General features: G+C 34.1%; 8 protein-coding genes and 3 long non-coding RNA genes across 14 annotated transcripts; 5 read left to right on the top strand and 6 right to left on the bottom strand.

Moving 5' to 3' along the window:
• Positions 1–8,886: 8,886 nt before the first annotated feature.
• LOC135149275 (uncharacterized) lies at positions 8,887–9,643 on the bottom strand. Its single transcript, XR_010287590.1, has 4 exons — positions 9,538–9,643; positions 9,303–9,368; positions 9,050–9,085; positions 8,887–8,955 (listed from the first exon to the last, which is right to left on the bottom strand). It is a non-coding gene; the product is annotated as an uncharacterized LOC135149275 (long non-coding RNA).
• A 2,772-nt stretch (positions 9,644–12,415) lies between these two features.
• On the top strand, positions 12,416–16,876 carry LOC108202738 (putative pentatricopeptide repeat-containing protein At1g12700, mitochondrial). 3 transcript variants are annotated; one of them, XR_010287589.1, is made up of 3 exons: positions 12,416–14,387; positions 16,005–16,106; positions 16,205–16,876. XR_010287589.1 is itself a non-coding variant. In XM_017371264.2 (2 exons), exon 1 carries the CDS (start codon positions 12,543–12,545, stop codon positions 14,385–14,387), a length of 1,845 nt encoding a protein of 614 aa, XP_017226753.1. In that variant the 5' UTR covers positions 12,416–12,542; the 3' UTR covers positions 16,205–16,872. The 3 variants fall into 3 exon arrangements, 1 of the variants encoding a protein (XP_017226753.1); XR_001803221.2 differs by having other exon boundaries at positions 16,005–16,120; XM_017371264.2 differs by lacking the exon at positions 16,005–16,106 and having other exon boundaries at positions 16,205–16,872.
• Positions 16,877–21,792: 4,916 nt separating this feature from the next.
• LOC108201940 (protein RADIALIS-like 1) lies at positions 21,793–22,960 on the top strand. The gene is made up of 2 exons (XM_017370286.2): positions 21,793–22,159; positions 22,751–22,960. The coding sequence occupies exons 1-2, from the start codon at positions 21,888–21,890 to the stop codon at positions 22,773–22,775; spliced, it is 297 nt and encodes a 98-aa protein (XP_017225775.1). The 5' UTR covers positions 21,793–21,887; the 3' UTR covers positions 22,776–22,960.
• Positions 22,961–26,387: 3,427 nt separating this feature from the next.
• Positions 26,388–32,138, top strand: LOC108201978 (uncharacterized). Its single transcript, XR_010287343.1, has 5 exons — positions 26,388–26,690; positions 28,804–28,943; positions 29,867–29,992; positions 30,957–31,216; positions 31,660–32,138. It is a non-coding gene; the product is annotated as an uncharacterized LOC108201978 (long non-coding RNA).
• Positions 32,139–35,010: 2,872 nt separating this feature from the next.
• On the bottom strand, positions 35,011–36,872 carry LOC135149103 (uncharacterized). Its single transcript, XR_010287172.1, has 2 exons — positions 35,398–36,872; positions 35,011–35,274 (listed from the first exon to the last, which is right to left on the bottom strand). It is a non-coding gene; the product is annotated as an uncharacterized LOC135149103 (long non-coding RNA).
• Positions 36,873–37,744: 872 nt separating this feature from the next.
• LOC108200727 (uncharacterized) lies at positions 37,745–40,031 on the bottom strand. 2 transcript variants are annotated; one of them, XR_010287171.1, is made up of 5 exons: positions 39,681–40,031; positions 39,434–39,513; positions 38,271–38,389; positions 38,117–38,183; positions 37,745–38,032 (listed from the first exon to the last, which is right to left on the bottom strand). XR_010287171.1 is itself a non-coding variant. In XM_017368973.2 (5 exons), the coding sequence occupies exons 1-5, from the start codon at positions 39,931–39,933 to the stop codon at positions 38,007–38,009; spliced, it is 555 nt and encodes a 184-aa protein (XP_017224462.1). In that variant the 5' UTR covers positions 39,934–40,027; the 3' UTR covers positions 37,745–38,006. The 2 variants fall into 2 exon arrangements, 1 of the variants encoding a protein (XP_017224462.1); XM_017368973.2 differs by having other exon boundaries at positions 38,117–38,193; positions 39,681–40,027.
• Positions 40,032–42,863: 2,832 nt separating this feature from the next.
• LOC108201996 (phenylcoumaran benzylic ether reductase Pyrc5) lies at positions 42,864–46,153 on the top strand. The gene is made up of 5 exons (XM_017370352.2): positions 42,864–43,113; positions 44,496–44,630; positions 45,032–45,269; positions 45,456–45,659; positions 45,750–46,153. The coding sequence occupies exons 1-5, from the start codon at positions 42,931–42,933 to the stop codon at positions 45,914–45,916; spliced, it is 927 nt and encodes a 308-aa protein (XP_017225841.1). The 5' UTR covers positions 42,864–42,930; the 3' UTR covers positions 45,917–46,153.
• A 397-nt stretch (positions 46,154–46,550) lies between these two features.
• Positions 46,551–51,357, bottom strand: LOC108200793 (uncharacterized). Its single transcript, XM_017369045.2, has 8 exons — positions 51,226–51,357; positions 50,300–50,392; positions 50,126–50,193; positions 48,363–48,427; positions 47,741–47,847; positions 47,344–47,393; positions 47,141–47,223; positions 46,551–47,042 (listed from the first exon to the last, which is right to left on the bottom strand). Exons 2-8 carry the CDS (start codon positions 50,355–50,357, stop codon positions 46,928–46,930), a joined length of 546 nt encoding a protein of 181 aa, XP_017224534.1. The 5' UTR covers positions 50,358–50,392; positions 51,226–51,357; the 3' UTR covers positions 46,551–46,927.
• An 882-nt stretch (positions 51,358–52,239) lies between these two features.
• LOC108202531 (uncharacterized) lies at positions 52,240–58,027 on the top strand. The gene is made up of 5 exons (XM_017370970.2): positions 52,240–52,488; positions 55,085–55,883; positions 55,967–56,434; positions 56,722–56,747; positions 56,984–58,027. Exons 2-5 carry the CDS (start codon positions 55,154–55,156, stop codon positions 57,686–57,688), a joined length of 1,929 nt encoding a protein of 642 aa, XP_017226459.1. The 5' UTR covers positions 52,240–52,488; positions 55,085–55,153; the 3' UTR covers positions 57,689–58,027.
• Positions 58,028–58,105: 78 nt separating this feature from the next.
• Positions 58,106–62,188, bottom strand: LOC108202532 (glucose-1-phosphate adenylyltransferase large subunit 1). Its single transcript, XM_017370971.2, has 15 exons — positions 62,049–62,188; positions 61,474–61,737; positions 61,199–61,330; positions 60,872–61,042; positions 60,508–60,600; positions 60,282–60,365; positions 60,151–60,206; positions 59,857–59,950; positions 59,556–59,741; positions 59,400–59,480; positions 59,177–59,263; positions 58,998–59,102; positions 58,788–58,894; positions 58,640–58,700; positions 58,106–58,509 (listed from the first exon to the last, which is right to left on the bottom strand). The coding sequence occupies exons 2-15, from the start codon at positions 61,705–61,707 to the stop codon at positions 58,408–58,410; spliced, it is 1,593 nt and encodes a 530-aa protein (XP_017226460.1). The 5' UTR covers positions 61,708–61,737; positions 62,049–62,188; the 3' UTR covers positions 58,106–58,407.
• Positions 62,189–66,790: 4,602 nt separating this feature from the next.
• Positions 66,791–67,546, bottom strand: LOC135149131 (defensin-like protein 1). Its single transcript, XM_064084014.1, has 2 exons — positions 67,439–67,546; positions 66,791–67,107 (listed from the first exon to the last, which is right to left on the bottom strand). The coding sequence occupies exons 1-2, from the start codon at positions 67,509–67,511 to the stop codon at positions 66,935–66,937; spliced, it is 246 nt and encodes an 81-aa protein (XP_063940084.1). The 5' UTR covers positions 67,512–67,546; the 3' UTR covers positions 66,791–66,934.
• Between the last annotated feature and the right edge of the window lie 2,688 nt (positions 67,547–70,234).

Here is a 70,234-nt window from a genome sequence, read left to right as displayed (position 1 = left end):
AATCTAGTAACATCCTGAATAGAAATCATACATCTCCGTAGTAGAGGACATGATATACTATATGCAAAAAGAACTAGTAGCCATAAGATCTCTCCCTGCATACTATGAGGTCCAGAACAGTTAAAAGAAGCATAGACCTCTTTAGATAAATGGATTGTAAAGCACATGCAAGCCTTTTGAACTTGGGCCATTATGCAGTAGAAGTTGTATGGTCTGTTTCTGTAAAGCACTAACAATCCTTAATTCCAAAAATCTTCTAAATAGTAACACAACTTGTGTCGTAGAAAACAAATTCACTCGCTACCTTAATACCTTCGAGCCTCTAATGCACACGTTGTAGAACTCAGAGGACTTATACTAAAGCAAACAATATGCATATCAACAACCTCGAATTTAAACCTGAATATTTTATAAAATTTTACGAGAAGGTGCTCAAGTATAATGTTCGATAGGAATTCATACAGGCATTTTGGTAACATTGTGATGGTAAGCCTCGGATAAGTAATTACTGAGGTAGCAATAGCAGAAAAATTGCAGACACTGCAGGCGTAAAAGAGAAATGTAGATGGTGCTGCGAAAAGAATAAATCCAGACGAATCTGCTTTCATATTGCAAATATACGTGTGTTAACAAAGTCCAGACAGGCCATTACATTTATCTTCTACAGGATGCATGGCAAAAAAAACAAACTGAACCCTACTGCAGCACGATGACAACTGAAGAACAGTATAAGGTTGCTCTAATCAATGTCCCACTATATCTTTATGTCTCTTCAAAGAATCTATGAATGGAATAATTACAGTACTATTTAGTTGAGTACACATCGAAACTTTAATAATATCATACAATTTTAATGTCATAAAACTTAATTGTGGTGTATATGTTATTGAACACTAGGAAACCAGAGTCTGCGTCGATTCTCCAGAGATTCGTGTTCCAGAGTGTTCGCAGTTCTCTGTGGTTCATGCTTGTCTCATGTTTTCTTTGTTTCATCCACGTGGCTTTGGCAGAAACGAAACAGTGCTGTTATGCTATTTGGTTTGGAAAGAAAGCTGGCTTTTTGAATAATCTTTTATTTCTCTGGTTCTTAAAATTTAATGTGGAAAATTAAGGTTCAGTTTGTTAGGTGAAACTTTTAATGGTTGCGCAATATTTTCTTTCTAATCTGTATAGTCCCTTGTGTGTTTATGCTTCCTGATTGATATTGTGCAGAAAAATGATCTCGCTGACAGCTCGAGCACATTCTTTATTTGAGAAGATCAGTCAAATAGTTCTGAAGGTCTCTCCATCAAATGCTGGATAACTGAAGTGCATCCCCTCCCTAGTCCCTCATTTATGCTTCATGTTTGATATTAAGGACTGCTTACTAGAAGTGCAGAAGAATGATCATAAAAGTATGAATTCATCGTCTTTACTCCTGTCGGTAAAATTTAAAAGCTATAGGTCATCGACCTAACTCTATGTACTCAACAGATTTCATCAAGTGGCCCCTTGAATGGTAATAAGCATTTCAAGTGACTTTTGCACAAATCTTATGGTTTGTTGCATCGAGATCTATTGTCGCTTGCACTAATTTAGCATCGAACTTTAAAATGTCATCAAACTTAACGGATTTATCATCGCTGTACTGGTCCATTGTACAGACAGTTGAGATTACATTTGCATAGCTATGATGGATCTTGACATATATTGGCATAGCTATGATGATCTTGACACCATATTGACAATAGCAAAATTGATTATCAAGTCCCATCTTCTGCGCTCTGTATGAGCAGCAACAGATATCAATATTTAACTTTAACATTCATAGTAATCTTAAAGTGATAAATCAATTTAATGTCACCTATAATATACTTATGGATAAATTTGATACGTATAGATAAATTTGAAACTTAACGTCGTAACACACAACATTATCCCCGACTTATTTTCCAAAGTAGAATAAACAAGTAACATGTTATCGGAAAATTAAAAAAAGGTAAGGCTTCTAGCCAAATTTTTTTGTTAGTTAGAAATTAATTTTTTGATGCATATAGATCCGAAGAAGAGGAGTTCTAAATCTGTATGCGTGTGGTTGAGTGAGAGAGTGCACTAGTGTGTTTTAACGAGTCATAAGTAGTTAAGTACATATAATTACATAATCAGAAGTTTGGAATTGAGTGCATGTTCGGTAATAAAGAACCAAAGCTTGCTTTTAATAAAAAACGGATTTTTTTCCTTGATTATATCTAACTAATGTACAAAATTAGTGTACGAGGCAAGTTTTTAGAGATTAAATCAAATAAATGAAGCAAATAATTAATGAGAAAAACAATCAGTTATTTTATAATAATTTAATAATATTTAATAGAATATGTATAGAATATGTTGGAAGCAAGTTTGTAATTAGTGGAAAGATTATATTGAAAAATAAAAATTAATTTTTTCCAGCTTCGAATATTTGAGAAAAAAGTTGGTATCAGTGGAAAAGATCATATTGAAAAAAAGAAAGAAATAAATAAATATTTATGGGAAAAACTTCCTTCCCATAAATATTTTTGGTTAACATTTTCCTAAATGAAAAACTTCCTTCCCATAAATATTTAGTTTGAAAAATAACAAACTAAAGTTAACATTTTCATGTAGGAAAATGTTAAGTGGATAATTTGGTTACTCAGATTACAAATAATGAACAAATAACTTAAATATGGAAATAGCTACTGGGGTGTTAGAGCCTCTAATATGCACAAACAAAACCGAATCGTGTAATAATGCTATAATATTCTGATTATATTCAGTTCCAGCAGACCATCTGCCAGTGAATTTGCCTCCTGAAATTACAGGAACAAATATTTGTTTTCTGGTAAGGAGTTCTTGAACTGATCATCCTCGGATAACGATTTGCCTCGACTGTAGTCCCTACATGTCTGGCTAAGGACTACATATCATGGTACTCATTGGCTTCTTCATATGCACTAGTGAGTACATCACCTTGTTAGTTTCCAGAAAGCAATAAGGTGCTTGATACATATATTGGTTCTGATCGACATAAGAAGAGTGTTGGTAGCTGCTATACTATTCTACAAATTTTAACACAAAGTAGCAATCTTGGTAGCAAAACTAATAGGCGGGCCGGTTCCCCCCCAAGCCGTCTTGAGTCCCCTGATTTGATCTCAGAATTCAAGGAGTCGAGGTCATATAAAAAGAGAATCTGACATTTTTTTAAAACAAACTTCTGAAACAGCTGAACCCATGGTACTGCTATATTGCTCTCGATTCTAGTACTTTCGTAGAAGCCACTTTAACCTATTTTTAATCCACAAACTATAAAAATATAGAAGGTTCATGTTTTTCTTATTGACGTTTCAGTTATCAATAATAGAGCACTGCGATTGCTACATAAGTTGTGACAATAGTAATATACTTGTACATCTGGTGTGGAGTGTGGACACAGTGGTTTAGTAGCTTCAGAAGTGAGTATATGCAGAGCTTTTAGGTGATGTCTTTGTTAATATCAGTTACAATATGTGCTAATGATAATAAATTGCATTCATAACATCTCTTTTGAATAGATCAACCTTTACGATTCTTTTTTATGTCTTTCAGTGAACTTCATTTCATTTCTGGCTTCATTTTTTCAATATAACAGCAAAAAGTTGAATAACAAACATAATCTTTCCACTTTGTCAGGCTGCAAGAGGAGTTAACCTCGAACAACTACAAGTCAGAGTACTAGTGGTCGTATGGTAGTTAACCTGAGTCTCCAGCAGAGAACACTTGTTAACAGTGATCACTTTCAGTTTAAGAATAAGGATCAAGTTGGTATATTCTGAGTAGCTGTTTCTGGATTAAGCTTGATCAAAAGTTTACAATATTATCTAATTTCCTTATAATTCATATTATTTTAAGCCCGAGATCCTAATAGTGCTAAGTTGATATGTATACAGAACATATTTGAAACAAGAAAGATTTATTTTATTAGCTGTAGTAGACATGCAGCCGGTGAGATGAGCCTATTCATAGCACTTGCGGATGCCAATGTCATTTATAATCGGCGTAATCTTAATGCATTTTGGTGTGGCACCTTCTGCTTCATGAATCGCTGTTGAGATTTGATCCCAATCGTTCTGGAATGCAGCCATTTTTTGTTTCATGTGAGGTGTGTTATCATTTCGAACAATGGCCTCCTCCATGAATTTGAAGCGTGCTGCCTCCGCCACCATTTAAATAGCAAGAGGAAAAAATTTGGCCTCTTCTTTGCCTCGATTTAGCTGATTTTCTTGACTTCCATACACGCCTACTCTGTGTTGCTGAGCAGGAGGTTTGGATAACCATATTCAGCCCCGGGTAACGGGTGATTCGTGTCGATTGTCAGCCGCAAGCTCTTCTCGGGGCTTCCACTGCATTGCGCAACCTTGTCAAGAAACGTGAGTAGCTTTGAACCCCCTTGCTAGTTCAAATGTCAGGTAACCCAACGGCTTTTCACCCATTTATTCATATTCTACTACCGCTAATGATGCCACAACCGACATCATCATGCACCAAATAACACATATCGTTGACAACTTCATGCCTTCCCGCCTGTCTGAATGTATTGAAAGAAAACTTTGTAAGAGCATCTCCAACCATCTAAAGTCCTTGGCTAAAAGGTGAGTTAGCTTACTTAAAATAAAAAAATTTAGCCAACAGCTCCAAAAACTCAACTCCAACCATGCTCACCTGTTGTCTATAAATTTAGCCAACCTCCTATGGATGGCTAAATTTGTCGAACCTCTACAGGTCTGTAAGAAAATTTGTAGGAAGATTGTACATCATTTATTACCATATTGAACTGATATATTCTATTTTAACAATTTAAAATATTAATAACATACTATTTTTAAATTATAGCCAATCAATATAGTCAATACCATTGAAGCAAAGTGTCTTACAGGTTCAGCAAATTTTACATAATGTCTTACAGGTCCAATTTAGCCAACGATTATAGCCAACACCGTTGGAGATGCTCTAATGAAAGATCGTATTGAAAAATAAGGTTTGTCCTTTTTCGATTTTGAATTTATTGAAAAGAATTTTTTAAATGATAAGACAATATGAAAGATATTTATAGAAATGAAACTTTTTAAGGTAGGAGTTTTTTTGAAAAATTGAAATTACTTTCTTTTTTTACTTTCAATTTTTTTTGGAAGGAAATATATAATTGATTGGATATATTATAATTGAGTTTCATTTTTTTTTCTATGAGAAAATATCTTGGACATCCGAAATTTATGTCATTATTTGATAATATAAATGAGTTAGATATGGATTGATATTCCAAAAATTTGAAACTAGATCCAGATTCGATAAAAATTAAATGGATTAGTTTATGAATTTAATCTAATTGGTAAACTTCGGACTTAAGTTAAAAGAAGTCTTTATTTCAAATGGAAAGTCATATAAAAATGAATAATTAATCTTTTTAAAATATGTGTTTAGGTAACTCAAATTATTTAACTAAAAACTAAGTACAGGTAAGGCACAATAATGTACATATTTTGTACACATATTGTACACATATTGTGCATATTTTGTGCATTTTTATCACAATAGCAATAGCAGTAATGGCTATGGTTTCCCCCGGAGTAGTGGAGGTATATATATAGACTCAAGTATGCCGGAAAGGATTGCTTACACTGCAGTGGCTCCAGCTCATTGAGCATATTTTGACAAATCCCTCAGTATGCTCTTGTAGGAGCTTCAGAAGTTTTTATGTATGGAGCTCAATTAGAATTCTTCAACGCACAAAAACCAAATGGACTCAAGAGCTTCGGAAGTGCACTCTACATGACGTCAATCTCTCTTGGAAACTATGTGAGTAGCCTACTCGTGATAGCGGTTAAGAAGATATCAACCACCGACCAAGTGCCTGGATGGATTCCAGGAAATCTCAACTATGGTCACCTTGACAGATTCTACTTCATGTTGGCTGGGTTAACTGCTATGGGTTTAGTAGCCTACATATTTTGTGATAAATGGTACAAGAATATAAAGCTTGAAGACAATGTTGAAAGTGCTCGGAGTGAAGGTAAAAGTGTTAGCTAAAACATGATTACCTAAAATTTACTGAACCTCAAAGCAATTATGCTCCAGTGGTATAGCTATAATCATTAGCTATATTTAAAATATTTTTTTTTATTTTAATTAATATATAATTAATTATAAAGTTAACTAATTTTGTTCTATATCACTAACCATCACTCCGCTGATAGGCTTTCAGATTCTGGACCCGTGCATGAACTACATTGAAAACAAGTCAGATTATCCTAGCTGCGACTGCTGTGTTAAGTCAAGGTCTACGGCCGAATGGGTTGCTCCTTCGCCGGTGTTGGAGGAGGAACTTTGCATGTGCTTCCGGCTCGTTTTACTGATGCCCAAGACCGACCCGGATAGGCTTTATAAGCTGCCAAAGCTTTGCCTTATGGCGGTGGATCCACCACGCGAGGTAGTGTGTGTGTAATCATGTATAATTATAAGAGTTTAGCAGCAGGTTTCGTTTGCTAGCCCTGTTGACATTCTCACTTTCCATAAGATGTATTATCACAATAAATTCAGTAAATTCAGTAGCTCCCTCCTGTGTCAAATTGAACTCTCGAAGGATTCTTCTTAACCAAACAGCTTGACATGCGCATAAAGTGGCTGCAACAAACTCCGCTTCAGTTGTTGATAACGTAACAACTTCTTCATAATATCTGGCCTGGTTGCCGATAAATATATCAGGCTTCCAACAATTTGCTTATACAATGTGCTGTTGACCTTCGTTCTTTCATGATCATTATGCAACTTCAATCCAAACTCGGCTGGGGGTCTTCACTCGATTAGAATTGCTCATATGAAACCTATTGAGAATTTCTTGTACATACTTCTTCTGAGAGATAAAAATGCCACCAAGAAAGTGGTGCATTAATATTCCAAGATCAGACATGCACTACTAGAAATATGCTAATACACATCAGTTAAAAACTGATGTCCCGGAGAATTGTAACTGATGTTACTGTGGGCGATGTTAAAGGTGCCTGTCTTTAACATCAGTTAATAACTGATGTATATTATACTATTTAACATCAGTTCTGTAAACTTGGATGATGTCTATTGTACTCATATACATCGGTTAATAACTGATGTTAAAACTTAGTACCTTTAACATCGCCGACAAAGACATCACTTGAATTTTTTGCTTACATCAGTTAATAACTGATGTCTATAGCCTTTAACATCACTTCAATTTTAAAGAAACTGATGTCATAATATTTGATTAACATCATTTCTTTACTCATTAACTGATGTAACAACATTGAATTAAAATCATTTTTATACGCCAGAAATACCAAGAAAACAACCAAATTAACAACTAAATCTTATTAATGCATATATAAACCAATTGTACTCTACACATCCATCAAATTCCAAACTGACCTACTACACATCCATCAAATCCAATATTGATCAACTATTACAAAAATTTATAAATCACAACATTTACAATGATATATTGTTATCACCGCACCCTCCAACCTTGTTCCTCTGCTTGAACAAAAAAGACGGCATATTGTAATCTCTGCACAAAATCAATTTCATGTGATTAATATACAAGAATATAGCAAAATGATATCCAGGCCAAGAAAAAAGAACAACTATTCCCCTCGCTTTCAGGCATAGACAATCACTTAGTATGCTTTATGTTAGCTATATATATTGATCTTTTTCAACTGAATATACATGATTAATTTCAAGTTGGCAAATAATTGTATTCGTTTATTCATCAATTAGAATACTACAGAAGCGCACACGCGCACACACAAATAACCGGGGAAATTATATTTTTATTAATAAAATAATGGTACTGAATAACATTCTTACATATAACGTAAGTACATACACAAACATTTACTGATGTAAGAGCTTGCCAGTAGTAACTAATTGCAATAATAAACTCAAATGGGCATACCTCTGTTGGAAATTTGTCATTTTGAGCACCAATTTGAGTGAGGCTCGGCTACGTGCTCGTGGCGGGTTATGCTTGGATTATGTTCTCCTCCGAGAGAGCTTTCCAATGCATGTTTATTCACTCAAAACGACTAAGGAATGGATGAGTTATGATGATCCAAAGTTGCTTCCTTGGTAGTGGAAAATTGGAAAAGAGAGCTAGTATCCCACATAGAAAAGAATATGGGCCTTTAATGGGTTTATATAGTAGAACACTCTTGTAGTGTTTAACTTGTACTGTTAGTATGTTATGCTCCACCACCTACGTGCGCGCAGGGGGGGGTGCAAATTGTGGGATTTCGAGGGGAGTTTCGTGGCTTCGCAAGCCTCGGGCTTTTCCGCGTGTGCGACCTGCGGACACGAATGCAGCAAAATCTGGGCCCGAAGAATTACGGACTAGTTTTGCTGAATTTATTTTTCCACTGGGCTTGGGCTCAATTAAATTGACAGAAATTAATTCCGATTTGATTTCGGATTAATTGTTTGGTTTTAAATTAATTCGATTTGATTTTGGATTTAATTTATAACCGTGTGAATTAATTAACGCGTAGCGCACAAGTCTTGCATTGCCTATATATATTCATTATAGTTTAGGGTTTGCATATACGAAATATACACAGCCTCTCCCGTCCAAAAACCCTAGCCGCGTCGGTGATAGTTCTCAGTCTTGTTCTTGTTCGTCGAAGGTGCTTACTGCATCGTTCAATCCGTTTTATCCTGGGAGGCGATCGTTCATCACATACGGTGAGGGCGAAATACGCTTTAAGGAGACAGTTGTGCACTGGACTCGGATTATCTTGCATATATCCTTCGTTTCGATTCTGTCTCCTACGTTTTGCACACACAAACACTGTTTGATTTTTGCACAGATTGTATAACAACCTCATTTGTATCTCTCAAGCGTAGGACATTCAATCGTTTGGCTGGCCTCCGGTTTGTAAGAGTTGAAAGCTGCATCCAGGTATCAATCAGAAACAGCTTATAAAGATTAAATGGAGACTCAAGTGCCTAAGTTCGTAAAGATCAGCTAAAGAACATATCAGACCTTCAGCTTTAAAGAGTTGTGAGAGTCATATTTGGTCTGTATAATGATAAAAAATATTTCAGTGTCAGCAGAAATAATTACAAATCACTAATCATGGAGTGTCAGAGTGGTGTGCTTCGAGTGCTAGCAGAGGTCTAATGATAAAAGAAATATCATTGTCAGCACAAGTAATTACAAATCACTAATCATGGAGTATCATCAAATGATTATTCGAGGAACTATTCATGAATTATCCATCAAATAAAGAGCGTACCTTATTAGCCTCGTGATCCCTGATAATTGGGTGAAACTTGACCTGATTATCATAAAAATCTGGCACCTGATTTATCATATACCTCATCATAAGGGAAATAGTACACTTCTGTTTCATAATACAAAAATACATAAAAAGTTTTTGTACAAGCACTGTAAGAAAGATATGTTGACAGAAATCAGAAATTGCCATATATTGGATTATGCTGTGATATAGTAATTCTTTAATAGCTTACCAGAACATGGTGAAACTTTATTCCTAAGGGGGGAAGTTTTGGTTGAAACCATCATGGACTTCACTAGAGTATGGTCTCTCTCTGGCTATTCAACATTTTCATTGAGCTAAGAACACAGAAGAGTTGGATCAGGCCGAATCATCAAAGATTATTATTGCAATAGAGTGTTTTATCAAATTATTATTGAAACAGAGTATTTTTCGATGTCCATAGTAGTTATACTCTCGTCACTAGAATCAGAGCTATTTTCTGCCTTGTCAAGAAAATGTTATTTTCTTTGAGCCTTAAAACCTATGAAATTATGGATAGGCATCAACGATACTCATCTCAAAGAAATTTTACGCGCAGTCTCCAAATCTGCGCATGGATTCAACCGTAAACACTTTAACGATGTTCAGTCCATGAACAAGAGCTGCAAAAAGTGCTCCTTGATGACCGGAACTACAACAATATAATCACTCTGTCATTCATTAAATATGAAAAGGAGTGAAATTCTTAAACATAGCATTATATATTCACATCTAAAACCGCAACCAAAATTCTTAAACATAGCATGATATATCATTTCCAGTAAATATAAGATCATCTATATATTAACATCTAAAACCGCAACCAAAATTTATCTAAAATTAAATTTGCAACCAAAATTTCGGTTAAAAAATTATCACAAATAATTAATGGGTTAATTATCAATTAGATCACTTTTTACACTAGAAAATATCAAGTGGATCACTCAGAAATTTTTGGTCTCATTTAAACCACTAAACTTATTGTTTCAAAAAAATAGATACCTTTAATATCTTTTCGAGAAGTAAACTTTATTTTTCATTGGGTCTCACACATTTTTCTTGGCTGTTAGTATAATCAAATGAAAGGTTATAAATTCTAGTATTTATGATAATATATATTCAGATTTTAAGAAATTTTTTACTATTTATTTCTAATTTTACAATTATTTTGTTTAAGAAAAGAGCAACGCATAGGCATACCACATAACTTATCACAAGCTAAAACTCGAGGAGTTTCATCAACCAGCAACTCAACTAACTCAATTTCAGCGTTTGTAATAAAATCTTGAACAAGGAGACAACCGTGCCAATCATCATTGTTCTTATAGTAGTTACTTAGATGTTTCGATACAAAATTCGGGCAAGAAATCATCGCATACCATGATTTGCACACACTCTTAAACTGTAACAGGTCTTTTACTGGTAGCCTTGACAGAATCTCGATAATCAAACTTTCTGGCAAATTATCGATCTTGTCCATTGCAATTAACATTGATCTCTCTTTTCCTGCAATAATTCTGAAAATTCACCACCAAATTAAATCAGCTAAATACATAATTATCACCCACTTAATAAAATATATATGTGGAGAAAGATTTAGATAAAGATGATACCTTTGTTTCAACAGTTGAGCCAAATGCCCGGTGTCACCTGACCAACTATAGCGTCGCAAGGAGAGAGCCATTATTACAACAAATCCCCGGTTTATAATTTTTAATTTTTACGGAGTAAAATGATAATATGTGGATCGGTTCATGTGATTTGGATGTCACCTCAGTGAAAATTACTGAAAATTTTTCTTATATTCGTGTTTTTCATTAACTAGCAATCTTAACCGCTTCGCACACGGATAATATTTGAATTTTTAATTTTAAATAATTGATTATAATATATTTTTATTTGTAACACATACTAAATTATATATAATAGGGTACTTATAATGTTACTAACCATCCTGTTGTTATTCTCTGACCCACAATGTAATATTAATTTTTGAATGATTTAGAATTTAACAAAGTCAAGTTTAATTCATCAGACGAAGCTAAATATCATATGAAGTCAAGTTTAATTCATTAGACGAAAGTGAATATCATATACTTTACACCATAGGAGTATTAGTCTTGACTTCATCTGGCTTCGTTAAATTATTGGCAATATCGAAATTTTATGTTGTACAATTTTTTATAAACCTTTGTTTTCCAAACCTCTATCTTTTAAATGATATTGTACTTTCATATATTAATTTTTGTTGATGTCTTGATTTTTTCGTAATACTTTTCTTTAAATTTTTTACCTTGGTTCACGTAGTTTGCAGGCTATTGCGTGAGCTCGTGGGTTTACCCAGTGCGCACCCGAAGGGTAGCGGCTGCGGGTTCCTACGTTAAAAAATAAAAAAAAATAAAAATTTCATTTAGTAGAGTATCGTCGAACCAGTTACAAATAGAGGTTTCGGAATGTATTTTGCGTATGATTAAAGGAAAAATAATTCGTATTTTCGATACGTTAATATAATTTAACTTTTCAAGTCTGAGCAAAAAAATATGGCTAACAAAGAATTTCCTTAATTAATTAAACTTTATGATTAACCTATTCCAAAGGAATAAATTATCTTAATACCTTCTTTTAAATTATCGCAAAAAAATGTGTTGGGAAATTTAGGGTCATTTGACTAAATTAAAAAAACATTTTTATTATTGATTAAAATATACTCTTTCTGTCCCAAAATAAGTGTCGCTTTGACTTTTTACACGTAAAGTGACGTTTAAAAAAAACAAGTTTTTAAGGTATATAAATATGTTGAGAGTAAAGTAATGTAAACTTCCGTCCATCTCATTTCTTTACATTTTCTTTAAATTACTATACATGCATTTTAAAACGCATATAAAATATTGTTGCATAACTTTTTTTTGACATTTTCTTTTATGTATAAAAGTCTAAATAGTAGATTTTTATTTAGAAAAAAAAATTCAAAATAATTATCAAACTACATTTAATGACAAGTGCCGAGCTCGGTCCCCAAATGTAAATGGCGAGGAGTATAAAAAGATATTATAATAAATAATAATCCAAAAATTTTATTTATGGGACTCTGTTCGAAAATGACAACTCTAGCAGAGAACACACAGACACTGTGATTTACCTACTCTCAAGTCCAGGTGGTAAAGATTTTAATTTCAATCTCTTGATATCTGATTTCTGCGCATTGAATTTGTAGCCATGTCTGCCGTTTTGTTCAAGAGAGGAGCTCAAACACTAACAACCACTCCATTCCATGCTCATACTGTATTTGTAAGCACCCCTTCTCTTTTTCATTCTCATTTTCTTCTTTTCTCTACTAAACCCCCCTTTATTCCTTCTCCATCTACCACATATCCCGAACTTAAACAATTACTCTATCATAGATCTAAGCTTGGTTTCGATAAACTCGACGATGCTCTTCTTCTGTTCGATAAAATGCTCCTTCTGAAATCTAGCCTTTCTGTTGTGCATTTCACACAACTGTTAACTGCCCTCGTTCGAATGGAAGAGTATTCTGTTGCCGTCTCCATGTTTAGAGAATTCCGTGTTTTAAGCATTCCTGTTAATATTGTTACCTTTACTACTGCCATCCATTCCTGTTGTCACTTGAATACGCTTGATTATGCCTTTTCGTTGCTTGCTGGAATCATCAAGAGTGGTTGGGTGCCCGATGTCTTTACCTACAACACTCTCATCAAGGGCCTTCTGTCTCAAGACAGGCCTTTGGAGGCTGAGCATTTATTTAGGAAGCTTATCAGATTTCGAGAAATTCAGCCTGATGTAGTTATGCATAGCACCATCATTGATGGTCTCTGCAAAACTTCAAATACCTCCATGGCTCTCAAGTTGTTAAGAAAGATGGAGGGAATAGGTTGTAAACCTGATGTGATAACTTATAACACGATAATCGATTCTCTGTGCAAAGAAAGACGAGTCGATCATGCATTGGATCTTGTTTCTGAAATGACCCACAAAGGCATATCACCAGATGTTATAACCTATAACTGCTTACTTCAAGGTCTTTGCAGCTCAGGCCGATGGGAGGACGTTGAGCGGTTATTTAGTGAGATGAGTGTTAGGAAGATCTATTCAATTCTGCACACCTATAATATATTAGTTGATGCACACTGCAAAGAAGGGAGGACAAAAGATGCTCAAGATGTTATTGAAATTATGATCCAGAAAGGTGTGCCTCCTAATTCAATCACATACAACACACTAATGGATGGATTTTGTTTAACAGGCAAAATGGACAGGGCACTAGAGGTGCTGAATACCATGAGAAGTAATGGGATAGCGCCAGATTGTTATAGCTTTAACATTCTGATAAATGGCTATTGTAAGAGGCAGGAAGTAGACAAAGCCATCAATCTCCTCAGACAAATGCCTGTTGAAGGTATAAAAGCCGATGTTCAAACCTACAACACCATTATACATGGTCTCTTTCAGATGGGTAGACATAATGATGTGCGCAGCCTTTTACATGAAATGCTAAAAAAAGGTAATAAACCAAATATCGTAACATGTCGAATTCTGTTGGATGGCCTTTGCAAGAACCGATACATGGATGAAGCAATTTCCTTCTTTCGAATGATGGAATGTAAAGGTATAGTTCATGATATTCAAATACATAATATCATCATCGATGGTCTCTGCAAGAACAGAAAACTTGACGAGGCCAGAAATATTTTTGATAAGTTTGCTTCAAAAGGTTTGCAACCCGATGTCACAACACACAACATAATGATCAGAGGATTTTGTCTAGAAGGGTTATTTGAGGAAGCAAAGATATTACTTTCTGAGATGGAAACTAGTGGTTGTTTGCCTAACGATGTGACTTACAACACGATCATCCGTGGAAGCCTTTTGAATAAAAGATACGAAGAAGCAATTGTACTGATTGAGAAAATGCGAGCTCACAATTTCTCAGCGGATGCATCGACCACATCCATGGTAGCAGAGCTATTACCTAAAGAAGATCAGGAAGAAGAGGAAGAACAGGACCCCGCCGTTCTTTCTTTCTGCAAATGGTTTTTGCAATAGGTACTGAAATTTATGGTTCATTGTTATTTCTTATCATCTCCAAAGTTCTTTAAGTTATCTGCTATAGTAATATGTTTTGCTGAGTAAAGAATTATATCTATTAGCAATTAAAGGGATACCATCCGTTTGTTTAGAGGTAATAGACAATGGATTAGAGACTGTAATACTATATCTTCTATGTGTATTAGGGATGGTCTATGTTCAAGTTGTCATCCGGAATTGAAAGCTAGCATTTCGACGCTTCCCATAATACTGAAAAAGAAATCAGCTTTGAAAAATAATAAAAGAAGCCTCTGTACTACCTCTATAATGCATATATCAGATAACTTTTTTCCAGATATACCCTTCAGCATGCATATTCAGGCTTTCACGAAGAAGCTCATCTCTCTTTCTCCTGATATTATCTGTTATACCATTCTGACTATTAATGCTATTACATATTCTAATATTAAAAGGATTGTGACTATGTAAAAGCAATGGCAAGTAGTATCATCTATGGTGACGGTGCTGAGAATCAAGTAATATTATTGCTACAAACCAGTGATAATAGGAGGATTAAGCACTATTGAACAGGAATGAAAATATAACTCAGACCAATATTAATAATTCTGTTCTACCTGGAAATAAAAATGACCTCCGATCAAGGAGTGGTTCAGCCTCCCTATGAATAACAACAAGCTAAACGAAGTGTATTTTATTTGGAGCTTAAAAGGGAGTTTATATAGAGATTTGAGCGTTCGAGAGGGTCAGGCTCTGCTAATTAAAATAACAAATATTCTTAAAATGAATGGATAATCCCTACCTTTTCCTTAAACTTCCTTTATGTCTCTCCCCCTTCCGCTTGCTAGCTTTTCCCTGCTATTTAACTCCATTATGCCAAGTAATTGGCTCCTGGAGATGCACTAATATAGAGAACAAAACAGGGATTTGTAAAAATTTACCTAAGGGGTCAACATGGTTGGAGTTGGAACATTATCTCCAGTTTTCTAAATTTGAATTGGCACATCACATTTAGCTAATGGGTTGTTGTAGTTAAATTTGCTGTTATTGGCATGGAAAGTTGGGGAAAAGATTTTGCTATCTGAATTCTCAAGGATATTCTTTTTGATACAAAAAAAGTGTTGGATATATTATAATTTCGATCCAGACTGTTAGGATAAAATCAATTGCATGCCGGATTGGCAAAAATCACTGTTCTGCATCTTCCGGCACTGTCAGAGTGACTGATAATATGACCGTTTTGCAACTTTTTTGGTCTAGGGGATCACAAAAAATTAACAAGTTGGAACAGAAAATGAATTATGAATGTTGCGTGTTGAATCACAGGGAGCTTATAGCTTATGGAATGAGGTTAATTGAACAGCTATCATATAGCAGGTTTTAGTTTTATATAATAGCATTATTATTGGGATTTCTATATAGTGATACTTTTGATTCTGCTCGCTACTATAAATGCCGTAAAACTAAATTGTGGTGTATATGTTATAGAACACTAGGAAATCAGAGTCTGCGTCGATTCTCCAGAGATTCGTGTTCCATAGTGTTCGCAAGAATATAGTTCTCTGTGGTTTATGCTTGTCTCATGTTTTCCTTGTTTCATCCACGTGGCTTTGGCAGAAATGAAACAGTGATGTTACGCTATTTGGTTTGGAAAGAAAGCTGGCTTTCTGAATAATCTTTTATTTCTCTGGTTCTAATAATTTAATGTGGAAAATTAAGGTCCGGTTTGTTAGGTAAAATTTTTAATGGTTGCGCAATATTTTCTTTCTAATCTGTAGTCCCTTGTGTGTTTATGCTTCCTGATTGATATTGTGCAGAAAAATGATCTCGCTGACAGCTCGAGCACATTCTTTATTTGAGAAGATTAGTCAAATAGTTCTGAAGGTCTCTACATCAAATGCTGGATAACTGAAGTGCATCCCCGAGTCCCTCATTTATGCTTCATGTTTGATATTGAGGACTGCTTACCAGAAGTGCAGAAGAATGATCAGAAAAGTATGAATTCATCGTCTTTACTCCTGTCCCTAAAATTTAAAAGCTATAGGTAATGGACCTAACTCTATGTACTCAACAGATTTCATCAAGTGGCCCCTTAAATGGTAATAAGCATTTCAAGTGACTTTTGCACAATCTTACAGTTTGTTGCATCCAGATCTATGTCGCTTGCACTAATTTAGCATCGAACTTCAAATTGTCATCAAACTTAACGGATTTATTGTAGCTGTACTGGTCAATTGTACAGACAGTTGAGAGTACATTGGCATAGCTACGATGGATGTTGACATACATTGGCATAGCTATGAAGAATCTTGACAACCATATTGACAAGAGCAAACTTGATTATTAAAAGTCCCATCTTCCGGGCTCTGAATGAGCAGCAACAGAACCACCCAGATCAATAATATTTATCTTAAAGAGATAAATCAATTTAGTGTCACCTATAATATACTTATGGATAGATCTGAAAGTCAATGTGAAAATTATAAAAACTTTCTTTTCCACCCATTTTTCTATCTATTTCATCTTTTATGATGTGATAATTAATGTATAGATATCTTATCATAAAAATAAAATATCTTTTTCATTTTTTGGTGATTTGTCAATTATTATATATTCTCGTTTCTACTCATTTCTTTTCATTTCTCATTTTCTAAGTTGTGAAAATTAATGTCTAAAATGCTCTGTATTTAGTTTATATATAAAATGAAATATGGTATTTTTCTATTTTAGAGAAGGTTTGGTATGAAGTGATATTTTTCAATTTCTTATATTAACTATTATAACTCAAGATATATAATATAATTATCAATTTAGTTTTACTCTGATTCGTGAAAAAAGAGTTTGGTACATGAACTAAACGCAGAACTTTGACAATTTCTTTCCTACGAATGGTTCTGTGTTATAACTCAACTCACACCTCAGCGTCAGTGACAGATTTTGAAAGAGATAAAATGGACTGTAAAGCACATACAAGCCTTTTGAGCTTGGGCCATCATGCAGTAGAAGAAGCTCTTTTGTATGGTCTGTTTCTGTAAAGCACCAACTATCCCTGATTACAAAAATCTTCTAAATAACACAACTTGTGTCGTTGAAAACAAATTTAATCGCTCTCTGCCTATCTTAATAAAATAGCTTCGAACCTCTAATGCACTTGTCGTAGAATTCAGAGAAATTCGATTGGGATTTTAATGCATTGTTTTTAGTCTATGGATTTTAATGGATTGTATGAGATTTTGATTTTTTGCGGATTCTTGATGAAATGTCGCAGAGTTGATAGGATTTTAAAGCATAATTTAAAATCCCAATTGAATACCACTAGATTTTGGAGCATAGTTTTAAATCCCAATTGAATACCTCAAGATTTTAATGGATTTCAAACAATCTCAATCGAATACCCTCGGATTTCATGAATGCAAAAAAATCTTTAAAATCCCAATCCAATACACCCCACTTAAACCAAACAATATGCATCAACAACCTCAAATTTACACCTGAAAATTTTAATAAAGTTCTGACTTCTGAGAGAAGGTGCTCAAGTATAATGTTCCACAGGACATTCGTACAGGCATTTTGGTAACACTGTGATGGTAAGCGTCTGATAAGTAATTACTGAGGTAGCAATAAGAGAAAACTGTAGATGGTGCTGCGAAAAGAATAAATCCAGACGAATCTGCTTTCGTATTGCAAATATAAGTGTGTTAACAAAGTCCAGACAGGCCATTACATTTACATTTATCTTCTACAGAATGCATGGCAAACAAAACAAACTGAACCCTACTGCAGCACGATGACAACTGAAGAACAGTATAAGGTTGCTCTAATCAATGTCCCACTATATCTTTATGTCTCTTCAAAGAATCTATGAATGGAATAATTACAGTACTATTTAGTTGAGTACACACTGAAACTTCAATAATATCACACAATTTCAAGAATCTAAACAAACCAGAACTGATGTTTCATGCTGAACCAGGAACCACGATGAGCGGGGCTAAAATCTAGAATAATAATTATTTATTGATTATTCAAAATTTGGCCCAAAATCATACAAAAAAAATTGATTTTTAGAAAAAAATGGCTAAAAATAAAAAAATAATTATGAACTTTTTTTGGCTCAGTCAGGCCTTCAGCGTGGGTTAGCCTCCATGTGGTTCCGCACTTTCGTAGCATACCCAAACTTTCAAGTGATATGCAACTAACATTTGTTCATCTAGTTATCTTTAGGCCCCCACCAGTTTGTGTACTGGCCTTGTGTACTGGGCATCATATCATCGAAGAAGAAGACTGGTACAGTAAGTCACACACTTGTTATCTTCATCAGGCCTATAGATCCACTTGAATCAAGTAAATTATTAAGCGATTTTTTTTGCCTCCAACGACGCAAGTAAGCTGTGAATCTTAAAGCATGTTTGTCAGGGCTTATACCTCCCATATTTAAGTCATTTTCGACTTTAAACCGGTATAAAGTCAGAAGTTGGTAAAATGTACTTTTCGGAACAAATTTATTTTTTTAACAAGTCTTTTTTGATAAAAATTAATTTCATCACTCAAATAACTAAACTATTAATTTTTTTGAATTATTATATTTGTAATAAATTATAAGTCACATATAATATGAAATTCCTCAAATTCTTATCATAATAAGTCGTAAATCCTTATTTTAAGCCAAACCAAACGAGTGACCGTGAATGATAATAGTTTTTACCTGCTGGAAGTCTGGGACTGATGTTTTAATGTTTTAGGACCATTTGGTTGAGACTCTTTAAATTAAAGGACCACTGTAAAGAAAACGAAAAGATCCACATATGTTACTATCTTAATGCACAAAAATGATAAGCATTCTACTTTGTATCCACCATCTCAAATTTTGGCGCAACTTTGTAGAAGCAGAATCCTTAAAACCTCGATTGTGGTTCTCAGTTCCACTGTAGTGTGTGGCCAAGTTACGCGGAATGTGACTTGTGCAACTTAGTTACAAAAGAACACTTCGATTGTATCCAAATTTGCTGGTTTTCATCTAATTACTCTGACTCTAGACTTCTGATAAGTCCTGATCAGAGTAACATGCTGAATCTCAGATTGAGCCACAACAACAAACAACATACGAGGCCGAAAAAGACCACTTATAAAACAGATCTTTGTAATGATCATATAGTGTCTGAAGTCCCTTTTAATTAGTCATTCACCCAAGGTTGGATCGTGGATTTAAGAAAAGAAGTGAGTTAATTGTCAAGATTAAGACTACAACCGTTTGATTCTAACAGAAGAAAATTGTTCAATAAATTTTCCTACAATGTCATGCACTTTTTGATCAAAGGCATTCAGATGCTGAAATCATAATTGAAGCCAGTTGAATTCATACGAAACGTCTGGCACAAGTTGTTTTAGCTTATGACTAACTTGGACAGGATACTCTGTCAGTTAAATTAACAATAATCTTACAATATCATTTCATAACCAAACCTGAAGGTCAGAATTAGGATTCAAAACGCAAAAATAGTAACAAGGATCGACAGGCTGATGCATGCATCTGGAAATTTGTTACTATTTCTAAGGATAATAGTCTCCAGAATTTTATTGGACAGGAATTAGGTAAGAGATATTGCATCAAAACAAACCAAGAAATAGAGGCCATGAGTTAAAATGAAGCCAAACTTACAGAAAAAAGATTCCAATTACAAAAAGTACAGAGTCTGGTAGCCCATGACTTGCCTAATATAAGCAAGTATATAATTGTACAATCTCATCAAAACCAGATGTAAAAGGTAAAACAGATAGGAACCCTATTCAAGATAACCATATGTTTAAACAACTCGAGGAAAACTATTATGTATGAATCTTTCAGCTCCGAAAATGTGCAAAAATGGACATCAAAAGCTATTTTTCTATTCTATTATAAGTTAAAAATCAAACTACACCTATAGCTATTGCCAAGGGGCATGTTCAGAGGTTTAAGTAACTATTTACAGACAACAAACCAAGATTATCAAATCATCTACAGATTTTCTGTTACTTGTTGTTGTACTATCGACTTTTTAGCCAAGACTATTTTTGTTCTGATACTTATTGGTTAGGCGCAGTTTGTTCTTTATCTAAGCATAGCAAGACAGTGTTTAAGCCAAGACAACTCAGAAATATCCGAGGATTTGCAGAACATTAGTTCTGATCCATCCTGCGGTTTATCACATTATAATCTTTCAAATATTTTGTTTTTTTGAACACTGAAGCAGTTAACAGTTTCAGGGTCCTATAGGAGTTAAGTGTGAGCTTGACCTCGCTTAATGAAGTTTCAATTTGCATCATACGAAAGCTTTCAATAGGAAACCATGACATAAAGATGTACAATGCCAAGATTATTCTTGGTTAATGACTGGATGGTAAGAACTTTTCTGTAGCTAAAAAACAGAAGATCCAGGAACAGGGTCCTGGCGATAAAGAGAACGTAACGTGTACAATCTTTTATTGTAGAAAAAAACACTGCATTATCATTGTACGGACACAGAGAACCAGCTATAAAAACTTGGAATGTTGTTCAGGACAAGGTACTGCAACTCTACAATGATCTGATCCTTTTTATCAGGATACATGCAAATATAATGCAATAAAATTGAAAGATTATCCTTTTGCATTTGCTATTTTCTTGTTGAATTAAGAACAACTTATAAAGATTCAACTCAAAGTTCATAAAAGAAGTAGATTTCAGAGTTCTTGAGAAATTTACTTAATGAGTTACGTGAACAGGGGCAGTCGGTTATAAAAACATTTTACGACATCATCATTCAGTACATCATTTGGTAAATGTTTTGAGACCTCTAGCACTACTCATGAGATCGGATTGGGGAACCTTGTCGAGAGTTGTTTATGAACAGTCACAGGATATCGGCCCACATAAGATAGTGTTCTCAGAAAACAGAGATTGAGAGTCTGACTACTAACCTTACAGATAAGAGAGCTTTTTTATGAAGTAGATCTTTCACTGGAGGCTTATCCTCAATGGCTCTAAACCACCAGAATATATATACTAGATGATATGATTTTCGAGTTAGGTTTGTAGTCCTATTGAATATAACTATACAGAAGTGAATAATTTTGATAAGTTTAGGTACATGGTATTTTAATTATAAAAAGAGGAAAGTAATTTCACAAGGAAGTTTCGATGCTATTGTCATTATCTAGTTTCTACCTTTTATAGAAAATCAAGATTCGATATCAGATGGAAAAGATTTATTGAATAATGATTGTAGAATTATAAGACACTTACATTAATCATGGATAGTTTAACAGTGGATTTTAGGGAGTTGAATAATTAGAAGTCTCTAAGCACACTGGCACGGCCCCATCTCACATCCTCTACTCTTGGAGCTTATATAAGAACAAGAATAGTCACTTCTTTACAGATATCAACTCTTCAAACTCAAAAGAGTTCTCTTAGTTGGCCTTCCAACCATTCTACCTGGACTAAACATCTTCACCTCATTTCCTGCTTCGTTCTTCATTTGCATGGCAACGATGTCTTCACGTGGCACTGGCTCCTGGACCGCGAAGCAGAACAAAGCCTTTGAAAGGGCTCTGGCTGTGTATGATCAGGAAACACCTGATCGTTGGCAGAATGTTGCCAAGGCTGTTGGAGACAAGACAGCGGATGAAGTGAAAAGGCATTATGAAATCCTCGTGGAGGATGTTAGAAGAATTGAGAATGGCAAAGTACCCTTGCCTATGTACAGAACCACTGGAGGCAGTAGCCGAGTTTCCATGCATGATAACGAGGAGAGGTGGACGTTTTACCTGATTTTGTATCCTACAAGAACTAACTACCACTTTACCACACATAATATAGTTATCTATCACTTCAATATGGAATTTTATTTGTGTTAACCATTTTGCATTACAGGTCCAGACAAGACCAGTCACTGGTAAATTGATTGCATGACAGTAATGGATTTGAATGATGTTTTTCAGCTAATGATATAGCTCAACACCTGACCTCTAGGCAATACCTTAGACGACAAAACTTGTCATCTATAAATATCTCTTTTTAATTGCTTTTCTAAAATTTACATTCCTGATGTAGCGAAGGTTCACTTATCAAGAAATCACAAGGCCATGTTCTACTTGACTCATTACCTCTAGTTTGGATTTCCCGACAGACTATAGTTTGGTATTACAGAGACATGGTATTCATAGGATTGACACTTCTTACATATAAGTATATTCCTGACCATTGAGTTCTTAGGGAGTCTTCATACATATATCAAGTTAATAATTTTAATCATCATACGTTAATTACATAACACCAGGTACTAAGTTCACACGCGGAGACAGAAGCACATTGTTGTTTTCTATTGACACATTTGTTCATGCAGGATGAAAAATCTTAAGCTGCGGTGATAAAAGTCAGATAGTCTAGCAGGCAGCAAATAAAGACCTTCTCTGGGATCCGATTGATCAGTCGATGTGCTTCAAGAGTCACTAACCATGATTTTATGTAGCAGTTCCTTATTTCTGTTATATCATTATTATCTGGCATCTGTTTCTGAGTTAGTTTGTATTATCTAATGGAATGTTTCAAGTAAGCTTACGTGTTTTTCTGCAATCAGGATTTTAATAATGCAACTGTTTTTCAGGAGATGTTATCCTATGTATGCAGATGATAGTTACCTGTTAAAAGACAATAAAATCAGAATGAGTTCCAAAAATAAATTACATTTAGTCCTTTTCCAGACCTTCCCACTGTTAACTGTTAAAAGACAGTAAAATCAGAATGAGTTGCCAATGACTCCATTATATCTCAAATTCTAGTACTGAACAATACATATGGTTTAAGACTCATAAAATCACCACAAGAGTACAGTAGGCTACTTCTTTCCAGCTTGGGAAGCAGAACTGTCAACCTCCTTCGACCATGAGAATTTTTCAACAACTTCCTTCGACGCTTCAATCATCAGAACAAACATACATAATATCAAGTTAGTCAGCAATCTGCATGAAAACCAGCAGCCAAAAAAGTTGTGTGCACAACAAATTCCATCTACAAAATTGTGTTAAATTTACCGTTATCAAAAATATTGAATCACATCACTGTTATTTAGTTATGGGTCCGCTTCCCTGACAAGCGATTGATGCAACCATCTTTGAGCCCAATTTTTTTATGTGAATACGGGGCCTACATGGCCTATGAGCGCTTTAATCACCCATTCTAAAGTTTTTGTCAAAAAAGCGCTCAAAAATGGTTGCAGACAATCGTTTGTTAAGGAATAACTGGCTATACGACTTAAAAATTAAAGGGCTACTGCCAACAAGGTGTTGGTGTGGTGGTAGAGCTCTTGTACCCCCTTGCGGGAGGTCAGGGCTACCTTATCAATGGTGTTTTTGAAGCAAGTTTTGTGTTCGTCCATCGAAGCAACTATAAATTGCATCCATATATTCTTTGACATCATCCAAGAAAGTTGTGGATTTCTCTTCACATGTCTTCCTGTAACATGCTAAACTAGTGGCTGGTGATGCAGCATTGTGTAATTGTTCCTCTGTTTTTCGTCGACATTCTTAAATTTCTCTAGAAACAAAAAAGTACTTAAATCAAGATCATAAACACAACTTTCACGTATAATCAAAAGACAAAAAAAAATAACTAAGAAGAGATAAGAGCATCACACAGCATATATTAAAACACGAAAACCAAAACCAAGATTATTCAGCTTGACGAATGACAGGGATAGAGATAATTTTACCAAGTTTCAAGTTTGTGAAAGAAAGACAGAGTTTTTGTTGAATTCTAGCAAATAAACAGAAGTTGGATTAGTTAATATTAGAGTTGTACGTGAGGTCCGACTTGTTGGACAAGACAATAGGGGTGATCATAAAACCGCCCAAACCGTATAAACCGCCCGCACCGCACCAAACCGCACCACAAAACGCAGTTTTTAATTTTCGTCGTGCGGTTGCGGTTTGAATTTTTCACAAACCGCGCGGTGCGGTGCGGGTTGCGGTTTGACATATTAGTGTTATTCTAGAAACTAGAAACCACTCCCATGATCACTGTTTATAACTACTAATATCACTCGTTTATACGCTATTTATCACTATTTTATGCAGTTAAATTAGCAATTTTTATTGTTGATAATTGAGAAAATTTACTTATGTTTGCTATTGGTTATCCATTATTGATGATTAATTATAGTTGTAGGAGGTCTATGATGGTAAAAAAATGATGAGATGAGGTGTGTGGTGGTGGTAAATAATCACTAGTAATAACAAGTTATGGTGACAAGCGGTGGTTGGTCAATCGAGGGTATATGTGACCATGGTAGCGGTAAAATGGGTTGATAATGATACCAGGAGGTTCATCAATGTGGTATGAGTGAAGATGATGATGATATATGTTGTATATATGTATATTTATATATCTATATTTCTGAGATTTCTTGCATAGGAAATAGTGATTTGTGATGTACAAACGAGTGATATTTGCAGTTAAAAATAGTGATAAAAAATTGGTCAGATACTAGTTTCTAGTTTCTAGGCTAATTTAGTTTCTAGTGGAGTAAGCCCCTATATATATATATATATATTAGTGATTGTCAAATAAAATTATATTATATACATAGGGTCAGGTTCTACATAGAACTTCTTAATTTTAGAACCTTAGAACATTCATTAAATGATAATATTTAATTCCATGATTAATGTAAACTTTCCAAAATTATATAATTCAATCATATAACCGTGTAGTGCTGCAGAATATTTGTTAAAAATCTTCAATACAAATTATTACGTCGGAACATATATTAATATAATTAAAAATGATTTTATAATACAATATTTTTGTAGGAAAATACGTCATACTGCTGCGGAACATATATTAATATAATTAATAATGATTTTACAAATTGTAGGAAAATACAAATTATGCATATACTACTACGGAACATATGTTAATATAATAGAAAATGATTTTATAATGCAATACATTTGTAGTAAAATGCAAATTACTACGTCATACTGCTGCAGAACATATATTAACATAATAGAAAACAATTTTATAATGCAATATTTTTATAGGAAAATACAAATTACTACGTCATACTGCTGCGGAACATATATTAATATAGTAGAAAATTATTTTATAATGCAATATTTTTGTTGAAAAATACAAATACTGTTATAGCACGTAAATATTATACACTAATATGATTTAATAATTATACCGATACTGCTGTAGAACATAGAAAATATGTTATCAACTAATATAACAAGCGATTTGATTAGAAGTTAATAATTAAATTTTAATACATATAATTAGAGCATTTAATGCATTCATTAATTACTTATAATCAAGTAAAAAAAGATACTAAATAACTAATATTAAATGCAGAATTTGATCATAACCATTGATTTAACAATAATCTAATGATTCTATATGAGTTCTAAGTTCTAATTTAAAACGAGTTCTAATTTGAACCTCACCCTATATACATATATATTGTTTATAATTATGTTATATATATATTTGTTAAATCTCTTCAAATAATAGTTAATTATTATTTTATCAATCTCGCATTACTATTATACCAAATTTGTATGAAATGATTATATTATTATAACATTTCTCTTTGTAGTTAGTACTCATATTTATATCATATTTACAGTTTTGTTTGTGTTATTTGGTAGTTGTAGTTTTAAAATGATAAATATCGCATAAATTCATTACAAGAAAAGGTTTTAATTATTGTATACTTAAATTTTATTTCGAACTTCAACTAAAAATATTTATTCTTAAGCATACAAACCGCACCGCACCACACCGCATTTTTGTGGTGCGGTTTACGCGGTTTTTATGCTAGCGTGGTGCGGTTGCGGTTTGAATTTTCGGTTCACGGTTTTAACGAAAAACCGCATCGCCCGCACCGCGATCACCCCAACAAGACAATACCAAGTTAATTCATAATCGGAAAAAGTTTTAGTTCGATCATCGATCTAAAAAGGCACTATGCATTAGTGCACTCCAAAATAATTTCACCAACGAAAATGCATTCACCATGCAATCATACATGCAATCCTGTGACTAATCAACTAAAATTTCAGGTGGTTGCTTTTCCAATATAAACTAGCAATATTAATATTTTTATATCTAATAAATACTAAATATTAATAATTATTTAAAAATATAAATTAAAAACCACATTTCATCTCATTTGCTCAAAGCTTGGTTAAATCAGCACAAAATCTCTTACTTATGAGACTCTGGGTGCCGATCAGACGAAGAATTTGAGGCGAGAGGACTTTAAATCCTTTGCGAGCGAGCAGGTATTTTGATCCGCTCTCTTTTCCGTCGCATTTGAATATGTGATCTTTGTTATTTGTTGTTTTTGTAATATATAAGTGCTGTTATCCTTGTAACCTCCATGTGTTTGCTTAAAAATCCGTGAGAGAGCTACTTTAATGTCTTGTCAAAGTAGAACAGAAACACTATTAGTTGTCCAAATTTAAGCCAATTTAGATATAACAAAGCAAAATGCAGCTGATCCGAATTATAAAACTCACTCCTAAAAGATTCAGGTGCTATGACCGCTGTCACCTGTGACTCATATCTGCGAAGGTCACTGAGAATTAGCACGAGCAGTTTTTAAAACGCGCACAGAAATGTGGTTTTAGAAACTAAAAGACCTAAACCAATCAAGAGCTCATTGTAAATGCTTCCATCATCCAAGCTGGTCTGATAGCCTTTAATGACTTTCAACACTGCAGATAAAGATCTAAACCCTTAATACTATGGTATATATTGAATCATATCGTGTATTCCCTGGTAAACTTATAACGCTCGTTTACTGGTTTTACTAATTTGTTTAGTTGAAAGAGAGTTAGTCATGTTGCAATGTTACTATTCATATGTACAATTTACTTATATTTGACCGTTATGTTATTGCTTCTTGTGGCTTTTAGTAGGTCTTTTACTCCAGCATTGGTTCTGGGATTGAGTGCAGTCTAAACTTTCAAAATTGCTTAATTTTGGTATTTGTAGAAAATCAAACCACAGACACTAAAATATAAAAGTTTTTAGGGAATTATTAAAATAATAATATAAAATATAAAATATATGCCATATGAGTAATAAACACATGCATTATAAGTTAAGAAGATAGGAGAGCAACAGGGATACAACTAGACAATTTCAGAATTGAACAACAGCATATATATAGGCTTTAATGCTAACAGAACTGATTACCTTGAGTGACCTCCTGGCCGTTTAAAGGCCCCCGGATGGACAAGTTTGAGGATCTGCAGCTCGAAAACCTTTATGGAATAGCATTAGTACAATTATTAAAATCTTTCTACACTAAAAGGGACTTTCCGCTTTCTCAAGCATTGATGATCACTTGATCAGTATACCAGATTACATAATAGTTGCATCTTTTCTGCGTAGTTATTTAATTTCGTGTTTTAATGCTATCTATAGCAGCAGGAGTTGCAATGTACAAGGTAAGTACTAAGTGTAGTTGATGTAGTGCGATACTGCCATCATAAAGCAAAATAAATAGACCTTTGGACTTTTATATGATAAGAGGGAAAAAAAACAGAAATAGATATTATAATAAGAACAAGCAGCATTGGTTTTGGGATTGAGTTTAGTCTAAACTTTTAAAATTACTTAATTTTGGTGTTTGTAGAAAATCAAACCACAGACACTAATATATAAATAATTCCATGGAATTATCAAAATAATAATAAAAAATAGAAAAGATATGAGTAATAAACACTTGCATTATAAGTTAAGAAGATAGGAAAGAAACAAGTATACGACTAGACAATTTCAGAATTGAATGACAGTAACTTACTGATTGAATAAGAAGAAGGGTTGGAAACAATTTAGAACAATTTCATTTTCAGAAATGTGCTGCTATTATAAAAGAGGAATAAATATAATAATAAAAGTTGTAGGTTAATTAATTATACATTGCACATGTGGTTTAAATATAATTCCTTAAATAAAATAATTATTATTAAATACTGTTTGCGAATGTGTGATGAAAGTGAAAATTAATGTCATGTAATGGAAAACATATATGACATGCAAAGTTAGACACATTCAAAGAGAAGGCCACAATAGTTGTCATGAATAAAAATATTATAAGTCTTATCCTGAAAATTAAGCACGTTAAAACAGATTTCAAGAAAATGACCGGTGCCTCGCACGGGTTAGGGTTATTATGCTAGTTTCTCACTTATAAATTTATAGATATTTTTTTTAGTTAACCCCTACTGGAGAGAAGAGTCCTTGTCTTGTGGTGGCTAATTCCGTCCCAGGGTGTGATTGATATTTGCTTACACTTGCAAAATAATATCAGTGACATTTTAGACTTGACATTTAGCATTGACACATATGAAGAGAAACTGATTTTAAATGAACATCCTTCTCCAGGAGGCGCCGGAAAGAAGAAGATTAGAGGTGGCCAGCGTTTGTCGATTGGGGCTTCAATTAGGGCTCCAAATCATCACTCTTCAGTTGGCGCCGGAAACCATGTGCAGTATCTGTCAGGATTGTGTCGTACTAGTACTATGGTAAGGGTTTCTGAGTCTTCTCCGAGGCAGTTACTAGATAGTGTCTATAAATAGGGCTAAGAAATGTAAATTTCAGTTTTGTGATCTGAATGATATGAAATGAGACTTGGTTCCACCAACTCCTCTCTCCCTCCTCTCTAAGTTTCTTTCTATAGAAACTACTATTTATTCCCCAAGTTATCTATATCTATCTCTGTATTCTGTTCTATTGCTCTTATCTCTATTGCCTTGATCGCTCTCTGCATTTCTACTACAATTTCTCTGAATTCTCTGATCAATCTCTCTATTTCTGCCTGCAATGTTCTGTATCACTCTATCTAACTGTCATCTGTATTTTCTTACTTATAATCTCTGAAAAGACCAAAAATGAAAAATATACATAAAAACTCACAAACATACATTTGGGAACAAGCAGTTCCTGACAATATCCTGGTTTCCAAACTAATATGTTGAAGACCATAATACAATCTTCTTAAGAAAGTGTTGAAATTATTTAGAAGTATATATTTTCCTAAATAGGAACTTGAATATATTTCAATTAACGGATGACATCTACTAATAGTTGTTGTAGTGTCGCTTGTTTTTTAATATACGCAAGTGCTAGACAGCCTTCTCTATTCCTCACCATCATCCCCTATATATATCTCCCTGGTCAGAGTCTTCTGCATGACATTAAACTTGTTTTTGGATACTGCATACTAATTATGTTCTCCGACTAGTCTATTTACCATATTTTACCCATCTTACTGTTTCTGTTTGGTAATTGTATATGGAGTGTAATGAATGCTTCTTATATGTAAACTCAAAGTATTCATGGAATTATTTATTTTTTATTAGGAAATAGAGTGCTCTCATCCACTCAGAATTAATTTCTCCTTTCTTCACCCATATTAGTATCAACAATTTTGTGAAATCCTCTGTAGACTCGAGAGTTTTTAGTTCTGGGGCGGCACCTTTTGACAGAGTTGAGGGATAAAATATATTGCTTGACAGATCAGCTCATGGAAAGAGCAGGGCAGCATGAAACTTCTGGATATTTCCTTATTGCGGTAAGTCTTTTAATCTTCTATATGTATAATGTGGGTGTGTTTTGTTGGGTGAATTTGTCTTGCATCTATTCTAGATGAGTACATAACAAAATCGACCGACTTGAACATGACACGAGTAAATTAAAATTCTATCCCTAAAGACAGAGTAATTAGCATTTTATCATCCTGCAAAGACTTTTATATAGCGAATGAGTTGCACAGGAAAACTGTATAAGTTCCTGCAGTCTATAAACTGTCAGAGTCTATAATTCGATCCTAAGTTTATATTGGAGTGATCTTTCCACAATTATTTATATAATTTCGCTAGTGAGCGTACATGTTTTTGTGCTATACTCTATAGTTTGTGCACATTGTCAGAGACTCAGAATAGCAAGTGTCCAATAAACTATTATATTTCTTCTTTAAATATGAAAGGCCCCATTCAACTATTTTGCCATACCAATATTCTATTACATAATCATTAAATAAACTGGGAAAATCTATAACCATAAAAGTAATTTTAATTTTGCTCCTGCTCTCTAGACTGTGTTTTGGTTTTTTTTGGTCGATGTTATTATAACAGTTTCCCTTGTTAAAATATTATCTCCATGTCAAAAGTTTAAAAGATCACAGATATAAGGACATAAATTGGGATGCAAATTTTGCATCTCAAAAAACAAACACAAAATATTTTCCATCACGTCGCAAAATTTAGCTACATTGTCTCTAGTATTCTTTTTAAAATTTGTAATGAAGTTCTACCGCGCCTCATGCAGTCATGCTGTTTGAGTAATAGTTAAGAACTGTTACATAGGAAATTATTAATAGATCAATCAGGTGACAGTTGATTATATCACACTGACCTAACAACATTGGCCTTCTGCAGCATTACTGTGATTAAACATTGTTTAAATGCTGACATTGTTGACCTGTACATATATAACAATTGAATCACATGGTGCCCTTGCCCCTCTCCATTGTGCAGATTGTCTTCTGCAACGATCTGAGAGATACCACTGCAATAGACTATAGCAAACCTATTCTGGACTGGCTTAAAGACTCAAAGAAGGGAGCACTTGAAAAATGGGAATATATTCTATCTGGAAGATTACAGCCAAGGCAGAAGGCTCTTGTAGATGATAAAAAGAAAGAAATTTTGCCTGGGTTTAAAGCTGTCCGGATGCAAGAGACGCAATTTTGTGAGTTAAACTTCCAACTCGGGCTTGATGCTCTCTAGGTTATGAGGTACTTTTTCTTGCATGTCATTGCTGTCTAGCGGATGTCTCCAGTATTGGCTTTGCATGTGTTAGTGCAAAATGGTTGCATCGTTTAAATAAACCCTATATAGTATTAAAGTCCCCGAAGTTTAGCAAGTACAAGAATATTATAAAAGATAAATTTTTGCTATGATAAAATTTGGGAAGAGTTTGTAATTAAAAAAGTGTTCTGTGATCTGAATTTGCTTGCATTTTGTTAAACCTCGTTCGATCTCATCCAACTTTTTGTCCTCTGACAGTTTTTATGAAATTTAAGTGCATTCTTCCTTGTAAAATTCTTATAAATTTCTTCATCGAACTAATAAATTTTTTATAAGATTAGTGTTCTCTTTTTCTTTGTCAATTGGCCTTTTTTCCTCAATAAGAAACTAAGAAGACGTCATGTTTTCCCTGGTTTGTCTGGTTGTCTAGGGTGCCTGCAAGCACACTATTGTTATCAGAGATATGAGGCTGATCCATCCCGAAGACATACAAGATCGATTTGCCTATCCAGTTGTAACATTCCAAATTAAACCAGGGATCAGCAAGTGTTCTGTATGCCAGATATTTGGAGCCAAATTGGTGACAATGGTCGACAAATGGGCTGAAGAGAATCCTTGTTATTTCTGTGATACTTGCTATTATATGCTTCACTATGCCAACGAGTCCTTGCTGTATCTAGACTTCTCCGTATATGATTGTCATCATGATCAAATTTGAACTCAAAAACATTTTGCATGCAATTGTTACTTGTTAGGAATATAGAAAAAGATTGTCCCACTTATCAATTAGTCGAGGGGAGCTAATGTACATAAGAAAAATAAATTTTGTCTGTATAGGGATTCGTTAGTGTAATCAAACAAAAAGCATTTATCGGCAACTGAATGTAGGGGCCTGTTCGGGTGCTTTTTAAATATTTTATATATATATATATATATATATATATATATATATGTATATATATATGTATATATATGTATATAGGGGCTTATTCCACTACAAACCACACTCTCATACAAACCTAAAAACCACTATTTCCACTCCCATTTTTGCTATGAGCACTCCAATCTTTTTATTTTTTATTTTTTTAATTTTCAGGGGGGGCCCACTGCTGACATCATCTGCCACGTCAGCACCTGCTGACGTGGCACTGCCACATCATCTGCCACGTCAGCACTGGGTCAGCCCACTGCTGACGTGGCAGATGACGTGGCAGTGCCACGTCAGCAGGTGCTGACGTGGCAGATGACGTGGCAGTGCCACGTCAGCAGTGGGTGTGACCCAGTGCTGACGTGGCAGTGCCACGTCAACAGTGGGGGACCCCTGCGCTGACGTGGCATGGTGACGTGGCGGGGTGGAAAGTGTAAGTTTGGGGAAGTTGATGGCAAAGCTAGGGGGGGGTGATATTGTTAGTTTTTAAGAGTTTGGGGGATATTTGTTTAGTATTGAAATTGGTTTTTAGGTTTTTATGATAAAGTTGGTTTGTATTTGAACAAACCCCTATGTATATATATATATATATATATATATATGTATGTAAAATAGGTTTTTGATATTCGTTACGTATTCAACAAAAAATTAACGGTTTTTCTGTGATGCTAAGCGCTGAAATTTATAATTTTTTTTTTTTTTTTGCCAATGAAATTTATAAATTTTGTCGGTACTATACTTATTCATAATGATGAACCCCTGCATATACAACAACTACACATTAAAATGTCCAAAACAAATCGTATACTCCCTCCGTCCCAGTCATTTGTATACAAATGGCTGGGACACGGAGACCAATATATTGTATAAGAAATGAGTAAAGTTAGATGAAAAGTGGGTAGAATGGTGGGACCCATTAATATTTAATAATAGATTTGAGATAGTGGAGGAAGGTAGTGGGTGTAATAGTGTTTATATTATTATAAAATAGAGATAGTGGAGGAAAGTAGTTGGTGTAATGATATTTTATATTATAAAAGTTTACTACTTTTGGAATGTATACAATTGATGGGACGTCCCAAAAAGGAAACTGTATACAATTCACTGGGACGGAGGGAGTAGAATTTAGTGCTTAGCATGTGCTCATGGCACACACTAGACAAACCGAAAAAATAAAGACTTATTTCAAGAAAAGAATAATATTGCATGTAGTTTTCTCCTTAAATAAATAAGTTTTAGTATCATGCAAAGATAAGCTCTCTTTTTTCCATAAAAGATGAGCTATTTAATCTCCAATTGCAGCGGCAAAACAAGAAGACGAACAATTAACTACAAAAGAACCACCTAATACCACAGGTGCAAATTAGCAGCAGCTACATTACTAATTTTCCTTGTTTGATGAGGCCGATCCATCTTCTTTGAGCAGATAAAATTTTTCCTTGATTGTTTTTGGCATCTCGCTCACCTAAACAAACATCAAAAAGTCAGTAAAACAGTATCGATCAATGTCAAACATTCAACTATGGTCCTCGATGTTTAGTGCTACAGATAATTGTTGCAACATAGATATAGTACATGAACAAGATTTAAAATCGCGTAAAACTAAATTGTAAACTATTTTCAAAGTAATTGCATGATTTTATCAGAAAGAATAATTTAGAGGATGAACCTTTTGCATGGTGTTCTTGAAACAGGCTTTGTGATCATCCATAGAAGCACCAACAAATTCATCGAAACGAAGCTTAAAGTTCTCGAAAAACGTGGATGCTTCGGGTTTCTTGAAGTAGCAAGAATTGGAAGCAGGCGTCTCAGGAGCAGGGACCTGTTGTTGAGTTTCTGTTGCCATCTCGAATAATGAAGGCTTAAAAATTTAGCCAAGTGGAGGTGTGTGTTGGAGAGGAGGAGAGTATTGTGTGACTATTGCAAGCAGTTGCAGAGATAAGATAGGGAGTTTCTGGTTTTATAGATAAAAAAAATTTGGGATTTCTTTTCCCCTCGTGCAAGAAACGCTCACCATAGTCGATGACCAAGTTTTTTACTCTTTACCTTTGAAGTTAAAATTATACGGCATTGTTTAATTTCCTTATCATGAATGTGATTTTCGCTAGATTCGAAATTTTAATGGCTATAATTAATATAAACTTTAGTATATTTGAACTTTTATTTTATTAAGAATGGGCAATATCCCGAAATCGAAAATCGATTTAATTATAGGAGGATTTTTTAGCGCTTAAACGGTTAAATAGATTTTTAATAAAAAATTTAAGTGGATCATTAAATAGATTAAATATATTTAAATATTTAAATATATTTATTTTACAAAAATTTAAACTATGTAGTAATACTAATTCAAACACATATTATTCTTAATAATAAAAATTTCTTAATTTTCTTCATATAATTTTGTCATATTATATATCAAATCAATATTTTAAAATTTAAAAATAATCAAGTCAACATCGTCTTGAACGTTTTTTCCGCTTAATGACCTCTTAACCCGGTTAATCATCTTAATTTTGAAAACCGCTTAATCACTTGTTTTGTACAAAATCAAATTATTATATATCCCAACTCTTCTTAGTGCGAACATTTAGAATGGGAGTATTGGGTACCTATTTTTATATTATCAATATTTTCAAAATTATATTTTCATATTTTGAGGACAAGTCAGAATTATATTTTCGAGAATGTATATTTTCCTTAATTTGGGAAGACTAGTCACTGTGGTGTGACTTTAAGTTGAAATAATTAATATTTATATAATTTTTACAATTACGCAGATTTAAAATCAACTAGATCTGAAAATTTAATAATTATTTCTCTTGATCTCTTATGATTATTTAAAAAAGAGAAAAGGAAAACTCTTTGTTCACATAAAAACTCAGAATAAACAAACCATCAACCAAGACAGAGCACCAAATTAAGACTTGCACACTTCCTAACTTGTTGAAATCTAAGTATGTAAACTCAAAAGTATCATGATCTAATATCAAATCCTTTTGCATGTGCTTTAGCTCCACTTTTGTTCAAATCATCCTCTCACATTTGCTTTAGCTTCACAAAATCTTCCCAAAAGTCCATGCAAACTATCCCAACAAGGGCTATGTTGGCTGCAGCCTGAGAAGAAGCAGAGGTGCTCATTTTTGGGTCACTGAACAACTTGTTCAAGGCCACAAATGTCGAGCCGAAGGACATTTGCATTCTAGTAGTAAATTATAGCTTGCTCATAGTCAAGAATACCTGCAGTCTGCAGATTTCTGGTACCTCTCAATTTCCACAGAGAATATTGCAGCCGCATTTCCTCCGGCATTCTTTGATGACTTTCCTGAGGAACTGACATTGCACGGTTCAGGTTTACAAGAATTTTTAGCAAAATATGAAGGACAAGTGTGCATACCAGAAATAACCTTACAAAAACAAAAGGGTTGTTTCTGGTATGTAAACTTGTCTTCATATTTTGTTAATGCTTTCTTGTGTTGTAGTAACTCCTGGATTCACAAATCCTGTAAACTAGACAATGCATATCGGAATTTTTTTTCATTTATTGTATTAATGTTTGAATTCATACATTTTATGACAACTTAAATTTTTATACAAGTTTAACATATTTTGATCCGTAATAGTCTTGCAGTCGTATCTGTGATGACTATAACATCATCATTTCTTATTGTCATCATGATAATGATATGGAAAACACATATTCCCCTAATAATATCCCACACTCTTATCATGGATTAAAGATTATGAATCTGACATAATTTTTGATATATCTTTGTTATGTATCTAACAAAATTTTTGATATACCTTAACAAGGAATGCTTAAAGTTCTTTCAGCAAAGAATGCTTAAAGTTGGAATGACTTATGAACTTTTGTAATTTCTTTCAGCTAAAAGAAATTACAAAAGCTCATAAGTCATCCCAACTTTAATTGTAGATTCTAAGCATTCTTAAGTCTTTATATCAAACACCTTGTTAAGTACATGATCTCTAAACCTCCAAAGAAAAGAGTGTGTGATATTATTGGGAGAAACATGTGTTTCCCATATCATTATCATGATTACACTTCCAACCTCTTCACAATTACAGTTCACTGCGCAAGTGATGACGATGTTATAGCCATCACAGATACAACTGCAAGAGCAATACGTATCAAATTATGTTAAACTTTTGTAAAAACTTAAATTTTCATAAAATTTATAATTTCAAACATTAATAAAATAAATGAAAAAAAATTACCGCCTGCATTGCCTAGTTTGCTAGGATTCAACAGCGTCCTGAGAGTGATCGTCGGATGATTGAGAATGTTCCGGATATTAAAGATTGGCTTGTTATATCGCTGCCAAAACATCTGCCACAAACGTAGGCCGGTACAATCAACTTGTCATATTTTGGTGTGTATCATAGGAGCTGAATTTTTCAGTTTGGGTGTGTCATGTTATAGCAGAGGAGCAGTATTAGCTCTTATAAGGTTTAGGAAGCATGACACTTCACTTGTGTTTTGCATGAATGGACTCATAACAACCACTTCACATCACAACAATCGTATTTTTCGTGAATGGACTCATAACAATCACTTCGCTTGTATTTTTCATGAATGGACTCATAACAACCACTTCAACTCACTTGTATTTTGCATGAATGGACTCATAACAACCACTTATTCATGATTTTTTTTCCTTAGTAACATGAATATTGCAGCCATTTTCACAGAGTTTGTAATCAGGTACCTGCAACTCACAATCATTGTACTGATGTACTCAGAACCAAAAGATTGATGTAGCCTTTAAACTAATATTAAGTCCTGCAGGAGAAGGATAGCCGTTCATATAAAATCAGTTTCTCTTCATCTGCGTCAATGCTAAATGTCAAGTCTAAGATGTCAATGATATTATTCTACAAGAGTAAGCAAATATCACTTTCGATGCCCACACTTTAATAACAGAGAAGGGGGGGGGGGATCAATCACACCTCAAGCATTCATGGATCAATAGCTTCAATGTCGATAAGTCACTTTGACTCCAAGAACATGCCTGTAAAAGGATCTATCTTTGGAAAAACCAGAAGGTTGCATAGCAGCATGATAACAGTTTAGTGAAATTTTGGGATTGACTAAGTGACTCTTCCATAATTAAGGTCTGCAAGAATTTTCAGCCCTCTTTAAATGGCAATCTTGACATTTAAACAGGTAGTGTTTGTGACTTGTGAGGTTGCAAGTTCATAGAGATATATAGTATCAGAAATTCTTCTTTCAGAAGGCCTTGTTTTGTGTATGCATACTCTCCTACTGTATCACGAGCACATGCACAAGGATCATCATCTGCAATACGAGCTAGGGACAAATGCACATATGCGTTTCAATAAATTTTATTTTGCAGGATATACGTAAAATCAGGAGCATCCTCTTTGCCGAAATTATCAATCAGCTTCCATTACTTATGTCATTTATTCTCAATTATTTCTTTCTACTGCAATTGGAATCTAGAAAATCTTCTGTAGAAACCTGTGTCAGATTAGAAACCTTACGTGTTTTTTTTTGTTTTCTTGGTTCTGTTTTAGTAGTCATTTTTCAGTTTGAATATACAAGACGCAAAGCAAACAGCCATCATTGATTAAAAGACACAAAGCAAACAGCAATCATCATTTACAAGACACAAACCAGCCCCCGCAACTCGTTAAATCTTAAGTATGGTGGTAAAATTCAAAACGACTCAAATTTAAGCACTCATCGTTACAAGGGGCAACACAGCCACCACAAACAAGTCATCATCACAAGAAACAGAGCAGACACCACAACTTACTACTCTCAAACAGATTCAACGTTCCGGTGTTCCATTCTTCTCATGATTCAATTAGATTACAGATTCTTCACCAGCTTCTGCAATTTTGCAAATAAGTCACTTAAATTTGACAAGTTACACATTTACGGGTGCAATTTACTACCAACATACAGATGTCTCACCTATTCCAGGAACAATTATAAGCGGAGCTGATTTACAATGGTGGAAACAATGCTCACTCACGCTTCCCTGCACAACACTGAGAATCAACCGAAATATCATACACAGTAAAATACATAGCGCTAATGATGAGAGATAAGTAAAAAAGAAGCTGACCTTTGAATTAAGCTTCGGCCTCTGGTGCCCATAACCACAGCTGCAGGTTTTATCCTTTCCGCCTCGTTGCAGATTGCTTTACCTGCATCTCCCTCCACAATGCGAGCTTTTGTTTTCACCTATTAGAGAATAAAACTACTCAAAACAAACTTACTGAAAATTAAGCAGTAGTCTCGCTGTTTAGACAACACTATTTCCCAGTACATTGGTTGACAAACATAAGTACTTGAAAGACATTAGTTTGGTTCCTTTAAGTATTATGAACATTGTGGCAAATGCAGAAATTATTTTCAGCAGACTCCAGCCAGACTCCGAAAAGAAAGAACTGACTAATATTTAGGCTGCAGTTAAGCGGATTAGATGTGCAATTAGGAATGTTGTGATTAACTGTTAGACCCTCCGCTAGACTTGTGCAACTTCTACTTTGATTCTCTTTTCTCACAAGACTACTAATCATGTCTTTCTTATTGTATACAACAAATAATCTCCCAGAAAACATATCCAAAAAAATAAAAAGATCTGAATTCATAGTCATTAGTCATGAGCGTTTGAAGGAAAGTAAAAAAAAATGACAACACATGTAAACAAGCGATGTAAAAAAGGTATTTAACATGAGTGACTTTTCCGACTGATGTCTAATGTGCGATGTCTATTGACAAATTTCTAGTGGTGACAATTAGGCCAGTGTTCTGATTTACTTCAGTTCTATACAAAATATACACCCCAAAGAGGTCGAAAACTGATCTTCAAACAACTTCATTTGACAAAGTAAAATCCAAAGCTATTCGAAAGTAACTACAAATGGTAAAAAGATTTGAGCTACTGTAATGCATATTTATAAATAGTTGTGGACGTGTTAGACGCCACATGATTTTTGTACCATTGGACGAATATCCGGCCATCAAGATTATAATATTTTTTTAACACATCCCACACTTTGTAACCGCTGGAAGGGGATTAATCCCTCGCTTAAAAAACACTGTGTATGGTTATTTTCCCCTTCCGACGGTTAAAAAACGCTAAACATATTAAAATTTGTTAAAGTGTACTGGCCGTTGGATATTCATCTGACGGTCTATAAAAATCATGTATCACCTAACATGTCCGCGGTCATCGATGGTTGGTCTTGGACCAAGACCCTTTATAGATAGATGGACACTAACCATGGCAACCTCCATAGCTTCCAAAGCAAGCTTCTCCATAAGCCCTTGCGTTGCCACATACACAATCTCGTTTTTCAAGTCTACATCACAAACATACTAATCAACACACAGATGTACATGTACACACTACTAGATAATCATGCAAAAATATATCGATACATGTTCACGCTAACATTTAATATGTCACACATGTTCTCACATTAAAACTGTTCTCCACTAAACACGATCGAAGGTTCTATATACTTACCGGAAACAGCATGGACAAGATAGATGGTGTCGGCAAGACGACAGAGATGAGCAATGGCCCAATCAAAAGCATGCTTGCTATTAGGACCATGATCTATAGCTATAACTATGTCTCTTCCACGTCGACGTTCAGCCGTTCCTCTTTCGAGTTCAGGCTCGGACTCGGGCTCTGACTCGGATTCGGGCTCAGGGTGGATAGAAGGAAGCTTCACTTCAGTCCACTTGTACTCTTCACCTTCCACTACAGTTTCCATTTTTGGTAATTTGTTGAGCTTGATTTTTTATTGGAATGTGTTTAGTGTTTTGAAAGCAAGAGTATGAGAATTGAGTTGACTTGTGGTTTGATAGGATATTTTGAAAGTGTAGTGGCTGAGCTGGACTGGGTTTTGTCGTGGATCGGATTAATTGTGCCGACTTAATGGTAGGGTCATCGACTCATCGTGACTTCGTGAGCGTGAGGGGCAGAACCGACTTAATGAAAATTAAAGCTAAATAATTATTGAGATATATTAAATTAGAAGGCTATATTAAATTAGAAGGCTATATATTATCATTTAATATTGTGAAGAGAATTTGTTATTCAAAATATTATTTATTTATTTAAAAATATGATTTTATATATAAGTTAATATTTAAATATATATTTTTTATTTTCATTTTAAAAATCATAACTTAAAATGCAAGTTTTTTTCATTTTTATAAATGTTGATTCGGGTTACAAACAAAAAAAACTCATGTAAAATAAATTCAAAATCAACATTATGTATATCATATTATATAACTATTTGTATATAGAATATCATATTAACGGTATTAAAAATAGTTGATAATATTTAAATATAAGACTATACGTTATTCATTTAATATTTTTCCTCAAAAATTTCCTCAAAAATATTACTTTGATTATTAATTTAAATAAGCCCCACCCTAAACATTGTAAGATTATTTTCCAAACTTAACTCCTATTTTGAATTAAAAGATAGATGAATAGAGACATCTTATCGCGAGCAAGGGAGTTTGCAGTGACTGAGCCGGTCGAAGATCAAGAAGTAAGTTATTTATACTCCCTCCGTCCCTTTTTATCAGTCCATTTTAGAAAAAAAAACACATACCAAGGAATAATTGATTGTATGAACTTTTTCATTAAATACCTCTAATTAATTTCTTGAAAATGGTGGAATACCCCTACTTTATGTCTTGAAAACATGAATTCAACCAAGTTTCAAATAAGTCAAGCCTTGAAAATTGAAATTATGGAGATATATTTGAAAAACTATCATTAAATTAGTTTTGAAAGTATAAATGGACAGATAAATAGGGACAAATTTTTACTTCCAAAGTGGACAGATAAATAGGGACGGAGGGAGTATTTTTTTTTTCTAGATCCAATCTATTGGTCCCCGTCAAAAAGGAAAATGAAATTTCAAGTTTTTCTTTCGATAAGTTAGGATTAGGGAAATCATATTGATTACAGTTGTCTCTAGACTTTCGAAAAAAGCATGACAGTAAAATGGCTCAAACGGTACTATCCCTCTGTCACTCCAGAATCCTTTGTTTGGAAAAATGCTCCATTTTATCTTCCCATTAAGGCTGAACCTAAAACTGTATTCAAGGTTGTCCTGACAAGGGATGTATGGATTTTTCAGAAAAGAGGAGTCATGATGGTCCTCCGCACCGTCCGGATCTCACGAATGAACTGAAAGTTAGACCTACATTGGATCTCACCTGAATGGCTCTATTTATCTTCCTAAGAAGAAGTTTGGTTTCAAACACCGAATCAAATAGGAAGGGTACGACATGCTAATATGTCATGGATGATCCACATCTTAAGGTCAAGCGTCGATAAACTCATTGAAATATACATGTGGCTGAGAGTCCTCACAGCTCAGACACAACGATGCAATTATCATAAGCGCTCTATCACTGAGCTAATAGCCAATCGCGCGAACCTCTTGATGGGATGAACTATGCCAAAAGCGAGAGAAACTCCATCATTCTTTCCTTCTTTCACCCTCATATCGCCATACAGGGGACATGGGAACATAAAAAAGGATCATGTCAACTTATTCTGGTTTAGGATAATAAGCTGATAAGCTTGGTCTCAAATCACTGTCAAGAAATGAGAAAAAAAAAACTTCCATCGTCATGCTTCACTCAGAAGCAGCTTCCTTATTTTTTGGTGTGAACTACTGAACGAGTGTTAAATCAAAATACTCAACAAAGATTAGCTCTCCCCATCCTATAAAGAAAGTGATCCAGCCACACCTACCAGTAAGGCTGTCTTTGACATTTTCTCATTGTAGTTATTGTAAAGACTTCGGGTATGGTCAGCTTATATAATCTGATAGGCGGTGTGCATAGGACCCAAAAGAATTCACAGTCGTTATGGCTGAACCACAATTACTAGCGACTCCGACTTCATGCAACCGAGTTGCAGTCTGCAATCCGAATTGAGGACAGGTTTATGGAGTTATCTCACTCTTGCGGGATCAAGAACATTTATCTTGGACATTGTAGCACGTGTGTCGTCTCGTGAATAAGGGGCATGACATCATCCTCAACTTCGTCACCGGCAATCTGTTTAGGGTTCCAAATTCACTAATAGTAATTAAATACGAGGATTACGCTCATTGCAGGACTTAAACCAGCATCTTATGGCACCAGCTAACGACAATCGTGCACCAAAAGAGGATTCACACAATGTCAAGTCCCGGTAAAATTCTTCGAGTTCCATTGAAGTAAATCAGATGCAACACTGTTTGTTTGTGTGGTCTCCGTCAATTCTTTTGAGTTTCTTTCTTACGAAGATAATATTCATTTTCAAAATTACAACTTCAAAGCAAGTATTCTTTCATTTTTTTTACATATTGATTATGTTACAAACAAAACAAAACTCATGTAAAATAATTCATAGTCAACATTTTCAAAATTGGAATGAAGTTACATATTAGGTTGTTGAGGCCTATATTTGGAAATTAAAATTTAAAAATTATAATTTTGAAATTAAATTAAAAAATAATATTGTGTTTGCATATTTGCTTAAATTGCATGATAATTTATCATACAGTTGTTTCAAAAAAATAAAAAAAAAATCATACAGTTGCTAACTCCCGTAAATAAATATATTGAAATAAATGGATCACTACCTGTTTTACGCTATATATATGCCCAAGAATCACAAAGTTAGTTTCATCACACTCTGTCACTAGTCCCCTTACACACAAACACACACTAAATTTCATCTGGAAAAAATGGCGGACAAGAGCAAGATTTTGTTCGTCGGGGGCACGGGATACATCGGAAAATTCATGGTCGAGGCTAGTGCAAAGTCCGGTCATCCTACGTTCGTGCTCGTTAGAGAAGCTACTCTTTCCAATGCTTCCAAATCAGAGCTCATTGACAGCTTCAGGAGCTTGGGCGTTACATTTCTTTATGTATGTTCAATTTTCTCTTCATTTTTGTTTAGTACATCCTCTGTCCCGTTGTTAATTTGTCCCAAAATTATTGTCCATATTGAGATATTACGGTAAATTAAGTGGTACTTGTGTTATTTTATTGGAAAACAGTAATTTTTTTGATAACTATGAGTACATTTAATATGATTAAATAAAACGCGAAAATATGATTGTGGACAAAATATGTGGGACGGAGGGTGTAGTTAAGTATTACGTGTGAATTCTGCCATCTCATTGTTTGTCCCAATGGCGGAACCAGAGGGGGGCTAGGGGATGCTAGAGCCCCCCCTAACCTCGAAAAAAAACAGTATATTTTTTTTCAGCCCCCCCTGAATTAGTGATGTCAGTATAAATATTTTTTAGCATTTGCTGAATTATAAATATCATAGAGAGAGACTTATTGTAAAAAAAGAAAAGAGAAGGCACTTAGTCTAAAGAGAGTCTAATTAACAAATACATTCAAACAAGTAAAATTAACGATATCTCCAACAATATTCCCTACATACGCTCTCTATCTATACGTGTTATTAAAATACCTACAAACTCTATCATGCATGCTGAGTACTTTGTACATAAGAAAAATAATATAAAATATAGTTAAGAGGAGAGTGTGCTCCTCATTGTTGAGGAAGCAAACAGAACTCCTAAGTTTTTCAAGAGGTGCTTGGAGCTTGTTGGAGTTCATTTCATCTCTATATTCTTCAAATTTTGGCTAAAGAGCCCATATGAAGAAACTTTTGGACATGCTTTCATAAGTCATACGCACACAGGTTTTATTTGAAGGAAACTGTTTTACAGAGGAAACATACAGAATGAAACATAGAGCTATGGTAACTGTTTCCTAAGAGATGGATAACCGTTTTAAAGAAAGAAATATAGAGTTACTACTTTGTATTGGCTCTTTGGATCCTAGGAATTAATTTTCAAGTTTCAATAAGTCAAAACTGGTTTGCCTTTGCACAATTTTGTCCAAAGGATTTCTCTTTACTAGACTTGGAGTTGTTATCAAATCAGTTAGACAATTTTATCTATGATGTGAGAGCGGATAAAGATTAATCTGGACTTCAAAGTATAGGAAATCTTTATGCGCAGACACACTGCATAGCTTATCTTCTGGTTGAGTTCAGCCCCCCCTAACATTTAATCCTGGTTCCGCCACTGGTCCCAAATCCATGTTGAGATATTACGGTAAATTAAGTGGCACTTGTGTTATTTTATTGGAAAACAATACAATTTTTTGATAACTATGAGTACCTTTAATATGATTAAATAAAACGCGAAATCTGATTGTGGACAAAATGAGTGGGACAGAGCGTGTAGTTAAGTAATACCTGTGAGTTCATGTTCATGCATGTCTGCAGGGAGATTTGTATGATCACGAGAGCCTGGTGGAGGCGATAAAGCAGGTGGATGTGGTGATCTCGACTTTAGGTCACTGGTTGTTACCTGATCAGGGTAAGCTTCTTGCTGCGATAAAAGAAGCTGGTAACGTCAAGGTATGAGTGATTTGTTCATTATTAATGTGAGACATGTCGGATTCTGAGTTCTGTTTGATATCCATTTCGTATGAATAGATGAGATCATGAGAGTATTGTTGAAATATAGCATAAGATTCATTTGGGGCCTTCCTCTAACACCTTAAAGTTTTAGATGGACCGGTTCTCAACATGGTATCAGGGTCAGTGGCATTACTGCGTCTGCTATTTGAAAGATATTTCTTAACAAACAGAGATACTGCAACTTGATATCATAAAACAGAAAGGGCAGGAACTGGTTAGACCAGGGTTGCCTGAATCTGCAGGCCTATGCGGCTATGCCAGTTAGGAAAGTTTTAAGACATAAATTGTGAAAATGCCAAAACTGTTATAAATTGGCTTGTGATGTTCACTATGTACAGAGATTCTTTCCTTCTGAGTTTGGACAAGACGTGGATCGAGTCAGTGCTGTTGAGCCAGCAAAGGAAATGTTTGCTAGCAAGGCACAATTCCGCAGAGAAATTGAGGCTTCAGGAGTTCCATACACTTACGTTGCAGCCAACTTTTTTGCAGGATATTTTCTCCCCACTTTATCCCAGCCAGGTGCCACAGCTCCTCCAAGAGATAAAGCCATTATATTAGGGGATGGCAATCAGAAAGGTATGCAATGCCAATCAGTGTTCTGAGCCATTCTGTTTAACTAGATATACTTGTCACGAAGCTTGTCACTTTCAATCCGCGCCAGGTGTTTTACCTAAGATGCATTCGAGTCTAGAATTGAAGGCCTCTCTTGTGCTTGTTCTTAAAACACTTTTTGTGTTAAACTGTTTTTTTTATAACCCGCAGTGGTAATTAACAAGGAAGAAGACATTGGAACCTACACTATAAAAGCTGTAGATGATCCGCGAACCTTGAACAAAGTTCTCTATCTCAGACCTCCTAACAACACTCTTTCTTTCAACGAGCTCGTGTCTTTATGGGAGAAAAAGATCGGGAAAACTCTAGAAAAGGACTATATTCCGGAGAAAGAAGTTCTGAAGAACATACATGGTAAGTGAACAAGTTTATTTTTCTCGCAAAAACTTTGATTAACAGGAATATGGGAACTACATTGTTAGTTTTAATGCTCATTGTCTGCAGAAAGTCCTTTTCCGACGAATGTGATTATTGCTCTGAGCCATTCTGCTTTCGTTAAGGGAGATCAGACCAACTTTGAGATCGAACCATCATTTGGCGTGGAGGCTTCAGCACTTTATCCTGATGTCAAATACACAAGTGTGGATGAGTCTCTGGACCAATTTGTCTAGAACAAGCGTAGTTCGGATTTTCTTAGAAATAAAAGATGAGATATTCATATTCTAATGGGTCGTCTGCTTATTATGTCACAGAGAAATTTTTGACTTATCGTTTAAATTATGTGTAACAGATTTCAGAAGAGATGTGATCATGTATTGTTGTCATTGGTCTCATGTTCCCCCAGTGCTTTTTACATCTTCAAAATGAACATCATAAATATGGATCATTGCGTAGTTTACTGTTAAATATCCCGCCGTCATTATTATAACATTTTTTAACATGTCCTGTGTTTTTTTAACCAGTTCATTATTATAACATTTTTTAACACGTCCTGTGTTTTTTTAACCAGCGCTTTTTAAGGAATACTCTGAGCGACCAGCGCTTTTTAAAGAATACTCTGAGCGACCAGAGTGAAAAAAACACCATACCTTCTAACAACAAAACCAGGCGTACGAGTGTTATATTTTGAGTGAGACAACAAGTTTGTGCAAATTTTGGCTGTTTTATTGCAACTTAACTACACATTATAAACCTCGCAAGTCTTTGTGAGCATCTCAACTGGAAAGAAAAAAACAATGCATTTTATACTGTAACTGAAAAATGAACACAGAACAATACACAGCCGAAGATTCGATGCAAGTCAAATTGGGTCAAAACATGATCCTTGTGACTTCAAAAACAAGAATAAAGATAACAATAACCGAATTCTGGCTATTTTGTCACAAGAACAAGTGTGAATTATTTTACTACTAGCTGAATTATTACATCGCAGTTGTCGAGAACGATTGAATAGGCCTTTAAGGCAGGACGTAGATTGGTGTACCCAAATACATACAAGCTCCACCTGTATATGAATTAAAAACCAAGAACATATTCCAGTTAATTTATAAATTTGTGGTTCGGCATCCGCAGCTTTAACATACATGACCCTTAAATCTGTAAGTAATGGGACTGCTACAAAATTGGCAAACTCACGCCCTCGACTGTCATCAATAGCTAAAGGCTCTCTTTCCAGTAAACCTTTAGTGCGGTTTTGGTTTATATCCATCAACAGCAAAATTTCGTGTTGCAGCAGGCAGTGCTAAACGAAGTCCATCAAGTTCAGGACTTGCAATGACTTGACAACCCAGTCGAGACCTGGATCATATTATTATATTATACATAACTCAAACTTTTTTAGTAAAGAGCAAGTATGCTACATTACCAACCATATGCAAATCAGAGAAGAAACCTACGTTTCTGTGAGACCAAAAGCCAGGTCTAGCATGTCATTCTCCTCGTCAGTCGGATCTTCTAATTTGTTGTAGTACTCCATATCCTAAGCAAAATATCATCATAAATTTAGTTCAATGAAACAGTTTTACAAAGTCATAATGCTAGTGCGTAGTGATTAATTCATCGTTCTGCAGTTATCCATGTGGGCAAAGGAGAAACATACCATCACAATTACATGACAAGTGGAACAAGCTAGCGATCCTTCACAAGCTCCTAAATCCATGATCAAGTTTAATTAGCTTCAACACGTAGAAACAATATACCAAAATGAGCAGTAACCTAAGTACATATATCAGATTGCTGGTTTAGTAATAGGATTAAAGTGCAGCAAATACAGTTTTAAATTACAAAGTAACACCGTTAGATGCTACTGGAGCATTTATTATCATAACAGAGACAAAAACAGCATCATGTAATTAAAGAGAATAAAGAGGTATCTTGATGAATTGAAATGATGTACAAAGAACCACGTAAAACAGAATAATTTAATCAGAAATCATATAGAGGCAAATTTATGCATAATACATGGCCAATTAAAGGTGTGTGTTCAAAGTGACTACCTTCAAGCTCTATGTCATTTTCATGGGCAGCTTCTAACATAGACATGCCAACAGGGACCTTGATGGTCGTCTCCTCTCCTCCATCGCCAACAAATGTCACAGAAATTCTGCAGAATAAAAAAATTCATTTCTTATAATGAGCATCATAATTATCATTTCATCCTGCTTCTAAAGAAAACTTATATAAGTATAGGATTGCACAAAATATACAAGCCCTTCAGAAAGTGTGGAAAATGCAGTAAAGCTACAAAGCTTCTCGACATTCAGAATTTCAGATGTACAAGCTACTTTGACTATTATTCAGTTACATGCCACTTGTGACTTGAATATAAAGATATCAAAAGCAGCACAGTCTAAGTATCCTGTCCCTCCTGGCCATAATTTTGAACTTCCAATTCACCAACTTGTGTCATGGAAGGGCAGTTCATATAAGCATCAATTACTCCTAAGCAATATTTCACCAACAGTTACAACAGCTTTTCTTTACTTCCAATTCATCATATCCCTTAAACTCTCAAACGTCTTGTCTTTTTTTCACCCTATATTCCAAAGCCAGCTGTACCGTGATACTAGCAGGATAAATAGTGAAGCGAGATTTGATTTCATGGGAACCAAAACTTACTTTTGATTTTCTTTACACCCTTCCTCCTCACCTTTATCAGCTGTGGAAAAGAATCGTTCATGCATCTGATAAAAAACAAATCAAAAGGCTAACTGAGAAACTGAAGTGCAACAAAGCATGCAGACTAGAAGTTTTTGAAAATTAGATGCCAGACCGGAGAACAAGATATCTGTAGAGCATAAATGAATATGAAAACGGATGCAACAAATGAATCAACAGATAGTTCGAAAGGAGAAAACACCTATAATATACAACATTGAAAACCTTTATTTCATGATTCATCTTGCTAAATTTGCATGCTAGTTGATACATAACAGTAATTATCTTTAGTCAAACCAAAGAAATCAATCTGAATTTTCAAAAGATGCATGACATACAAAGATATGTTTTCTGATACAGCTATCCAATTATAACCTAATTCCCGGCCACTCCTATTCCACCAGAACTAATAGGCCTTATAAGGGAATAAGCACTACAAAATCAAGAAGACATGAACTAAAACAGTAACGACACCAGGTAACGCGTCTGAATTTTGAGGGTGCGATTGAACAGATCACCAAGTAGGAGATTTATTGATCAGAGGAACTCCCAAACATTTAGTGATATGCAAGGGCACATCAGTATTTAGGGAATTGGCATCATTGGCCTCCGGGAATGCCGACACAGGTGGCAGATGCGGGGTTTTCTTGTGGCATAAAACGACTGATAGTATGGGTCCTGGCTAAGGATGAACAGTAGGGTTGTAATTGAGGCCGAGCCGGCCGAGTTTCGAGCCGAGCCTAATTCGAGCCAAGTTTAATCGAGTCGAGCCAAGCCGGCTCGTTTAACTAATCGATCCTAAATCTCTGCTCGAACTCAACTCGTTTAATTTCACGAGTCGAGTCGAGCCGGCTCGTTTAGCTAAACGAGCTGTTTTTAACGAGTCGAGCAAGCCAGCTCGTATAATTTAACACTTAATCGAGCCTAAACCTTTACCCGAACTCGGCTCGTTTATTTTCACGAGTCGAGTCGAGCCGGCTCGCTTAATTAAATGAGCGGGAACCTTTGCCCGAATTTGGCTCGTTTAACGAGTCGAGTCGAGCCGAGCCCAGTTAAACAAGTTCGAGCCAGTCCAGCTCGCGAGCAGCCCTACTCGAATTACAGCTGTAATGAGCAGGTAGGATGAACGCACAGAAAATAAAAAATTCCACCTGATCATAATGATTGAATTTGTGGGTTTATATCCTACTGGATGTACCCCAAAATAAAATTATTGGGAGACAAGTTATAGCTGTGAACTTACATTTTGATTTATAGATTTTTTGACCATCTGAAAAAGTGCTCAAAATAGCCAAGGTGGATGAAGTAGGGTTCTTCGACATTGTTTGGAGAAGAACCGGACCGAGTATTATTTAAAAAAAATGGTAAAAGAATAATTGCTTGATGAGTTGACGCCATCCTCACCTCTTATGACTGTCATTCTTCCTTGAATAAAATTTTTACTTCAATAGTGCAACCTTATCTTTCCCGTGAAACTCCTGAGCACATAAGTTTGATAAAAAAAAAATTCTAAACTAGTTTTCTATGCAAAAACAATTATTTTGCCATATCAGACACCAAAGTATGTGATTCAAGTATCAGGCATATAACTTAACCTCAGCACCATACAGTAGGAAGAATGTGGCTCAGCTCTTAATTTTTTCTTTAAAGAGAACATAAAAAGAATATTGGCTATATCAAATAAAAAACTGACAGAACATATATCATCAGAAAACAACACTGACCAGGGATTGCAAATTCCGATGTCGGACAGCGTACAGATATGGTGATCTTAATACAGATACCGAGGGCTCTGTGACATGATTAATATGAAATATGTCAATTAGCAAATACAGAAATCAAATTACATTCAGCTTTCAATTAACCGTTTGTACAACTATTAGCATTAAAAAAAATACCTCTTGTCAGATGCTTGACTACCCGAGCTCCTAGCTGAGAGAACTTTGAAATGAACATGGTTGCAACTTGCAAGTGCACGCTTGCTATATAACCTGGTGCGTGATGACGATGACTAGATGAGCAAAGCTTTTTAAACCAAAAACATTCAAAAGGAGACCTAATTTGCCAACTTTGATTGAAGTGCTATTAACGTAAGGGGCACATAAAAGAATACGAACTACAAACTAATTCAGCAAATTCAAATTCACTAGTAATCAGTCTGATATTAAACCATAGTTCTTACCCTAGCAGGCCAGACTTAAACACCCAATAACCAGAAGTGAATAAAGACAAAAGATCTTCTAATTTTCTAGAAACAAAGCAAATGTACATGGTTCGTAGGGTCAGAATTGATTACACTAGTACTACAAGGCAGAGGTAACTTCTCAGTAGAGTAACATAACACTAATATTACATACAACATCGAAACTAATTGAAAATTATTTCATAAGCAAACGATAATGTTTGTGTGCGCAAAAAATGCTAATCAATCTCTCAAGCAGGAGCCTTGCTATACAACCTTAATTGCCTCTTTCGCAACAGATTTGAAACAAGCAGATATAACACACAATTACTTCCTAGCCCATAAATTTAAAAACACTACATCTAGACACCTAAAATAACACTCTATATTAAGGAAAAAAACAAATGGGTATACCTAATAAAATCACATAAAAATCAAAGCTTTAATCATTTTTTACCCTACACACAAACACATTGAATCCTAAAGCAATCAAAAAACAAAAACCAATACAACCACCCAGAAATCACCTAAAAGCAAATATCAAATTACATCCTAAAGCATAAAAACATGTTCTTAAATAATAATATAACAAAGCCCATTTAGAAAAGAACCCAGATTGAGAGAGAGGGAGAGGGAGAGTACCTTCAGATACAGAAAGCCGGAGTGAGAATTGAGAGGAAGAATGAATAGCGGCAAACCCTGAAGAGAGTGTGTGTTTGTGTGTGTTTTTTTTGCCCAGAGTGTTTACAAGATTTTTGCGGTAGTCCGCTAAAGAAAGGGGAAGGGATTTCAGATTAGTATAATTAAATCTTTAAATTTGATAAAATGTTTCAATTTTGCACTAGATTATGATGTAATTAGCCTCAAAGTTTTTTTTTTTTTTTTGAAAGAAGGCTCAAAAGTTATAATTCGAATTATATACCAAAATTTTCACATCTATTTATTTGAAATTTAACTCAATCTTATACTTTTTCCAATTTTACTTTTAGTGAAGGAAGTGTTTAATTTTAAAATTATGATTTTTTAATAAAACGCATTTTAGTTAAATAATCTTAAAGTTAAATTTTAGTTACATTTTAATTTACAATATTTAAATTTTAGAATTTTAATTATCAATAAAAATATATAGATATTTATGTCAAAATTTAATATATAAAATTATTTAGAATAAAAAAATACAAGAATCTTCCAAATTTCAAACTGTTTATTACTCTATACATTTAAAAAAATAGTTGTTTTGTCGTTTTGTTTATAATTTGAGATGTAAGAAAAATATATTTCTACACATTATTTTTATTTTTTATAAATAAAAAAAATTTGTTAAATTTTTACTTAGAAAATGAGTTTAAAAATAATATGTAAGAATAAATTTTTTATATCTCAAATTACGTGTAAGAAATCAAAACGATATTATTTGAGATGAAGGGCTAATAATTATTCATATATATTAAAACTCACCTATTATTTCCGGAAATAATTTTTTGAAGCCATGTATGAAAACAAACAAAAAGAATGTAAAAAACAAAATAAAAATAAATTAAAACAGTAAACAGTAAATAAAAAGCACACGTAAAAAAAAGAATAGAGTGAAAAAAAAATGACAGTGACAGTAGCAATGACTGGTATATGCTTTGATGGGATAAATGGGACAGCAAGACTTATGCTATATGTATGGTGCACAACTTCTTGACTGTAATTCACCCACGTCTCCCTTTTTTTCTACATTACTTACACTCTCAATTTCTCTTCTGTTCTCAGTTCTCCGAGGTAGGTGCGTGAGTGTGTTTAATTATCAAAAAATACGATAATTCTTATTAGCCCAAATCATTTTACTTAACTGTACTTCAGACAGAGCTCAGCTTACTTAACTCCTAATGAAGCTCTTCTGTCTGCTCATTATCCTAGGTAAGTCTCAAGCCCCTTCATTCATCTCTTCTTAATCTTATGTTTAGTTCAATTGTTGTTAGTTTTATAAGTTACTGTGTGTGTATTGCATGGTTGTGTTTTCTTGATCTCTTCTTGGAATGTGTGATGATAATTTGGTAGTTTTTGATTTTTGTTTATCGCTAGTGAGGATGTAATAATTGGTTAGGAGTATAATGGGGACTCTTTATAGTGGTAATTATAAGTACTAACTTAAATTTGGATTCTGAAATAATAATGAATGAGGTCAACAGATTTTGTGGATTTTTATTTTTTAATTAATATATATTTTTCAAATTCTGCCTGTACATATACACTTTTCAAGACTTTTGGGCACGGTTTTTTAGAAATACGGGAGTATTTGTATATTTTTTATTTATACTATATTTATGGCAGGTTATTAATTAAAGGTAGTTAAACTGCTAGTTTAAGGTACTTTAATGTTTTACTGTTTTATGGAGTAGTAAAACTTCAGTGTTACACAAGATTGTTCTTATCAGTATAGTGTCTATAGAGCCATTCTCTTAATTTCATCTGGGTAGATCACAAATGTTATTGTGATTTTTGGATGAATTATTATCCAAAGTATAGGAAGATATAAATAATAATTTTAAACTAAATTAAATGGTTTTATTTAAATATTTTCATTTAGATATAATATTAATATATATATATATATATCAATATGTATATGTATATTATATTTTAATTTTCATTATTTGAATAATAACTTATGTGTTAAGAATAATATATCACAAATATCAAATAACATACATACTAAACCTAATTAAAATTTATTTCAAGCCTAAAATTAGAGAACAGGGGTATCAGGTTTTGCAGGGGAACAACTGGATCACGTGAGCAGCTTGGCTCGTTCTGCCTCGTAAGGTGGAGATTTTTAGCTGGTTGTGTCTCACAACTTCTTAAAACTCACAATTGCAGCAGTAATGACTGTCAGTCTCATAATTTCTTATGACTCACAACTGCAGTAATGACTGACTATATAGATTAAAATACAGAGTTTAGTTGCAGAAGCAGTTAACACAATGCTACTAGTAGTCATGTATCCAACCCAGACACCACTGTACGCAATAAACAACCTTTGCAGATTAAAAAATATATAAAAATGGGTGTGAACGCTGCTGAAATTCACCACGTATCCTGCATGCAATGAGCCACGTTTACCACTGCAATTATTTGCACCGCCTTTGATCCTTACCCTTTTATTTTCTGTTATATTTATTGTTAGAATGTTGAGTTCACCTAGTACTAGGAAAAGCATATGCTTCTTCACTAAGGAAAGCATGAGTGCTCTTAAACCCAAGAAACCAAACCAGGTAGTTATGTTTCATTGTGTTTTCTTTTTACTCTTAAGTCATACTCGTATTTGAGTTATTTATTGTTAGTTTATGTATAGAAGAGTGTGAAAATGTTGTTTGTTGTTCTTAAGGTTGTTGGAAAAGATTTTTTGGGGTAAACTTACTTTAGCCTTGTTGCCTTAATGTTTGTATGATCTGTGATTCTTCTATCTGGGCTCTGTGTATTAAATAAGGTACTATAATCTTAACCCATTTGCTTTAATTATAGCATTATTGGAGTTTTATTTAGGACTGTTGCCATGTTAGTCAATCACTTTATTAATCTGCCTTTTCTTAAGTAGCAATTAAATAGACTTTAATTTTAGGCAATACTAGTACTTAGCGGGTAAATGGCCCATTGATTGCTGCTAATAGTACTTCTAAGTAACCCAAAAATACTATTTCTAATTAGGAGATTATTTTATTAGTAAAATTATAATAATTGTTATAACTAAATCACTGATAAGTAATTTGAAGCATTATATTTAGAGAATAAAGAACCGGAAAGATATCTAGATGTATCTCGGGTTCCTTATACTCTATGGAGTATTTAACATTCATAATATTGCCAGACTTAACTGGAAATTAGTTTTCTGTTTCTCTTAATTGTTTATGGCCATTGAGGTAGTCATTTTTGTTTTTTCTAAGACACGGTCAGGTAGTTAGTTGCTTTGATTTCTTAAAGTCACACTAGTCTGCATACTGCATAATAACTTGAAAATTTACACATTCTAAAGAACATTATGCTGCTCACACAAGTAACAACCCATATTGACAGAACACCACAGGACTCTACCTCCTTTCTTCTTCTTCATCAGACATAATAATCGTCATGTGTTTATCCCATTGTTTAATATAGTGTAAGCTTTGCTTTTAACTTTTAGGTTCCAAAAATTTTCTCTTTAAATATTGATTTCTAGATCAGATTGATTGCTGTTTTTGTCTTCCGTATAATAATATGTAAGTTGTAAGAGACGTTTAGGCTTGTTTATTTTCCCAAATATTTTGAATTCCTAACAGTTATGTATACAGTATATGGTGAAGTCCTAAGAATATATTGACTTAGTGTTATCATTGTTATCATCTTAAAAGAACTCATAGGGTTGCCCTTTTTTGTTATAGATGGAGTAAATGAACTTGAGGGCTTTTATGTTTACTTATTTGTTTGAAGCCTATTGTGGTAGCGATTGTTGATGTATATATATATTTTTTTAATGCAGTAAACTTCTTGCAAGCATCTGAAACCAGACTATCTACACATATACAAGAAATCCTATATCAATATCATCATGTTCAACCATGTTGATAAAGGCAAGCAGCCAATGTATCCCTATCAATTAGTGTGGATTCCACGTTGGCCGATACTTGAAGAGAAAAATCAGTTATCTAATTTTGTTGGACATCACGCATATGATCCCAGAATAAATCAATGGCCTTCGCAGAAGAATAAGGAGATCAGCTCCGACATATCTGGATCTGTCAAACCATGTATGAAGATTAATGCCATAGATTTTGGAATATTAAAGAACGACCAAGAAATGAATTCAAGGAACCAGAGAAGGGATAGACCGGAATTATTTGACTCCACCATAACCAATTTTATTTTGGAAAGTCAGCCTACTTCAAACAGTGAATATGTATCCTCTCTACTTTCATTGGCTCCTCCAGGAACTGAATCTTCATTTATGGGTTCTCATATTCAGCATCAGAGTGTTTCACAGTGCCCTACAGAGCTGGTGACTTCTCATAAGATTTTTGGTACCAGCTTAGGTTTTTCGGCACCTTTATCGGAGGATATTCGTGGCACTTCATCTCGTGTTTCACACCAAATATCTGACCTTGGAGAAAGAAATATTGGATGTGTAACCATTCCTAAAGCACCATCCTTCCAGTTCAGAGTTGAAGAAAATGACAACCATGCAAGATCCATACCGTCATCCAAAAGGAAATTATCAGATACTAACATCTTAAAAGTCGGGGAACATGAAAAGCGTAATGATAGTTCTGGAGTTTTGTCAGGTAAGAATTTACATATAATAGCTTTATCTCTGGAAAGTTTATAATACATTCGATGTTGGACAACAGCTTATCTCTGCTTGCAGATAATCGCTCTAGGAGAAATAATCTTCCACCAGCTTTTCATGAACAACAATACAACAACATGAATAACTTCTCTAGCATCAATATGTTTTCTACTAGGGCTCCTGAAGCAAATACAATGAGAACACATACTTCTGCAGATAATTTAGGCGGATTCACTCCCATATATCAGGTAAATCATACTTTTCCGGTCATGGGAAATACTGATACTAATTTGCAGAAGAAAGACGGAAATTTTAGGGACTCAAAAGTTGTTACCCAAATGCAAGAAAATGTGCCCAATAAATGTTACAGCGTCCCACAACCTATTGGTCATGGCGGGCAAGGAGTCGAATTTCTGGTGCTGTCATCAGATAGTGAAGGAAACAATGCTGTTAATGATGTGAGAGCTACTGAAGTTGTTTCAAAGAATGGAGCAGCTGAAACTCACACAGTGGATATGAATATTTTTAAGGAGAAACATGTATCTGGTATGACTAATTTTCTAATCTTCCTCGCCAACATACATATACCCATGTTATATGATAGATTTTTAAGCTCTAATTCTTAATTGAAGTGCAATATTTCTGTGTACAAACTCTTCACATGTTAACTTTGAGTTCTCAGTGCTTGGTCATAGAATGTATTTGTAATCTTTTAGTCACCAGATTTAGTGAGGTTAAGTTCTCATTAGTCCTACCAAGTAATCTGGAAATTTTGTGATCACAAGCTTGTTGAGATCTATATTAAATTTGTTTCTCTATTTTGGTTGTTGCAGGTTTGCCGTCTTCCTCGTCAAAAAAGGTACCCTGTCTCTGACTTTGGACTTGGTACATAAGTGTCTGCAAAATTCTTTTCAAATAAATTTCTGTTTCTTTTTCTGTAATTGTACATTCTGGCTAATGGTGTTTACGAAATAATGGTTAAACAAAATTGTGTTAAAATTGCATTGAAGTTTTACAAACTATAAGGGTAAAATATGCAGCATTAACCAGTAAGCTGATAAGTACATAGACATTACAGTTTTATCAAATTTGCAGAATGTCAGTTCATACATGGATTCACCGCATCCTAATCTTGCCACTGGAACGCCTGGCGTAAGAGTTCAATCACAGAAACATTCGGTCCCTGCAATACCAGATATAAACATACCGCTACCTGTGGAGCCGGGTGGAGCAAGTGTAGTGCACAATGCAGATCCAAGCACATCAAAATCTCGAAGTTTGGACATGGATTATGTGCCAGAACAAAGCAGCAATTGGCTTAAGCGTCTTAAGATATGTGAACCATGTAACCGTTCTGTTGGTACAAAGAGCTTGAGTTTGGATGAAACCACAACTAATAAAGAAGCAAACCAGTTTGTTAGCAGGGGTGTAGGAGGTGAAACTTCCAACTCAGAACCAGTGCCTGTATCTACTGGTAAAGAACTAATGACTGTCGACAAGGTAACAACAACTCCACTAAAAGATGTTGATTCCCGTTCCAATGATAATGCGGATGGTAATGATGGCACAAACCGGCTACTTTCTTGGATTCAGAGGTGGCAAAAACCTCCAACTGCAACTCCTAAGAATATGTCTGAGCCAGTTGTAATTTGTGACCCACAAGCTTGTAAGGAAAGTCTTGAGGAGTTAGACAATAAGCCACTTTTGAGCATAGCTGCTATGGCACTCTTAGGGAAGGGATATAGCGACGTAAAATGTCAGTACCGGAATGAGGGTACATATACAGTATGGGAGTCATAGAATGTGCAAAACCAGTCCAAGCAAATCTACATGCTTGGAAAGCAGGGCATTGTGTGCCCCGGGTTTTATGATGTCAACTGAAGAAGAAAATAGCCATATGGTTGCTTTGCAAATCATCCGGCAGTTAATGTACATTAGTAAGTTTTGAGTTTTTGGCTTGCTTTTTGTTTTTGTGAGATGACTTCGAAAGCCAGGTATATAAATAAGTGATATGTAAAATAGGGCTTTCTAGCTTGTTGCTGTAGAAGCCATGCTTCATGTAATCTTGACTTGAGTGCTTGTATAATACTAATATGTTTCTGGAGTTTTATCAAATTTTGCTGTATATATGTGCCTCCAGATTAGAGCTCTCACAAATTTGAATCATCGCAGTCATTCTCAGGAGAACGATGTTTTAAGTATATTGATCAGTGAACATCACAGCAAAGGGATCATGTATAAAACATCTATTTCCAGTACAAGCAATATCCACAATTCTTATTTCTAAGCCATGTAGGAAGACTACTCAGAAAAATTAAGCCTTTATGTTCTAGTCTTGAACTTCTATAGTCTCATTATTACTCCGCTCTGCAACTTAAGTTTCTCATAGGAGCGTAAGCTGGTTTCTTGCTCGGCATTTCTTTAGAAGAGGTTTCTGTGATACGTAACCCTCGAGAGTCTCAAAGATGGATCTTCAAACTATGGCATGCTGTAGGTTTCAAACTTCAGGTAGTACTTTGTTATATTACTGTGCCATCGCTGATTGTAGCCTTCTCCATGATGATAGGTATCCCTGAGCGAATGTAGAATCCATCCTCGGGTCTGTCTGCTTCTTGAACACCCTAATCGCGAAAAAAAATGACATGATGCATAAATTTGGGGATACATACATGCTTTTAGTTACAACCTCAATCAAATACTGAATAGGTGTATGTGACCAGAGTCTAGTTTGGCATTAAAAATTGAGCTTACATTTTTATTCATGATAATGACGTCCTTTCCAATTTTCGCATTCTTGTCAATAATACATTTGCTTCAAAGAGATTACAAGAATTTTGTCAAGCTTTGGTATTCTGATACCTCATATGAACTAAGAAATGATTTAAATTTTATTTCTTACCTGATTTTCGAGTTTTGTCCAATCCCAATGGGAACTTTCCCCTCTGCCAGCAGAGACGCAATCTCGGACTCTGTCTGATAGTAGTCTGCCCCCATCATCAGCGTATCCTATTGAAAATTGCAATATATGATAGCTGAATACTCGAACTCAACTCCAAAGCAAGGAAAGACATTTACTTTTCAAGAGGACTAGATTTGTAACATAGCTCACCTTCAGCTCGACACCAGAGTCCAGACGTGATCGCTCACCCACGATTGAGTGAATAACACTACATTCTTGCAGGAAACACCCGTGTGATATGATTGCATCCTTGATCTGAAAAGTGAAAACTGAGTATTCAGTAACAATCTATTAAGCTTAAAGCAGGATCCTTCACAATTATAACTCACCAGGCTTTTTTCAAACTTCGTTGGTGGTAAGAACCGAGGGGAAGTGAAGAACGGCGTCTCTGGATTATAAAATTCAAATTTTGGTACCTGCAGCATCCATTGAATCACAAAATGGAGTTGGCTTAATTAAAGATGATGAGGTGAATCTCCGTAATATATATCCACTGATTTTGTCGGAGAATTAATTCAGCTACATGACCATATTCTAGATTTATATATGAACCTCATCTGTTAGCGCCAGGTTAGCATCATAAAAAGATTTTATTGTTCCAATGTCCTCCCAATAGTCTCTGAACAGATACGCCTGCCAAGATAAATACAACTTATTATTCAGCATTGATTTGTAAAGAAAGACACTACAAGGAACACATACACTCACTTGCACATTGTGATCCATTACAGCTGATGGAATGATTTCAGATCCAAAGTCATTGGATTTGGGATATCTGCACTGTAGGAGATTCAACAAAACATCTTTCTTGAAGACATAGACGCCCATAGAAGCTATATATTGAGACTTTGTTGCATCTTCTGGAGACACTCCTAGTAGAGTAGTATCTACTTGCTGCGGTGGGAATTGAAGAACAAAGAAACATAATTACATTAGTAGGAAAACCAGTGTCGGAGAACATTCAAAGTTTTATGGTATGCGAGGATCATGCTATCATGTAACGGCTTACCATTGACTTTAGTCTAGCTCCACTAGGTTTCTCAGCAAATTCGATAACTTGCCCTCTATTGTTTATCTTCATTAATCCATATTCTGATACCCGGCTGTATATACAAGTTAATTGAGATATATGGAATAGGAGATGTATATATATATGAAAGACATAAAGGCTTTATATTTGTTTATTAGTTATTATAGAAGAAAGATCTGTAAATATTAAGAATAAAAGCAAGAATAATCTAGAAAAGAACATGATAGACTTGAAGGGCAAGGTGTTTATGTACAATAAATTAATAGCACAAACCTGCCTCCCACAGGTACACAGGAAATTGTAATATCCGCATTTCTGTCCATGTGATTCTGTTTGTTTATCATGAGATTAGCACCTTTGTTTTACGGATTGCGTTGACTTGTCAAAATGAAAATTGTACACACCTGCACAAGGTCCATATAATCCATCCGGTAAAGTTGATCTCCCGATAAAATCAGTATGTTCTCAATGTCCTTGTTCTTTGCATCCTAGAAGCACAAACATAACTTGTAATTACCATAAAAATACAAGTGCTGCAAGAAATGACATCATGGGTTTGATATTACAATAGTGATTATCATTTATTGGAGTGCTTTAGTAGATTTCAGTGATAATTTGTTGAACACTTGCCTCAAATACCCACATAAACTGCCGTACTGCATCTGCAGTTCCTTGAAACCAATTCATGCCTGCTTCTCCTGGTGTTTGAGTGGCGGCCAAAACCTGGATCACAAGTTTAGTAAATAAAGGGAGAACTGCTGAAAATAACTACTAATGATAACTTATTCTTGTACCTGTCATAAGTTCTTATGATAATTCTATGCACTATACCAGCTCTTTATCTAATAATTTCTCGGGAAAAGACCCGTAACTGGGATAATTTGTGTCTAATAGTGTCCCTTACATCATACATCCGTTATAAGCCTAGTAAGCCGACCTATTTAAGTGAATAATGATATGCTCTTTCTTGCCAATACGACATGAAATATATTACCTCAACAAAGCCATCCCCAAAGTTGACACCATTTCCAAAATATGTACGAGCAAGGTGACGATTTAAAGAAGCAGAGTTGAACTGAGTTAAGACCAAAATCTTGTTTATTCTGCTGTTAATGCAGTTGCTCATAGGAATATCTATAAGCCTGTAGCATCCTCCAATCGGAACCTGTATCAAATAAAAAAAAATAATTCAAGAAAATAAAATTTCGTTTGGGTGGGTTATAAGTTCAAAAGTTACCCATGAATCCAATCAATAAATTTTCAAAAAAGGATCAACAAAGAGACTTCACAAGACTATGTAACCTTAAAACTGTATACTCACAGCAGGAATGGCTGATCTACGTGTAAGCGGAAACAGCTTAGTCCCAGCACCCCCACCTAATATAATAGCGGCCACATTATTCGAGCTAGCACTTTTTCTCTCAATTTGGGGAACTTGCAAGTCTTTCGCTATCTAATATTCAAATTAAACACTATCAAATTCAGAACAAGAATAACATAAAGAAGCCAAGCTCAATCAAGCATAAAAACCACAAAATACCAAAATTCGCAAACAGTATAACTATGGAATGATCTTAGGTATGATAAGATACTCACAAGTGTCTCTTTGCCATTTTCTGATGTGAGTACAGAGAAAGCAGCCCCTGGTTTGATCATTCCCACCCTTCTCCCAATTTTCGCTCTTTTCGATAAAAGATCACTCAAATCAGTGTTGTTAACACCTCCAGTGATCCTCCTCCCCCAAAACCCATCATCACCATTATTTACAAAACCACTTCTTGCTCTAGAAAATTGGGGACTAGATTTCATTGATACACACCACGAATCCATTGTATAATACACAAACACTATATTTTACACCTGAAATCAGAAACCCCAGATACCAATTGTGATCATTGAACTAAACACAATGCAATAAAACATTATCCCAGTAAATCAAAAAGTATACAAATTGTATGGTTGTAAGGTTATTCACAAAAAGGTGATGATCAGTCTGACAAACAAACAGATTCGAGTCGAGTTTTATTCACAAACAACTATATAAGAACATATATTTGATCAAAAATGATGAAAACTTGAGCACAACCACAAATAATCATCTCATTTCTCTAAATTCAAAACAATATTATGGTAAAATAAATAAATTAAGATAGAATGTGATCAAAGAATACCTAAAAATCTCTAGCTGCAACATGTAACAATGCATGTGAGTTAGATATATATTGTCACGAGATTACTGTACAAAAATATCAGAGTTCTTGAAAAGTAACACTAGGGATCTGTGTATATTTGTTAGTATCAGTCATCAAAGTCCACGTTTGTAGGGGATACAAGAACCCATGCTGCATCGAACACCTGTCTACATTTATTAGAGTATCGAAGAAATGATTTAAAATTTGTGATTTATTTATGTCTCGAACAAAGTTGAAAGTTTTAGTATTAATAGCCATGGAGGGTGTAAATCATGTTACATGGGACTCCTAGAATGTTATTTGGAACTAGAAATTAGTTTGGTGTCAATTTTTAGACCTGAATCTGATAATTAATATAATTATATCACGTGAGCATAGAAATAATTCATATTACCTCTATGTTGCGAATAATGTTACGCATTTTAAACTTTGATTCCAATTTTAATTGGATAATTTATGTATATACAGATGGTTTCATTATTTTTAGTAGGAGTAAAATCAACCAATCATATATTACCAATTATATTTAAAAAAAAATGGAAACACTTTTGAGAATGTAGAATTTTTCATATTTTACATATAAATAATTTTACATTATTATAAGAATTTATATTTTAAAAAAATATATATATAATAGTAAGAGTGAATGTCATCAAATTTATTATTTACATTAAGGAATAACGGCCTTGGCGAATTAGGATGTATACCCTCCGTTTCAAAGTATATGTCCACTTTAGAAAAGAAAAATTGTTTCGAAATAATTGTCCGTTTCAATTTTCAATATAAATTTATATTTCCAAAATCAACTCTCCTTCACATATTTTAAATTTATATTTCCGTGATCAACCATATATACCACATATTAGGTTCAATTAATGACTTAATACACTTTTTTTTTTACAAAATCTATTTTTTTAAACTATATGATTTTTTTTTTGAAAATAAACATGTAATTTGTAACGGAGGGAGAACATAATATCAATATGTCAGATTGTAACATAATAAATTTCCTGGATATTTTGAGTGAAGCACAGTTACAAAAATAGTACTATTTTTTTTTAAGAAAGTACTATTTTCTTGTAATTGTAATGATATACCCAATAATTACAAGTCGAATGAGGATTACACACTAATCACAAGTTGATACTCTCGATACTGTAATTGTACACCTAACTTTATGAACGGTTCAAAACCACCGAATCAGATATTGCGAAGAGCTCCCGTGATGGATGTCACATTTCTGCTGAATGAACGTGCATCAGAGTATCTCTGTGATCTTTGATCAAATCGTGGTATTCAATTGAGATTTTTTTTAAAAATTATTTATAAAATTCAAAAGCATTCAATTGAGATTGTTTAAAATTCATTAAAATCTTGAATAATTTAGTTGAGATTTTAAATTATGCTACAAAATCCGGTGTTCTTCAACTGTGCTTAAAAATCCGATGATGTTCAATTGAGATAGTTTGAAAGTTATTAAAACCTGATGATATTTTAAATGCTGATTGGTTTTTTTAGATTTCATAAAATGATGAATCTTGTGAGATTTTTCAGTTTATTTTAAGAGTATATTGAAATTCCACCAAAATTCATGAGATTTTGAAACATGATACTTAGATCCTAAAAAATCTATATCAACTCCGCGACATTTTATCAAGAACTCGCACAAAATCAAAATCAGGTACAATTCATTAAAATCCATATATTAAAAACAATCTATTAAAATCACAGTTGAATACACCCGCTTTAAAATTGTGATTTATGAATTAACGTGATTTAATATAATAAGTTATAGAGCTTAAAATGTTTGTTTGGATAATTATACATTATTAATAATTTATGAGTTATCAAAAATCTAATGATAAAAATAAAAATGATTTGGTATAAATAAGGATTTATGAGTAATTTTTATAATTTCTTTTAGAAAAATTAAGTAGCTGACAAAAATATCTCAAAATAATTTTTAATTTTAAATGATTTTCAGGATCATTTGTGATTTTAAATCAGGTTGGGGCGTACTAGATAAACAAATATATATCATCCCATCGTAGCACTAATTCTCTGGACAAGTACACATGCAAGCAGAAAGCAGGACATAGGTTAAAAGACAAGATAAGTCCTGATTTGGTTGGGCTGTTTTGTCATGCAGCTTTTGGATTTCTGACCTAACCTCAAATAATTCAGCTGACACCATTCATTCTACCGCACACCTGTCCCAACTCCAATTACTCCAGAAATATAACAGGCTTCAGATGGGCTTATATATGGACCATACTTTCACAAGCCATAATTTTCAAGATGGGCTTCAGCCCAAAACTCCATCCAAATCAAAACCAAAATTAAAAAACTTTTCTTTTCCTACTGGTATTAATATTTCACCACAGATATCTGAATTCTCCTGTTATTTTAGAGACTACCTTGCGAACATTCAAAGGCTCAGATAATAATATTTAATGCTTAAAATTTGTTTTATTCCTTTATTAGTTACACACAAGTAGTCAGATATAGCTAGCCGTGGATGAGCTCGCACGGATTTGTTTTCATGAGTAAATATTTGATTAACAGTTGAAGTAACAGAAGCATTTCCAGCCACCGCGACTGTGACAAGCACCGTGCTTAGCTCCTTCCCAGCTCTGGCATTGCTTATCGCAGTGTTGTGTGTTTCCGCATTTCCCAGACCATGTCAAGCTCGCCTTTTCGCATAGTTTCCCATCAACTCCTCTTATACTCCCTGCAACAAATATATATAAACCCTCGTCCAATATATAAATATATGATAAACAGTGACGGAACCAGATTCGAAAGAACATATTGACCTGTTTTGAAATTTGGATTTCATTTGAAATTCTTAATTTGATCAATGACATGTTTGGATATACGCAAAAAAAGTTAAATTTGAATTTCATTTGAAATCCAGGACATTCAAATACTAGTATAAGACTGAGAATTTGAAACGACACCTCAGATTGTATTATTTGAAATCTCAAATTAATTCGAAATAAAATGCATGTTCCTAAATGTATGTATCCAAGACTACCTGAGTTGGCAAGAAGGAAGAAAACGAGAGAGATGGCAAAGAGGCTAACTGGGCTAGTATATACTCTTCTTCGCCATTTCGGATATATATAAAATCTCAAGATGTGAATTCGTCAATCTGTGCATGAAGATGTAAAATTGTTACCAATGAGGTGGGTTTTTATAGTGTAGAGATATTCAAACAACCCTATGTATTTGATTTGTATAGTCAAAAGGATAAGTTGATACACTGCATGCATGTACGTCAACTCGTCAAGAATGATGAAAAACAAGCATATTAACCGACTTAGCGTATCACTGTTCCAATACATCGGCTTGCTTTCATCAACTTATAATTGTTGTCAGAAATCTGTCTAGTTTGCTCTTTGATCGTTGAAATGAAGAGCCAGTGATGTAAACATTTTCGTGTGCGTGATAGTTTGAAAATTGTAAAGAAAACCCATAAAAATAGTTCAAATTAAGTGTGCATGCACGATCATGAGGTGATCTATTTTCGATATCTTGTTTTCCTCATAAAGTAATATATATCTTATCATATTGTGAAGGATATCAGTATATATTTGGCGTAAATATTTATTTGAGTTGCTTTGAGTTTGACCTTTGTCCTGACTCCTGAGCACCGCGAGTTTAACACAATTATACATATAAAACTAGGTGTATTTTAATGTGTACGTACAAATTTATAAATTTGTCATCCTAATTTGTATTATAATTATTTTGATCTTACAAGAACTTTGTGAGAATAGTCTCGACGAAGTTTTTATATTTAAGTTTAAGAAACGAAAACCTGTTTATATGCTCTGCATGACAGACGAAGTCTAGTTTTTGTTACCCGCGCAATACTCATTAATTAGCTATAAATTTTTTTTGGACGTATCTCAAAAGATTACATATTAATGAATTTTATCACCATTCTCGTGACTTCATTACGATTTACGTGGTTATTCTGCAAGGCACGCGGTTTGACCCTCTTAATCCAGAAGACTTTCGACGCTAGCCGTCCCTGAAGAGTCTCTCACATCACACGATTATATCATCCAATTATAGGCCACGATCTCATAATCAACTTCTTAACTATCGATTTTGAGAGCATTTGTTGGTTGCACAATACGCATTATAAACTTCATGTTAATATTTTATTATCCACTTTGGACGGTGCCAACTCGCACAAATTTACTTTTAAGCTTCTCTCAAAAAGACATCCTACTAATGAAATTTTTGACTACTTATATTAAATGTAAATCTTTTTTGTCTTTATCGTGAAATATTAGCCCGATGACAATCTTTAATTGCAAGGTGAATATTATTTATCATTAACATTCAGTTGAGTATTTTTTTAATATGGAAATTTTATTTTAAGTCATAGATATATATAATATACATTTTCGGACTGTTCATATATGATTTAATATGTTGATATTTTATTTAAGTGATACATTTGCATTTCAGAGGTTTCAGTCAGTCATTTCTTTGGAATGCCAAGAGGATGAATTTGCTGAAGAATATGCAGCTCGAACATATGCAAGGAAAGTGTGTTTTATTGAAAAGTTGCTAAAATATTTGAGTTAATAGTTCGTATTCATGTGTTATACAGCTTGTGTGCAACTTTCTGATTTTGCAAAATAATAAATTAGTTGACTAATTAGTTTCTTGAGGACCAAATTTTAAATTAACTCGCATAAGATTATTCTTGAAAGTTAAAGATACATCAGTAGATTGTATGAGTAACATCCAACTCGTAGCCACTAGCCAGGTATAGTAACATCCTCCTTTATTACAACAAGGAGCTAAAGCTAACTCCTGAGGATTTGTTTTCATGTGTAAATGAATTAACATTCGAAGTAACAAAAGCACTTCCAGCCACCCCGACTGTGACAAGCACCATGTTTAGCTCCTTCCCAGTCCTGGCATTGCTTATCACAGTGCTGTGTGTTTCCGCATTTTCCAGACCATGTCAAGCTTGGCTTTTCGCAGACTTTTCCATCAACTTCGGTAATACTTCCTGCAACGTTTCGAATAGGGAACTAAGATTAAGATTCAAAGATGTTTATAAATGAAGATATATTGGTCGTTTGGCTAAATTTATATTTGAGTATAAAGGCTTATTTCTGGAGAAAAGTGCATAAAATACCATTTTTCCTGAAATAAGACCTTAAACAAATATGAAACAAATCTTTATATTTATATCCAAAAGAAATCTTACAAAATACATTTTTCTAAAAATAAAATAAAGACTTATTTTATCAAAAAATTAGTTGCCAAACTGGCACATAATCTAGTTGTGACAGATTTCGTTATATATACGTGCATATACATATTGGATTAATTAATACCTGAGTTGGCAAGAAGGAAGAAAATGAGAGAGATGGCAAAGAGGCTAACTGGGCTGGTACTGTTCTTCGCCATTTTTGAGATCTCAAAAGATATGTATATTCTTCAATCTGTGCGGGAAGAAAGCTAAAAATGAAGTGGTTATTTATAGTGCACAAATATTCAAATAATCGTGTTTGATTTCTGTAGTCAAAGTAAAGCTTGGCACACTGCATGCATGTACGTAATACAGAAGAAAAACAAGCACTACCTATATCAACCGACTGTTGAAATGAATGCACTGCCTTTCATCATCCCGTTCATTCAGGATTCTATTTTTTTCCCCTCTAAATGTTGAAATGAAGAGCTAGTGATTTAAGCATTTTCGTAAGCGGAAGTTTAAAAGGTGAAACCAAAAACCCTAAATAGTTCAAAGTGTGCGCATGCATGATGAGCTGATATTTCTCTCTTTATTGTTTTCTAGAAAAAGTAATACCTATCCCATACTATTCTACAAAGAAAAATGCTAAAAGCACAGAGATGGGTACAAAAATATTCACATAATGAGTATGTGTCAATTTTTGATTGAAATGAGCCTCCTGCATATGCATTAATAGTATCAATTAAAACTTCACATCTCAATTGCCACTTCATTTTGTGCAAAATTATGTACCCAATTTTGTGCATGTAGCACTACTCTTCTACAAATACTTATAAGTGTGGATTATTCTAATTGTTCCATTAATATATATCTTTGGAAAATCGAATGATCGGAAAATTTAACGTTGTTGATCAGATATATATCGTATTTTTATTGTTAAATGATCTGTTTGTTCACACGTCCTTTTTATCTATGTACTAGCAATTCGAGAAATTGATGATAATGATTTACATATAAGTTATTCGAAAATATATCAACCGAGCATGAGTGTTTCTGTGCTGGTCAGGGGTGAGGGACGACCTTGTTCATATGGGAGCATAAATTCATATGCGAATTCATTTGATTTTATTATAATTTAATTTGGATCGAACTAAAGTTGGTTTTTTTAACGTGTTCCATATCCAGATTCATTAGGATCATGTTCAACAAATTAGAGCAATATAGTTTAATAGTTTTTGGGTTTGTTCTCCAGATCTGAAGATTGTCTTGATTTAACTAATATTTTATTTACGCATTTGCAAATTTAAGGTTACTAATTTGTCACGTTTGATGTTGATTTTTATGTAAGTTTTGTTATTTTTTTGCCATTTGTGTACGTGAGTATGATACTTGATTTAATAATAAAAATTGCCAGGGATTACATTGTCCATCGATAGTTCAAACTCGTTACATCAAAAGCAAAAGTGACGAAGAATGTGTATATCTTCAACAAATCACCAAATCACGTGATTTTATCTCGTCAAGAATAATAGATTAATCAGTGATTGCTTCTATATTCTGTTTGTTCGACGCAAGTATTTATGTAGATGCCATTTGATTTTTTATATTAGAACTAATTTATCAAAAAAAGTTATTTCAATTAATTCTGAAACATAGTAAATAACTTAACATACTTTAACTTAAAAATGCAAATAAAACATACTGATAAATAGTTTTATAATAAAAATGTCAACAATTTATATCCTTTACTGATAAAAATGAACACTATCAAATTAATTAACATATTAAAAAGTAGGAGCTAGTTAAAATAGTACTTAGCATGTGAGTGCTAGAAGAACCTGACATATTAATAACCCAGACTAAAATATGAATTGTCATACAGTATCATTTAATTCTATAAAATTTTACACAAATTTCGTATTCAATTTTGTGGCGGTAACACTACTCATAATATAATCCTTATCCACCTCGATGCCACATGCATTTCCACGTGTGCCTTCAGTCTAAGCACAGTATTAATACTTCACTAAAGAATCGATCTAAAAGCATGGGTTAGTTTTATAAAACCAGGAACTTTAAAGATTTGCATTGGCTTATCCCTTTTGTGTCAAGTCCTAATCATCTTCAACATACTTTAATAACCAAGTACACTGTCGTCAGTAAACTACAATGCACTTAAGAAACTAATCCAACTATTATATTGCACTGTTTTATATTATAAATCGATGTACTTGTATATATCTCTTCTTCTTTCCAAAAAATATTATGTGTAAAGAGCAAATGGTCCATGCAAATAGATCTGGAAAGGGTGGAAAAGAGAAGTCTCTGGCTCTGCACTGACTGTATGTTAGACCTCTTTAGAGACCAAACAGCCATTTGAGGACTCAATCACTACAACTTAGAAAAAGCTTGTAAATGGACCCAATTGTCCCAAACCCTAAATTAATAAAAGATAGAGGGAGACAATGAGATTCCTTCTCTCTTTTCCCTTTTTCTTTTCATCTTAAATTGCTTTCCTTTGAAATAATAGGAATATTAAAGTTATATGGATCATGTTTATTGACCAATATTTGTGTGGCAATCCTTTTTAAATCTCTCTAGCTCTCATAACTATGCTTCTCCTCTTAAGAAAATCTTGATCCCAACTTGTAACAAATTTACAGAAATGGCCAATGCAATCTTCAGGTTCAAAAGGCTTCGAAATTTTAGGTCTTTGTTCAGGTTCATAGAGATATGCATTGTGCTCTTCATAATCTCAACTTTTTCCACTGAATTCTTGACATTTTATTCCAGAATTTGTGGCAATTTCTTTAATTTCTTCTTTCGTCTGTCCATCGAAATCTTGAGCCCTACCACGACTATATTCGTCATCGGAAACATGATCATCCTCATCCTCTTCTCAAATTATGGAAACTTTTCGGCTCAAGAAAGCGGAAGC

Source organism: Daucus carota, chromosome 9 (genome assembly GCF_001625215.2).
Source record: "Daucus carota subsp. sativus chromosome 9, DH1 v3.0, whole genome shotgun sequence".
Taxonomy (NCBI): Eukaryota; Viridiplantae; Streptophyta; class Magnoliopsida; order Apiales; family Apiaceae; genus Daucus; species Daucus carota.
This window is presented reverse-complemented; position numbering and strand designations above follow the sequence as displayed.

Excerpts from the sequence above, each read along its gene's own strand:
- LOC108202738 (XM_017371264.2), top strand. The coding sequence starts at position 12,543 with ATGTCTGCCGTTTTGTTCAAGAGAGGAGCTCAAACACTAACAACCACT.
- LOC108201940 (XM_017370286.2), top strand. The coding sequence starts at position 21,888 with ATGGCAACGATGTCTTCACGTGGCACTGGCTCCTGGACCGCGAAGCAG. Across the intron at positions 22,160-22,750 it reads ATGCATGATAACGAGGAGAG|GATGAAAAATCTTAAGCTGC; the intron begins GTGGACGTTTTA and ends TTGTTCATGCAG.
- LOC108200727 (XM_017368973.2), bottom strand. The coding sequence starts at position 39,933 with ATGGAAACTGTAGTGGAAGGTGAAGAGTACAAGTGGACTGAAGTGAAG. Across the intron at positions 38,194-38,270 it reads GGCCGAAGCTTAATTCAAAG|TGTTGTGCAGGGAAGCGTGA; the intron begins GTCAGCTTCTTT and ends GTTGATTCTCAG. Across the intron at positions 38,033-38,116 it reads TATAATTGTTCCTGGAATAG|AAGCTGGTGAAGAATCTGTA; the intron begins GTGAGACATCTG and ends GCAAAATTGCAG.
- LOC108201996 (XM_017370352.2), top strand. The coding sequence starts at position 42,931 with ATGGCGGACAAGAGCAAGATTTTGTTCGTCGGGGGCACGGGATACATC. Across the intron at positions 43,114-44,495 it reads TGGGCGTTACATTTCTTTAT|GGAGATTTGTATGATCACGA; the intron begins GTATGTTCAATT and ends GCATGTCTGCAG. Across the intron at positions 44,631-45,031 it reads AAGAAGCTGGTAACGTCAAG|AGATTCTTTCCTTCTGAGTT; the intron begins GTATGAGTGATT and ends CACTATGTACAG.
- LOC108200793 (XM_017369045.2), bottom strand. The coding sequence starts at position 50,357 with ATGTTCATTTCAAAGTTCTCTCAGCTAGGAGCTCGGGTAGTCAAGCAT. Across the intron at positions 50,194-50,299 it reads AGTCAAGCATCTGACAAGAG|AGCCCTCGGTATCTGTATTA; the intron begins GTATTTTTTTTA and ends ATCATGTCACAG. Across the intron at positions 47,848-48,362 it reads GGGTGTAAAGAAAATCAAAA|AATTTCTGTGACATTTGTTG; the intron begins GTAAGTTTTGGT and ends TTTATTCTGCAG.
- LOC108202531 (XM_017370970.2), top strand. The coding sequence starts at position 55,154 with ATGTTCAACCATGTTGATAAAGGCAAGCAGCCAATGTATCCCTATCAA. Across the intron at positions 55,884-55,966 it reads TAGTTCTGGAGTTTTGTCAG|ATAATCGCTCTAGGAGAAAT; the intron begins GTAAGAATTTAC and ends CTCTGCTTGCAG. Across the intron at positions 56,748-56,983 it reads CGTCTTCCTCGTCAAAAAAG|AATGTCAGTTCATACATGGA; the intron begins GTACCCTGTCTC and ends TCAAATTTGCAG.
- LOC108202532 (XM_017370971.2), bottom strand. The coding sequence starts at position 61,707 with ATGGATTCGTGGTGTGTATCAATGAAATCTAGTCCCCAATTTTCTAGA. Across the intron at positions 59,742-59,856 it reads GAGCTAGACTAAAGTCAATG|CAAGTAGATACTACTCTACT; the intron begins GTAAGCCGTTAC and ends TTCCCACCGCAG. Across the intron at positions 58,510-58,639 it reads TCATTATCATGAATAAAAAT|GGTGTTCAAGAAGCAGACAG; the intron begins GTAAGCTCAATT and ends TTTCGCGATTAG.
- LOC135149131 (XM_064084014.1), bottom strand. The coding sequence starts at position 67,511 with ATGGCGAAGAACAGTACCAGCCCAGTTAGCCTCTTTGCCATCTCTCTC. Across the intron at positions 67,108-67,438 it reads CTTCCTTCTTGCCAACTCAG|GAAGTATTACCGAAGTTGAT; the intron begins GTATTAATTAAT and ends GAAACGTTGCAG.